The sequence below is a fragment of the Scomber japonicus genome, chromosome 1, assembly GCF_027409825.1.
Source record: "Scomber japonicus isolate fScoJap1 chromosome 1, fScoJap1.pri, whole genome shotgun sequence".
Taxonomy (NCBI): Eukaryota; Metazoa; Chordata; class Actinopteri; order Scombriformes; family Scombridae; genus Scomber; species Scomber japonicus.
Genome location: NC_070578.1, coordinates 28,948,177 through 29,018,786, shown reverse-complemented (window position 1 = coordinate 29,018,786; position 70,610 = coordinate 28,948,177). Strand labels below are relative to the sequence as shown.

The 70,610-nt window shown below is 38.5% G+C and overlaps 6 protein-coding genes across 8 annotated transcripts in view; 3 read left to right on the top strand and 3 right to left on the bottom strand.

The window, feature by feature from the left end:
* Positions 1-12,684, bottom strand: part of usp8 (ubiquitin specific peptidase 8) — a 12,959-nt gene extending 275 nt beyond the window's left edge. The window contains exons 1-18 of one of the 2 annotated variants that reach the window (XM_053324471.1): positions 12,511-12,684; positions 11,709-11,853; positions 11,475-11,560; positions 11,195-11,336; positions 8,135-8,177; positions 7,825-7,996; positions 7,443-7,605; positions 7,193-7,334; positions 6,405-6,679; positions 5,805-6,308; positions 5,305-5,379; positions 4,833-5,131; positions 4,378-4,599; positions 4,080-4,290; positions 2,657-2,893; positions 2,234-2,376; positions 1,820-1,952; positions 1-1,325 (exon numbers count right to left, since the gene is read on the bottom strand). The exon at positions 1-1,325 is cut by the window's left edge and continues 275 nt beyond it. In XM_053324471.1, the coding sequence (XP_053180446.1) occupies positions 1,167-1,325; positions 1,820-1,952; positions 2,234-2,376; positions 2,657-2,893; positions 4,080-4,290; positions 4,378-4,599; positions 4,833-5,131; positions 5,305-5,379; positions 5,805-6,308; positions 6,405-6,679; positions 7,193-7,334; positions 7,443-7,605; positions 7,825-7,996; positions 8,135-8,177; positions 11,195-11,336; positions 11,475-11,560; positions 11,709-11,853; positions 12,511-12,614 (3,255 nt within the window). In that variant the 5' untranslated portion in view covers positions 12,615-12,684 and the 3' untranslated portion in view covers positions 1-1,166. The remainder of the gene's footprint in view (positions 1,326-1,819; positions 1,953-2,233; positions 2,377-2,656; positions 2,894-4,079; positions 4,291-4,377; positions 4,600-4,832; positions 5,132-5,304; positions 5,380-5,804; positions 6,309-6,404; positions 6,680-7,192; positions 7,335-7,442; positions 7,606-7,824; positions 7,997-8,134; positions 8,178-11,194; positions 11,337-11,474; positions 11,561-11,708; positions 11,854-12,510) is intronic. The other variant, XM_053324479.1, reaches the window with a different exon arrangement.
* An 8,092-nt stretch (positions 12,685-20,776) lies between these two features.
* On the top strand, positions 20,777-23,669 carry hdc (histidine decarboxylase). Its single transcript, XM_053339913.1, has 11 exons — positions 20,777-20,804; positions 20,920-21,092; positions 21,233-21,346; positions 21,452-21,574; positions 21,691-21,828; positions 21,912-22,055; positions 22,554-22,620; positions 22,733-22,895; positions 23,027-23,117; positions 23,209-23,307; positions 23,391-23,669. Exons 1-11 carry the CDS (start codon positions 20,777-20,779, stop codon positions 23,529-23,531), a joined length of 1,281 nt encoding a protein of 426 aa, XP_053195888.1. The 3' UTR covers positions 23,532-23,669.
* Positions 23,670-24,689: 1,020 nt separating this feature from the next.
* On the bottom strand, positions 24,690-30,039 carry LOC128358053 (long-chain fatty acid transport protein 2-like). Of its 2 annotated transcripts, XM_053318486.1 has the most exons (10): positions 29,483-30,039; positions 28,476-28,685; positions 28,198-28,356; positions 27,824-27,948; positions 26,750-26,944; positions 26,483-26,573; positions 26,193-26,391; positions 25,754-25,851; positions 25,252-25,382; positions 24,690-25,137 (listed from the first exon to the last, which is right to left on the bottom strand). In XM_053318486.1, the coding sequence occupies exons 1-10, from the start codon at positions 29,961-29,963 to the stop codon at positions 24,964-24,966; spliced, it is 1,863 nt and encodes a 620-aa protein (XP_053174461.1). In that variant the 5' UTR covers positions 29,964-30,039; the 3' UTR covers positions 24,690-24,963. The 2 variants fall into 2 exon arrangements, with proteins under 2 accessions (XP_053174461.1, XP_053174462.1); XM_053318487.1 differs by lacking the exons at positions 24,690-25,137; positions 25,252-25,382 and adding an exon at positions 25,412-25,431 and having other exon boundaries at positions 25,675-25,851.
* A 5,183-nt stretch (positions 30,040-35,222) lies between these two features.
* On the bottom strand, positions 35,223-45,082 carry zgc:158482 (uncharacterized protein LOC100009650 homolog). The gene is made up of 10 exons (XM_053321302.1): positions 44,605-45,082; positions 42,414-42,623; positions 42,170-42,328; positions 40,812-40,936; positions 37,989-38,183; positions 37,532-37,622; positions 37,094-37,292; positions 35,933-36,030; positions 35,663-35,793; positions 35,223-35,399 (listed from the first exon to the last, which is right to left on the bottom strand). Exons 1-10 carry the CDS (start codon positions 45,080-45,082, stop codon positions 35,223-35,225), a joined length of 1,863 nt encoding a protein of 620 aa, XP_053177277.1.
* A 9,204-nt stretch (positions 45,083-54,286) lies between these two features.
* gatm (glycine amidinotransferase (L-arginine:glycine amidinotransferase)) lies at positions 54,287-57,456 on the top strand. The gene is made up of 9 exons (XM_053319216.1): positions 54,287-54,400; positions 55,247-55,465; positions 55,577-55,772; positions 55,923-56,113; positions 56,339-56,476; positions 56,572-56,736; positions 56,869-56,932; positions 57,023-57,139; positions 57,270-57,456. Exons 1-9 carry the CDS (start codon positions 54,332-54,334, stop codon positions 57,380-57,382), a joined length of 1,272 nt encoding a protein of 423 aa, XP_053175191.1. The 5' UTR covers positions 54,287-54,331; the 3' UTR covers positions 57,383-57,456.
* Positions 57,457-69,216: 11,760 nt separating this feature from the next.
* The window catches only part of pde8a (phosphodiesterase 8A), a 43,716-nt gene continuing 42,322 nt past the window's right edge, over positions 69,217-70,610 (top strand). The window contains exon 1 of the mRNA XM_053317731.1: positions 69,217-69,996. Within this exon, the coding sequence (XP_053173706.1) occupies positions 69,844-69,996 (153 nt within the window). The 5' untranslated portion in view covers positions 69,217-69,843. The remainder of the gene's footprint in view (positions 69,997-70,610) is intronic.

Sequence of the window (70,610 nt, the reverse complement as noted above, 5' to 3'; positions counted from 1 at the left end):
CTTGAAAGAGAACAAGGTCAGTTTCTCACGACTTCATATTCTCCCGTGTCAGTACTGAACATAAGTAAAATTAATCTGATTAATCTTAATTTGGGCCTCTTTCCTGCTCTTTCAAATACCAGCCTTGTTGTTAAAAGCCAAGAAAAGATGTTGGTTATTTGTCCTCTAAATAGTTTTTGTGTTTGTATTGGAGATATAACGATGTCAATAATTAAGTGTGTTTAACAGAGAACAAATTCCACAACCGACTTTATAGAAGCAGGAGGCATCCGCAACGGCCGGACCAAGAAAGACGAACAAGATCTCAACGTCAGTATCATTTTAAAGCATTCGGAGTCGAGTATTAATGTATGCAGTTAAATGATTTTAAAAAAAGAACTTAAATCGATTGCATATTGTGTAAGTGCAAGAATGTGGCTAATATGAACAAGCAACAACCTCAATACCCACCTCCCTTTAGGAAATACAGAAAACTCACACTTACAGCCTCTTCTTTCTTATTAAAGATCATGTTTAACATTAGAAGGCTAAATTTAACCCTTAAAAACAACATGGTTCGTCTTCATGAATGTGGTGATACTATAATGGCTGCTACTTTCAAGAAAAAAAAGAAAAAAATTTGGTCACTTAACAGATTTACACCTTTCCCTCCATTATGTACATTTTGAATGTGCAACATTAGCATTGGTAGGTATGTACATGCCATCTAACTGTTAATCCCGGTGTATACATAGTACAAGAAAGCTGAGAATCACTTCTGCTATACGGCCATTCACGCTGAGCGCAACAGAAATGAGAGTGAAGAACATCTGAACCAGCTGTCAGCCCTACAACATAGCCATCAATGTAGCATCAGAGTGAAAGGAGCATCTGTTTAGTCTCTAGATGATCAGTAATATGAACAGACGGCATGTTTTAACAGCTATAAGGTCCTCTAGTAGCTGAAGCATTGCACAGTGTGCCTGCACCTCTCTCCCATCTGGGACAGGCGGGATCTCGCGGCCACTCGCCCGAGTACATCCTCGCGTGCACAAACACCCTCTAGTCAACCCGCAACTATGTGCACCAGGTCCTCAGAGCTGTAATCTTAAAAAGAAAAAAACAACCTCTAGGCTTGAGCATCACTGCTCTGGTGTAGTGTTTTCTCTTCAGGTCCTGCAGCTCCATCACAGGGAGGAGTAAAACAAGATGTAGGCTGCGGAGGACTTGACGGTGGAGGTGGAGATGTCGGACACCTCGTGGTCATCAAACTTGTACCAGCGCTGTTTGATGCTGTTCTTACAGTAGGCTGTGTAATGGCCACCATCTAAGCCCCCATAGTGGTTCTGGCAGTGGAGAAGAAGACAGTTAAAGCCATCTTGACAGCTAGATAATCATTACATTTAAAGTGTTACTTACTAAATTACTTATTGAAAAGGGGTGTTCGTCTGAATATGCATTCAAACTAACTCATTCTCATAAGCTGGTATGTAAAACCGTATTTTACAGGGACAGAGGTTTTCTCTGTTGTTGCATTTTCCTTTTCAACTTGCTGTCAAGTGGCTGAAAATATTATCTAAGAGGAGGAATCGTCTAAACTGCATTTAGAACAGTTTCAATATCAGTCTTATTTGAGTAGCTAGACAAAAAAAGTAATCATCCCTTTTTCATCTTTTTATGGACTCTCCAAACCAAATGACTGATAGCATTAAATAATATGTACAAGATATAACTACAGTGTTAAATATAAAATGCTTAATATTATGCCCCTCAGCAGATGTTAACATCACTTATAATTCTATTGTTTGTTTGCGACAAAGTTCACTTCATTTCTACTTACAGACACTCCATAGAGGTTGTATCTCTTCATGGTCTGCTTGGGTCCAATGACGTACTGGGCCAGATCCAGACTGTCTAGAGGAAAGTCGACATATGTCTGCAGCTTCTGCTTCCATCGGCCCTCATAGGAGAAGCTGCAGGAAACAATTTGAGAAAAGCGTTATCAAAATATTAACACCAAGATAATTTTTTTTAAAAAGAAAGAAAAAACATATCACAGATTTTTTCTAAATTCTTCTAATTAAAAATGTCTTAATCTTTTACAAGCAGTAGAAACAAGAACTATAAAAAGCAAACTAAATATCTCTACTGAATAAGATTGAAATACGCAGCATTGTTCTTTGTTGTTCATTGTTCTGTCTATCTATTAATAATTATTGATCACATGCACACAGGTATAAGCATCACCACGGACCGTTTCAGGTGCACGAGGACAATGGGAGGGACCTTCCAGATCTCCAGTTTCTTGGTGGAATCTCTGTGAGCTTTGCAGTGTCTGCAGAACACCTTGTTGTTATCTGTCAGCTTCTCCTCCTTGGAGAACAGCCTCAGACAATCCTGTGATACACAACAAAACAAAACAGTCATTTCAGTACTAAGAACAAACCTGTTCCATATGAAATAGCAAGTCAGGAGTTGATTAGGTGTATTTACTGCAAAGATGTAGTTAACTGAACATTGAATATAAATAACAAAATCTTAATAAATAATTTGACAGGATAGATAGATGACATGATTTTGTTTTAGAACTTAGCCACACTTCAGTGTTTCTGATGAGTTTAAAGTTTAATATATAAACTCCAGACACACGCTCTGATACATAAAATGTCTGTCTGACCTGCAGGGAGCACTTGCTGGTAGAGGCCAGAGGCAGCGACAGGTACATGAAGGTCTCAAAGGTTCTGGACTTGCGGTGGCAGGTCAGACACTGCACGGTGGACTTGAACTGCCCCTGGAACAGCGCTACAATGATGGACTCGTTCAGCAGCTTGTGTTTGTTCCAGGCCACGTCGGCCGCTGTCTGATCGTCCAGATGGTCGTTATCCTCTTCCTTGTACCGCTTCCTGTTATCCGCCTGACACCAGAAATGGAAAAACAACATGATTGCACACAGGATCAACTGCGGCTTAGGTGAAACCTGCCTTCATTATTATTATTCCACTAAAGCTCAATCACGGATGGCAGGTACAGATTATTCCAGTCGTAGGTAAAATATCTCACAAAATCCTGCAGTTACCGTTGAGTACAATAACTACAGGCTGAATTCCTCAGTGACAAACTTCATATTCAAAACCTACATAATGTCTTTCAGGGTCATTTGCATGCAGTTCAGCCATATCCAGTTCACTCTCGGAATGAAGGGCAGGAAGATATGAGAGGCAGGTTAACACTTGACGCTAATTACATTCTCATTAATTAGTCTGACTGAATAACCAATAAGCCTGGAGAGACAAAGTGGCTTGGGACGGGGCCAACCTGATGACAGACAGGTCTGAACATCACACAAAAGAGATGTGATGAAATGGAGAGTGTGTCATGAGAAATGCAGGTCATCAGTTGTTAAATGGCACCATATTTCTTACACTTGAGAGAGTAAATAGCTTGAAAAGTAAAATGGGGTAAATGCACTACTTTAAGTCAACCCCAGGTCATCATGGTTTTATATCTTCATTAACAGCTAAACAGTGGTCTGAGCTAAGACTGAATGTCTTTTTGATACTTCAGCATGTTAAAAATGGAAAAAAGTGTAAAATATCAAGCTATGAAATGGTCTTTTATACGTCTTTTTTTCTAATTTCTCTTGTCCTTTCCTCCATTCACATAAAAATGAAGCCAGTAAAGTCCGACGATACAGGCAATGGAGGCATGTCTTGGGTCTACATGCAGAGGTTCTGACGGAGCATCAGACCAGACAGATGCAGACATACCACACTCACACTGCTGCAGGAGTACCAAGGACACACATCTATTTACTTACTCTCTAATATGCCATCAAAATGAAACCCAGTGAAAAAAAAAGAAAGGACAATTATAAAAGACTATGTTTTTGTGATCAAAAGGCAAATGTGCAACAACATACAGGGGTAGTAGAAGGCCATAGCAAGCCGTGGTTGAAGGGAATAAATTACTTAACATTTATTTACTCAAAATTTCAGTCAGCGTGAGCTAATTTGGATCAAACTTTTTAAAGTTAAATAAATATATTCCATGCTGGTGGTAGTGTCCTAGTTCTTTGTCTTAGCATCCAATGTGAGTACTACCTTGTTGAGGTCCTCGTGGAGCCCATCCATGAGGAACAGCAGCAGCTCCTGAGAGTCTTGCTGGTCATAACCAGCAAACTGCTCATTGATCTTCCCTATGGTGATTTTGAAGTCCCGCGGACTGATGCACTTGTACAGACCAGCCCACAGGGCCTTCATGATCACACCAAACTCTTCTGCCACCTCTCCCTTATGGCCAAGGATGTTGGATCTGTCAGAAGAGAAGAACGGGAACAGAAATGTTAAATATCTTCCTCAGCTCCCCACATGTCTTGACAGTTGTTATCTCAGCCCTTACCTGTTGATGTCCTCCATGTAATAATTATTGTTGAAGTAATCAGCCATGGCAGGAGTGTTACACAGGCACTGCAAGATGGAGTTCATATAGCATGTGTTGCCGAGGTTACGAAGGCCAGTGAAGGATGCACCCAGACCTCCAAATGTAGGATTCAGGTTGCGGATTTTAGCAGCTGACGGTCGGGCAATCTCCACTTTAGAATAGACTTTAGGAGTGGCAGGTCTGGAGACATAAAAGATACAGAGAGAACACTGATTGGAGATGCCAGCAATTACACCCATAAATATGACTATGAAGTTAACAGCCTTCTGATACAGTGTTACAAGTTACAAAGGTATTATGTGTTATGGGACTACTGAAAAATATACAAGAGGTGTATTTTTCTGGTTTTGTAGGATAATATCAAATATTTTAAAAGGTATCTGAATATCAGAAAATATCTCTGTGTGCTTTACTTGGTCTCTCTGTTGATGGTGGGTATGACAGCAGCAGTGGTCGGGGCCGTAGCCTTCTTCTGGGCCTCCTCTCTCAGGTCCTGGCTAATATCAGGGGAGGAGTAGGAGCGTTTTAATTTGGATTGTTCCCGCTCTCGGTCGCGGTTGGGGTCTGGCTCAGCTGGTCGTGGCTGCTTCTGTTTGACTGTTGGCGGTGTAGAGGGTGGGGTCTGAGGAACAGTGACTTCAGGGGGGTACAGGTGGACGCGGTTTGTTGGGGAATGGTAATATCTGTAGGTCCCTGTCACGGTGTCAAGGAACTAGCCAAAATGAAGGAGAAATAAAGCATTAGGCTACAGACATAAATCAGGTACACAGAAATAATTATTTGACATAAATTAAATTTTCTCTATTGTGAGACATTTTCAATGAGTCCAACTAACTCAACTCTGTTACTATTTTAGAATCACTCATATTCAAACGTGTATGGTACCTTCATCCAACCGACTGGCAGGCCTGGCACACTCCGACCCATCTCCTCACTTCTTGCTCTGGTCAGGGGCTCCCTCTATAGAATAAAGACGCACACTGATTTCACTTAAAGGTTTACAGCAAAAATAATTACAAGGGATGTTTGTGCAAAAATAATTGGAAGAGCATAAAATGAGCTTAAAATCCTTAATTCATCAGATCTGATTACTGGGCTATACGTAGAGACATGTGCACTTGTGGTCTTGCTGTTTTGCATAAAATTTAAAAAAAGGTAAGATAGAAGAAGTTTCTTTTTATCTACAATTCAGGAACCCTAGAGTTTTGCCCCCGCAATAACCATTCATCCTTATTGTGTAATTTATGACCGACTTATCCAATAACATTAGATGTTTGTGTTATAGCTTGCATAAACACAAACTTATACACTTTCCTATGCACAGAGAGGTGAAATGAGTCATCGACCTGTAGCGGTGATCAACACTGAAAGATGAGGGGACTCACCTTTATTTCACTGACAGCATGGTTGGGCGCAGGCGAGTCCAGAGACATACTCTTTGAGGGTGTGTCAGAGTTCTGCTCTTTTCCCCTCCTTTCTTTCTCGTCCCACACCCTGTTCTCTTTGTCATCCTCTTCTTCTGCCTTCTGCCTCTCCAGTCTCTTTTTCTCCTGATGTCTTTTCTCCTCTTCTTCCTTCCTCCTCTTCTCACTTTCTTCCCTTTCCTTCAACTCCCTCTCCTTCCGTTCCTTCTCCCGCCTCTCCTCCTCTAGACGCCGCTCTTGGGTGCGTTTTTCCTGCTCTTGTCGCGCCTTCTCCATTACTGCCACTGCCTCAGAGTGTATCTGACTTTGTTCTTCTTTAGACAGAGAAGTGTTGGGGCCGAAGGCTGGTTTGCCTGAGCGGTTGGGGATAACTGGGCCGTTCTGGGTGGAGTCCTTGTCTGACCCATTCTGGCTGGGTTTCGGCTCATCTGACACTCGCACAGAGGGTTTCTTGGTACGGTCAAACTGTGACAAGACAACAAAGGGGAAAGATGATAGTGTGAGTGATGCTAAAAGCAATTAAATGTGTTTGTCTTCTTCTATGGTTTTAAAGTACAGTACCTGTGGGTAGGCCTTGGCTGTGGCAGCTGGCTCTACCACAGGTCGCTTTTTATTTAGGTCCAGCCCAGAGTTTGTGGAGCCTGAGACAGGGGAATCAACATTGTCCGGTAATCTGTCAGTACCCACAGACATTGTAGGTGTGGGGACTTCCGCTGGAGCAACTCCGTTCACCAGTGGAGGAGCTGAGAGCTCCTGCAGTTCAGGTTTAACCTCAGGCTCTGGTGGAGGTGGGCTTGGAGGCTTTGGCTCCTCAAGGGATGGGTAACTGAAGTTTACTGATGAAAAAAAATAGAGAGAAAAAAATTCCAGTTACATGAGATCAGTAACACAAGATTAATGTGCATTTTTAAAATTATATTCTTATTTATTTTTGACCATATCTCACTGTTATATATATAAGCCTTTACACTGAAAATACTGGAAATAAAAGAAAGAGCTGGAACACAATGATCGTGATGTGCAATATATAGCTGACCTTGGAACATTTATTTTAAGACCCACTTCAGGTGAGCTGCTACTATGAGCTTTACAAACTGGTGTGTGTATTTGTGTTTGAAGTAAAAAAAATAAATAAAAAAAGCATGTGTTTGTGGTGTATATGACATCTGAGTAAACAAAATTTAACCCATTTGATTTAACTCATTTAGATTTTTATCATTTAAAATAAAATATCAGCAGCTGCATCAATCCTAACCCTAACCCACTAGCAAAAGAAAAAAAGAATGCCCTGTGCTCAATGAAGACAGAGTGCCAAAGCTAGAGACAAATGCTGCACTGGTTATACTCACACTGAGGGAGGGTGCTGGCTATGTTTTGTCTAGGTGGCCGAACTTTAGCGTTGGTTGTGTACATGGGGTAAAACAGGAGCCAGTTCTCGTAGCCCCCCTCCAGCACCATTGGCTCACTACGCAGGATGGTGATGCTGTCCCACTGTGGAGTGTGAAAACACAATGACTCACCAGAAAAATCAGCTGTTATTTATGCATGTTTACATGACGAGTCACACATGACCACACACACACACATACACACAGTTACCTTAAACAGGGCATCTTTGAGGCTCTGCAAGGTGGTGCCCAGTGTAAGGTCAGTAACAGAACTAAACCAGTCTAGCAGGACTATATAATCCACCAATCCCCGCTGCCTCCACTGCTCTTTGGATGCTTCTGGCAGCTTTGCCTCAATTTGATTCACAGTGATTCTGTAAAAAAAAAAAAAAAAAGTGAACCCAAATAAGGAGGTCAAATATTCCATTAATTGTTGATCACACAAACATAGGAAACAGAAAAAGCAGTTAACAAAAGGAGCCACAATTACTAATATAAGCACTGCCAAAGACATGTAGATACACTTTAAAAAAACAACAACCTAAAATACAACAATTTTGGAGTCTTCAAAACTGCTTTCTCCTCTTCCTTACCCTGGGCTGATAGCCTCCTCAGGCACGCTGATGCAGGTCTGAGCTGGGACCTGAATGTGAGACTCCTCAAAGTCTGTGCGGCTTCGCGCATCCATTACAATCATTGTAATCGTCTGGTCCTTCATCATATTGAAAAGTTTCTCAGCTGTGATGCCACCAGGCTGTACCGCTGCTATAAGATGAATTCATTCAATCAGCACATGGAATAAAATGTATATAATTCACACTTAACATACTAGCAGGTTTCTTGATTGACAACAATGATCAAAGAACTACACACTTATTATACTTATTTTGCTTTTCTGCTTACCTTTTGAAGTTGCATTCTTAAGCTCATTCTGCTCTCCTTTTACCTGATAGACAGAAATAAAAACCTTATTAAAATGTTGATCTGACCAGTTCTAATGACCTGAGTCTCTTCTTACATTAAGTAACCTCAAATGATAAGAGCTTTACATAATCAGTCTATTATCTATTGGGTGAGGCATTCAGAGATGAGATTTTGATCAGTTAAGATTATTAGTTAACTAGTGTTACTATGGCTTCACTCACTTGCATCTCTTCCTCGCATTTCAGTTCCTCCCAGCGAGGCGAGGTGGATGCGAGAAAGCGATGCAAGGATGAGAGAATTTAATTCATCAAATGGGACATCCTTAATCAAGCATCATTTTGAGGAGACTAGTGTTCATTTTGTCAGCTTTTTTTAAAATTTAGTCTCAGTGTTTGTCAAAAGTCTTTGTTAGTTTTTAATCATATTTAGTCAACCTCATCCTGTTTTAAGTCAACTTTAAGTTGAATAAAAGTCTAGACATTTTTTTCAACTATTTCAGTATAATTTTTGTCAATATAAACTGTTAACATCTTTTGCAGTCATCAGATAATATTCAACATAGACTACTCAAAACCAACTTTTTTTGTCATTTCAGTCAAATTTACTTCACATAAGATGTTATCTTGTCATTATCTGATGAAAAACACTAGTCGAATGATTCAGAATGCAGCTTTGCATACAGAGCCTGGTTTGATGGTATCAATTTCAGGAATACATCCAGACATGGAACATGTACTGATTTGCATATTTATACTGAAGCAACACAATGCAACAACTGGGCCCTGGTACTCTCTTTAAAACCATTATACAACACTGAGAGAATCACAGATAATACAATATTTTGAAACCTATTTTTTGGTTGCTCAAAATACAAATTTACATTTCTGTTCTGGACAACAGAAATAAAACTAGCTAGTCACATAAAATTAAAAAGAATACTACGCTCACCATTTAAAAGCTGCTTCCATTTAAAAACATGAAATTAAAAGATATAAGGTCAGTGATAAGAAAAAAGGCTGCCTTGTGGACTTAATGACACAAGGTGTAACTACGGTTACTGTGACTGTGCTCTGAGCACTTTCAACACGTGGGTGACATAAACTCAACAGTACACCTGAACGCTTCCAGTGTAGACACACCAATGGAGCACTTGCTGCTCTGCTAACGTGATGCTCAGGCTACGCTAACTGTGAGGCTATAATATTTTGACTCCTCTTTTTTTATCAATGAAAATAAAGAAAAAATGTGTTAGTTTTTTATTTTTTAAGCTATATTTTAGTCTACAACAATACTGCATGCTGGTACAGTCACAGTTAGTGTGGTGCTGTGTGTTAGACATTGGTGCTGTGTCGTCATTATCTCGTCTTAGTCATGGAAAAAAAGGTTGATGATGAAGATATTTAGTCGTAGTTTCCAGTAAGGAAGTTAACATTATAGGAGATGGTAAGAACTCAGCACCTCAACTATGTAGAAATGCGCTATCAATATGAAGAATTTATTCACAGTTTAAACTCTTAAGTATAAAGCTGGTTTTGTGAACTCATGGCATTCAAAGTTGGCCCCTCTTCCCAAGTGAGCCGAGAAAGAGAGAGAGAGGTGGTTGAGCAAGCTAAAGAGTCAATGAGGAGAACAAGCAGCGCTGGCAAGAGCAACCTATGAATCAGATAAATATGTTATTTTCTGATTGCTTCACACCCACGCTTCCGCACAACCCTGCGGGAAGTTGCTGCATTGCTGGATTTTGTGTGAATGCAAAGCTTCATCCTGTCCTCTGTGGCCTCTATGTGTGTGTGTGTGTGTAGCTCAGACCCGCCCTCAATCAAGCAGACACACAGACCTGCAGCTCTTTATACATCCACAACACAGAGACGGAGAGCAGAGTGGAGCAGAGGTGAGAGACAGTGATGTAACCGGGTCTCGACCTCACACCCTGAATGATGTTATTAGCTGCCCAAAGGTTGGCGCCCAGAAGTGTCGTGACCAGAGCAACATCATTTTTGTTTGTTTAAGGAAAATCTTGCAGAGTATACTTTTAAACTTAAAATCACAAGAACAGCATGACTGTCAGATCTGTTAGATTAGTTGAACAATCATTGAAAAAATTGGATCTCTCCTCACTCCTTTGAGCAGCAGTCAATGCATTGGAAGATCCTTGATGATGGTGGAGGGGGGACGATTTCTGGGTTACATCCAGATGCAAGGAAGCGTGAATTACTTAATGAAGAACACCTGATAATACTGACATAATATAGAAACACATTTCCTAAAATTGAGGAATTCAGCTAAAACCTAACCATGTGTAATTCCATTTATATGTGTTTGACTGGAAAGAGAAAAGAAGGTTTGAATAATATGATTGTCTTTTATAATAGAAAGACACACAAATTGGGTTTTTAAAAAGCCTTAACATCCACGCAGAAAACCTCACTATCATACTCAGGTAAGGTCTTTAGTAAAGGTGACCAAATGTTTGATTGCATTTACATAATCGTGCCTGCGATAATTGACATTTAAATGAATTGCCTTGTTCACAAAACCTCAGCATGATAATCACTGCACTTGGTTTAGGCTTAGTTCAACCACCCACACAGGTATGCATGTTGTGACAACCCCTCCCACTCTGCTGGTGGCTCCTTTTATGTGATTTGCATGTGTTTTTCCTGTTCGTGTGTAGGAGGAAGTCAGAGTGGCAGAGGTGTGGCAGGAGGATGAAGCGCATCTGAATCAGCTCCTCCTGATTGCTCTGGAAGAGTGGCCGCTCGCAGCTAGCCGGGTTTTGTTTTGCTGTATTTAAGATTCTGTGTTTTTTTCCACCTTACCCCTTGCATACATTACACTTTCTCACATCCACGCACTCACTAAACCACTGATACTACTGATCTACTATGGGTAGCTGATATTCCGCAGTAAATCTGTGTGTAGTTTACTTTTTGTTATGGAAATTAGTTTTACTTGAATCCCTAGTTATTTGTGTGCCACCTGCGGTTAAGTTTTACATCCAAATGAAATGAGAGAATATTCATAGTTTGACATCTGTACCTTTTTGCTGTCCTTCTTGTTGGCTGATGACGCTTTGGGAGAGCCTCGACCACCATCTTTCTCACTCATTTCATCCCTTCTTTTCTTCTCCTCTTGTCTCTCCTTCTCCTCCAGCTTTTTTCGAACCTCAACTTCTTCATACCTGTTAGATTATAAATATAAATATTAAAAGATTAGCTGAATAAAACAGAAACAAACTAATCACATACTTGTGTTCTGATCTCTTCTTTTCATGGATTTCAAGGACTGTGTATAATCCAAGTTAACAAAAGTGTCTAACCTGAGTTTAAGGCTTTCGGAGAGTTTCTCTGCTTCTTCAATGGCCCTCTTAAAGCTGGTTGTCCCCAGCATGGTCATGTAATACTCCTTTGAACATGAGAATATAAAATAATTTAAGCACAAAAACAGATTTCAATTCTTGATACATTTCCACTGGTCAAGAAGTCTTACATAAGAAGCACTGCACTGTAACAAATGCACAAAAAAGACATTTAATGATTGACAGTCACTATACCGGTTGCTGCTTGAAGTCTTGTTTTTTCTTGATGAGGTCATATACTGTTAAATACTTCATGTACAGTACATAAGCTTTCTCCTCATCTCTGTCCAGACGACACTCCTCTGCCGCCTTGAATATTTTACAGGCACTCTGAACATAGCTGCAACACAGAAAATGAGAAAAAACATTTTCACAGTATTATATATGTACTCTTCAGGTCTTTTGACACTGGTGTTACATAATAACTATGTTAAATTGGACTGTTACCAGTAAAAACGACAGGCTCACAATTTTTCAAGTCTGTCTTACAACAATCGTCAGATGCCCAAATTAGGATTTAAATAGGTTTCTCTTGTTCCTCCTGTTCGTACGGATCATTAGAAGATCCCTTCATAATGCACTTAATATGTGATGGAGAGCCTTTAAAAGTTTATCTGAAGCCAATATGAAGCTTTAGTCATCAAAATTAGTCAATTAATGTATATAAATATATTTTAATGATAGTCTTTTTAGTGCCAAAATCGCTCTCTTTGTTCCAATACTCCACAACAGCACAAAGAGGGAATTTGATGCTAAAAAGATTTTAAATGTAGCAGATATTCACTTGATATGACTAACTCAGACTGCTGAAGACTTTTAAATGCATTTATGCACAAAATGATGGTATGGACACTGTAGATTTTGGCCTCCATCACATATATCTAAAGCACATTTGAAGGGGATTGAAGAGGAACACCTCTTCTAAGCACTCATATGGACACCTGAATGTTGTTTTAAGACAGGCTTTAATAATTGTGAACCTATCCATCAAACATACCTTCTGGTGCTGATCTTGTCCGGCTTGATTTCAGCCTTCTTGTTCAGCTCCCCCAGAGATGTGGACAGATACAGCTCCTTCACCTCGGTGGACACTGCAGGCATCTTGGCGGGTGTGTGTTGGGTCAGAGCTCACAGGCAGGCAACCATTCAGTGCTGTTGACCCAGCCTGGACATCTCTGGAAAAAAATGTTTGTGACAGCAAAACAAAGTAAGCACACATGCTGCTGCTGTTGCTGCTGCTCCCAAAAACATCGAGCTATGTGTTGAAGCTAACTCACCTTTCACTATTAGCTTTAAAGTGTCGACGAAAGGAAACAAAAAACAATATTTTAACTAACCAATAACGCATTTAAAGTGGCCAAAATTAGGATAGGTTAACGTGAAATCATGACATGTCGATAAGAAGTCACCTGTCAGCTACCAGAGACATAAACAACAACACTGACCACAAGTAGTTTCCTGGCTAATGTTAGCAGGCGACTATCTGCGTGGACAAGGTGCTGCTCAGCTAACAAATACAAACAAATAAAACACGACATTATACAGGAAGGGAAAAAAATCACAAACCAAAGCACTACTTTCACAATAACACCACGTCGCTAATTAAATATTAATTTAGCTTTGTTAGTGCTCGAGTTAGCCAGCTAGCTGTGAGCTCACGCAGTTTAAAGCAGAGCTAATGTGAGCTATTTTAACAACAGTACAGGTAATCATCGATGTTCTGGTATTTTCTAGAGATAATGAAGACTCGTATTTGCTGGCTGGTTTGTTTGATAAGCTCTCGCTGATGTGAAGAATTACCTTTTTTTGATGCGTTGCTTACACTTTAGCTACTTTTTTGACAGCTGATCCCTGATTCCTTGTTCCTCTTCTTCCTCCTCTTTTTCTTCGTCTTCTTCGCTGTGTTTTTGCGGGAGCTACTACCCTTAATGTCACATTACTGCCACCTCCTGGAGATCACTGTCTACTTCATGCTGTCCTGCACAGGGGCGGATTTAGAGAGATTTGGGGGGCCTCAGGCAAACTCTGTGTGTGTGAGAAGAACCAACCTTTGAATTAATTAATTTTGTTGTATTACTCATCCTGGCCACCACCACTTCTAACTACTTCGATAGGGGCGATACAGGACAGTTCAGTCACACACTACAAGACTGAAAAACAGCTTATTCCCCTAAGCTGTTAAACTAATGAACATACATCTAAAGAGCCTAAAACATTTACATTACTGTTTTTCCCTGCATGCTATCGTCACATGTTGTATGTGTAGAATATCTCAGATTCTTGACATTGTTCATTTGCATTCCTGCAATGTGTAGAGTTCAAATAGTTATGGCTACTATGTCTTTGCACTCCTGCACCACTGAGTTGTCCTCCTGATTCCTATATTGTTATGCTTGCTTGTTTGTTTGTTTGTTTTGTTAGATTACATATCTTGGTATGGCTAGATGTCTATTTAAGATAAGAAGATGTAATTTATCCCTGAAGGGAAGTTTATGTAACAGAACGTTTATCTCAAGACATGCTTGAGACACATTTGTATCTTCCCGTTAATTTGTTCTCTGTACCATGCATAAGAGAGAGAGCATACAGAGAGCTTTTGGAATCAAATTGTGCCCCAGCTAAAACCCAACCTATACTGAACAGTTTAGGCAAATACCAATAAAGATAAACTTCATTAGGGCTCTCTGGTGGACAAACTATGTAATGGTGACACTGTTTCCAATTCACTCCAGACATATTTTTTAGCATGTCTGGACGACAAATTCCTACATATTCCAATATGGTATACCTTTAATAAACTGAATTCAACAAGATATATGGACCTGGCTAATTTATTTGTCAGGCGGTATTGGATGATTCTTGTTTTTTTTTAAGATGATATGAGGTAGTCAAGTCACTTTAAAAACAGCAAATGTTGACCAAAGTTCATTAAGAGACTGAACACAGACATAGTTATGAGAATCAAGGGGAGAAACAATAAAAGCATTGAATAAAATTAATAAAATGGGATTAAATCCTAAAAAAACATAAATAAGTGAGTGTGATTATCTCCACCGTCTTCATGACTAATAAAATGCCTAAGGAAAGAGATTGGTCTTAAAGATGTGTTTTAAAAAATATCAACTGAGGGAGATGATCTAATAATAGGAGCCAACAATTGAAAATGTCCGATCATCTCTGGAGTTTATCTGAGAGCGCTGAATGGTGAGCAGTGATTGGTCAGCAGATCTGATGGGTCTGGCGGTAGAACAGATAAGCCAGTGCCAGTCCATGAGTGCTTTAAAACAAATAAAACAGTCTTAAAATCAATTTTGTATTTGACTGATAGTAACCAGTGAAGAGAGGCAGTACAGAGTTGACAGGGTCTCTCTTTTTGGTACCAGTGAGAAGTCACACTGTTGTGTTTTAGAGAAAGCTCACTGGCAACAGGAAATAATCAATGTGGGAATTGTTAGAACTAAGTGACCTAAGAGAGATCAAGATTAAGATATCCAAAAGGAATTTTTGAGGCTCTAACTTCCCCTTTTCTACAAGCCAACTACTGCATTACTCAGCTCAAATTTCTTTGAGCAGCTGCATTGCTGTTGTTCTGCGGCTGATGATGACCTTTGGTCTACTTGTATTAGAGTGAGTGTGAAAAGGTTGCTCCTCTCCATTTTCGCTAAGCCCTAGTTAGCCCAACATTAATGGTGTTAATCACTAATTTCAGTCTACTGTTCCTGTTGGTTTCAGTCATGTTGCACAGTTGGAATACAGGTTTCAGTTCATTTGAATATTTTGTATTTAGCAATGTTAGGTTTTGTTGGAGGGCACAGTAGGGCAGATTGTATTAGGGCCAACATGTGCCCATCATGAGCTGCACTCAGTAGTGAATCACCAGGCTCTGTCATGTTGAGGTAGGAAGTATGTATAATTTGGTTCACTTGTAAATTTTATGTCAATGTTGTTTATGATCTGAAAGCAGGATATGAGTCTAGCTCACCCTGTGGTAACCTGAGATGCTATGTTCCAATTATGTGTGGTGGAGAATGTAAAAGGCCAATCACTGGTCTATTGAGGGGAATAGAGAAGAGATCAGCTTACTGTGAGGCTGCAGATTTTATTGTTTGTTGCTATGGTTCTTTTTTTGTTTATATATTTGTTAATAAATGTCACTTTCTGTGCACATACTCTGGCCTGCCCACTTGCTTTTTTGCAACATCCCTGTAAACGTTTCCAGTGCCCAGATACCATCCTCTGGCCTTAAAATGGGGTGGCTGCACAAGACTGAGCCAAAAGAAAAGTGAAACATTCATTTTCAAGAGAGAAATCAGCACTAAGTTTGGTGATTTAGAACTTATGCTCAGTCAGATCATGATTTGTCTACTGAATGTGTCATATATAGTACAGTGGCACTAGTAATTACACTGTCCAGATGATCTATGTTAAGAAAAAGTAAAGATGTTGCTTTATTTAAGATATTTTAGGTAGTATTCTAGAAAGGACTATTTTACAAACTGCAGTAAGACTGGGTTGGTTTGTCATGTGGTCTTTCAGACTAAAAAACCTCCAGGCTCCTGTCAGACATGTAATGGGCAGTTATCTTCATACTAGAAAGGACTATTTTACAAACTGCAGTGAGACTGGGTTGGTTTGTCATGTGGTCTTTCAGACTAAAAAACCTCCAGGCTCCTGTCAGACATGTAAGTGGCAGTTATCTTCATACAAATTGTTTTAATTATCAAATATTAGCAAAGTAAATGTGTGTTTTATGTTTTTTCTGTGGTTTTCAGTAGATACTATCCTCTGGCCTTAATATGGGGTGGCTGCACAAGAGTGAGCCAAAAGAAAAGTCAAACATTCATTTTCAAAAAAGAAATCAGCACTAAGTTTGGTGATATAGAACTTATGCTCAGTCAGAGCATAGTCAATTATGGTTAAAATAAGGTTAAATGAATTTTCACTCATTTAACAATCAGATATTTAAAATCTGTTTTTACAGAATGTGTTTACCATCCTATTTAACTCATTAGTGTACTCTTAATTCAGTATTTACACCTTCCAATTCTATGGAAAACACATTGAAGAAAACTACAAAACCGCGCCACGCAGCTTGATACAAGTCAACACCACAGTTGTAGTTCTTCTGGGTTGTAAAGTAGGGTTGTAAAACAGGGTTTTAAAATGATTTGTCTACTGAATATATCATATATAGTACAGTGTCACTAGTAATTACACTGTCCAGATGATCTATGTTAAGAAAAAGTAAAGATGTTGCTTTATTTAAGATATTTTAGGTAGTATTGTAGAAAGGACTATTTTACAAACTGCGGTGAGACTGGGTTGGTTTGTCATGCAGTCTTTTAGATTGAAAAACCTCCAGGCTCCTATCAGACATGTAAGGGACAGTTATCTTCATGCAAATTGTTTTAATTAGCAAATATTAGCAATCACTGCAAGGGTCTTACAAAATGACCTCCAGAAGGCTACTGGTGTGCATGTTTCTGACCAAACTGTTTTCACAGACAAAAACTTGAAAGTCACATGACATATGCAGTCCTATAGGAAAAAAGGGGTCAGCTCTATGTTCCCACAGCCCGATGTTCCTACATTTCTAACTTTCTTTTCAAAATTAGGCCCTATGTTCCCACATATCTTAATAGAATCATTGATTCTATGTCTGTCATCTTGTCTGTCCCCTCTTGTCCTCTCTAAACCCCAGAAGTAGTTAATAGGACTGTCAAAACTGAAAATAACAACCACCAACTCTGGCTTGAGGGAACTCAGTTTCTAGTGAAGTTGAGTGGTGGGTTACCTGTCGGATGGCCACTTTGACAGTTTGGAGTACTTGCCTCTAATGTCCAATGGTGTGCTGTGTACGTGTACAAGAGGTAGTGCAAAATGATGATGGTATCACATTATGATCTAAGACAATTTTTGTTATTTTTCTCTTTTAAGATTATGTTTTTTGGGCATTTTTGTGCCAAACACAAACCCCAGGAAATAACTTGGGTGTAATATGGGTGGAGTCCCTTTGAAATACTCTTTCCACGACCGGCTAACACAGGCATTGGACCAGCACCAAGACATCCACCATCCACAGAACTGTGTGAAAGTGACATGCTCTAAACCTCTCTTCTGCTCTGGGATCTTCATTCATTGGCTGATGTGAATCTATGTAGTTCCCTCAGCAACCTTTACCGCTGTGTGAGTGGTGGGGATAACTTGAAATGGCCCTGTCCACCTCTTCTGCTGCTTGCTTTTCCTTCTTAAGTCTTTTACCATGATCCAGTCACCGGGTTTCAGGTTGTGGAGGGGTCCTGTTGCTCGAGCTGGGAGAGCCACTTTGACCTGCTTGTAGATATCACATAGAACATCCCAATATACATCAATACAGCTTGCAGGATAATCACTCTACTCACCAGAACACACACACAAAAGGTGAGGCATCGCATCGTTGACCAATATAGCGTAAGGTGTGAACCTAGTGGCACCCATTTCACAGGATGGGGTGCTCTCCTAAAACATGTATCCTACTGACTGTAACAGTATTGATCATAATCAATCCCTCTTTTATGGTGAGAAATCCAGACAGTTAAACAACAAATCAATGACTGAAATTCTTCCATTAAAGCAACACCCTTACATACTTCATATTTGCACCACAGACCTTAAAGTCACAAGCCTGTAAAATAGTATAAAAGCAACAACTACACATCATGTTCCTTTTTTTTCACCTTCATTCACAGGGCTGCCTGATCAGTCAAACGAAGTGGTCAGATCTCTCTTTCTATAAAAAATTATCTCAGACTGGTTTGAATAATCAAGCCTGCAGTTTTCTTTGTCATAGTCGAATCTCACGTTGAAATTTCACATTCAAGTTCAGCTTATTTGAATAAAAGCAACAAAGTTTGATCCAGCATGGAGCACTTTGACTTTGATGTCACAAGGCAGCATTTGAGCTTCAATTGCACAATTATGGTTAAACCTGCTTTCATCATGCTTGGACTCTCAGATGTAAAGGCACACGTGGAGCACAATAGTCAGACTGTGCTCCACTCCGTGTCACATAACACTTATTCCTGTGCATTGTGCGCCACACACACACTTGCTATTACTGTAGTCATTGCCGTCTACCAGTCTCTCAGCCTTTAGTGGGATCAAAAGATCTTTGTGGGCTTAAGCTTGACTGTGATTCAGAAGACTAAACTAAACCAAGATGCAGTCCATGTTTTAATATATGATTTGTTTAATAACAAATTTGGACTTTGGAAAGGAACGCTGTGTAATATAATGATTCATATCTACTGACTGTAACAAGTTACATTCTTTCTGACATTGAAATACTTTTGGTGTTTGAATGTGGATCAAGAAATGTGTCCAAATGGATGAAGCATTAAAAATGAAACCGACAATTATTTTCATTGTCAATTATTATATTGATTCTACAATTAATCGATTAATACTAATTTTATTATTATTATTATTTTACAATTGCTGGACAGAATAAAGTGTGCAGTGAGTGTGCAGACTCCTCTACTTCCACCAAATGAAAATAACATCTAAGTTAATTAAATCTGCAGTTTCAATGTTAATGTGTTGGACTACAGGTTTGAAATGGCTCCGATAAACTTCCTCTGGAGCTTTAGTCTCATTGAATCAGTGGAATTAATTGATTGCCTCTCATTATAATCGGCTTACTAAAACACTGATGTGTGCTCGGCATGTTTGAATTAAAGTGAGTCAGACTCCAGCCTTTAGCTTCCCCTCAGAGCCGAATGAGAGCTGGCACACGTCTAGCACAATGCACAGCAAACACTACAGTGTGTGAACAGTCCAGGTGCTGCTTGCGCTTTTGTCCACATTTTAAAGGCAGCGATAAGCTATGACAGAGATGGGTTTGCCATCATCATCCTATTACCTTTTACTGTGTGTTCATTCATTGTTCATTTTTATAATGTCCCCTTTACTTTACTTTTCTATTTGTTTATGAAAAGTCATCATCCAGTACAAATATTGCTTTGCTCTAACAGTCATCCTCTGCAATGCATTCAGACCAAGTGAGAGGTGGAAATGGCGGAGAATGGCAATTGTATAAAGTTTTGAGGACAGCGATTCTGTTTTGTCTGCCAGCTGATAGAGCTCTATTGGATGTAAGAATAATATGTGGTCATCAAATCATCAAGAGTCAAATATTTTTCCCAAACCTTGAAATTAATTAATATTTTTGGAAATATGGTCATTCACTCTTGCCTAGAGTGTGAGAAGCTTGATACTACTTTTGTCAACATTGCATTTTTGTACAAATTAAACAAATGAGCTATAATGTACTTTAGCATTAGAGGTGCTGGTGAATTGCATTTCCTTTGACAGCCAGGAAAGCTATTTTCTCTAGTTTCTCTAAGTATATTTAGTCACCGGGATAAATAGTTCCCATCAGTTTTCTCATCAATGTTAAGTTAAAGTCCTCATCTTGGAATCTTTTTCTCTTGTAAATATGTTGTATTTACTTTGACTTATAATACCATGACTTTTTTACCTTAATATTTATCTTTATTAATGAGTAATTGTAAGGCAAAAACAAAAAATTATGGGAATAAATTTCACAGTGCTATGGCCTTAATGTTGAAATAATATGACTTCCATGCCTTTAATATCAAAATCGGTTTCCTAGTGCTCAGTCCTATGAAATACATCATCTAATAGCTTGAATTTATTTAAATATGTGGAATTAATCCATATAGGCTGCACTTAAAACCTAGCAAAATCATTTAATTTTTCAAAATGATATTAAATTATAGTGTATTCAATTAGGTACATCAATTAAAAAACATTTTCAAATAATTGAAAAGAAAAATGGCAATAAGATGTGCTGTGATATACCGCAAATATGTGATATTAACAATATTCAACAATATTCCAAACATTGAAATGTTTGGCCTGTATATGGGAAACATGATTTATTTTAACTACATAAGGGATGATATGAATATAGAAAATGATTGATATGGGTGCAGAGGGACTGATGATTTTGCATCACATTTGCTATTGCTACATTCCTGCTAAAACAGTATAATTTTACTGATAGGTCATCATTACCACTAGAGGAGGGTAATATAGCATGATATTTGTTTTGTAGGTGAAATGCGTCACCATTTTAAGGCGTGTACTTCACAGAAGTGTCTATATACGTCTGTGGTCTCTGCTACTGAATACAGACAGCATCATTGCAGCCACCTGTTGCACACAGCAAATCAACTCAAAGACCTCCTATCTGAAAAAAAATGCAGGCTGAGGAATACAATCGTAGAGGTAATCATGCTTTCCATTCTGTGTTAATAGTATTTTACAATAAGTAAAATAATTATGAATGATATATTTTATTAGAAATATCACTCCAGTTGTTACAGTGTCTTTTACTGATCAGGTAAGGAGTTGGTGGACTACATCACGCAGTACCTGAGCACTATCAGGGAGAGAAGGGTGATTCCTGATGTGAAACCAGGCTACATGAAGGACCTTCTCCCTGACACTGCGCCTGCAGAACCAGAGGACTGGGAGAATATCTTCAATGACATCGAGAGAATCATCATGCCAGGTGTAAGTTCCTACTGTCATCCTTCATCATATGAACAATTTCAAACTCTAATTGAAATTCTGCTTCCTTTCTCAGCTCACTCAAATCATTATGAAATTTTGGAAGTTGTAGCCAGAAAAGTGTTTTCTCCTTTTTTCCCAAGTTGGTTCACTGGCAGAGTCCTCATATGCACGCCTATTACCCCAGTCTGACTTCATGGCCCTCTATGCTCGGGGACATGTTGGCTGATGCCATCAACTGTGTTGGATTCACCTGGGTAACCAACACTTTTTTCTCCTCAATTAAAAAAGCCAAAAATTTGACAATAACAACGTGACACTATCCTGAGAAATTACATTCTGTCTTTGATGTTTTTGTAAAGGCATCCAGTCCTGCTTGTACAGAGTTGGAAATTCATGTGATGGACTGGCTGTGTAAAGCCCTGGGGCTCCCCTCCTTCTTCCTGCATCACCATTCTGACAGCAGAGGTGGAGGCATACTTCAGGTTTGCTTCACCTGATCTGTTTTCTGTTATGGTTTGTTTGCTTTTTTAGGCACAAAACCCTTTACACAGTATAATTAGCCCACTATCTTTAACCTCTATATCCACTCTCCTGATAGAGCACAGTGAGTGAGAGTACACTGGTGGCTCTGCTGGCAGCCAGGAAAGACAAAATTCTGCAGCTGCGGGCTGAGCTCGACCACGACATTGACGACTCTGTCCTAAATTCAAGACTGGTGGCTTACGCTTCTGATCAGGTCAATGTTACTACTTCTTGTACTTTAACTTCCAATCAGTTGGATGAAATAAAACTGATGTTGGTGTGCCACTGCATTCATAGGCCCATTCCTCAGTTGAGAAGGCAGGGCTGATCTCCCTGGTGAAGATCAGATTTCTGCCCACTGATGAGAACTTGTCTCTGAGAGGAAACACTTTGAAACAAGCCATACAAGAAGACAGGAGGATGGGACTGGTCCCTTTTATGGTAGGTACTGAAGAATAGGTGTGTGTCATGGAAATAGGAGGGTGTTTACCATACCAATTAATTTAGCATATTTTCTACCATTAATAACACATCATGTATATTTTAAGATGTATTATTGTGTGGTAAAGCAGATGCAAGTAGGAAAATATTACCAAATTCACATTTTTTATTTTTATGGTATTCGTGTTTGCTCATTGTTTGCCCTCTGGATGTTTGCTTCCCCAGTAACCTAACTTGTTCATCAGCAGAGTCTCAAACCTGCATCATCCACTGTTCATGCTACAGACTTTATCAGACAAATAGCTAAATATTCACTTTCATAATGCATTGAAATGAAAGAGCTGCCTAGAATGTAGAATAACACATTCAAATAGACAGACAATTATAGTGTGCTACTTCTAATAACTCAGTGGCAATGTTAAGTGTGTGTTATTTTAAATAATTAAAATATATACATAAGTGTTGAATTGTATCTGATTTTGTTCCTCTCCTGTTCAGCTGTGTGCCACTTTGGGAACTACTGGAGTGTGTGCCTTTGACAAGCTATCTGAACTGGGACCAGTGTGTACGTCTCAATATTTACTCCTACAGTGTCTTCAGTAACTTTGAGTCTAAAAGTCTAATATATTTTCCTATTTGGCTGTAGTGGGAGATACTTGATTTAAATGTTTCTACAGGTGCAGAAGAGGGACTCTGGCTCCATGTGGACGCTGCATATGCTGGCTCAGCCTACTTCTGTCCTGAGCTGCGCTGGTCCCTGGAGGGCATTGAATTTGCACAGTCTTTTGTCTTCAACCCCTCCAAGTGGATGATGGTTCATTTTGATTGCACTGCTTTTTGGTGAGTGAGAACAGTATCATCTCACCTCTACAGAAATTAGAATTATGTATGAGAGTGGGTCTCAAGTGAAAAAATCACACAGTGAAAAGATGCTTGCTGGTTGGTAATATGGTTTAATTGTGTTGCCTCAGGGTAAGGGATAAATATAAGCTCCAACAGACGTTTAACGTTGATCCTGTTTACCTGAGACATGAAAACTCACAAGCAGCCACCGATTTCATGGTACGATCCCTTCATATCTCCTTCAAATTAAAGATTCAACTATCAGGGTGAACAATCATATCTGATAATACCACTTTTTTCTGTTTTTCAGCACTGGCAAATTCCTCTCAGCCGACGTTTCCGTTCTCTCAAACTTTGGTTTGTCATGCGTTCCTTCGGACTGAAAAACCTCCAGGCTCATATCAGACATGTAAACTGCAGTTATTTATCTTCATGCAAATAATTTTAATATCAAATATTAGCAAATGAACAGTGTATTTTGTGTGTCTTCAGGGTATTGAGATGGCAAAGCTCTTGGAGTCTCAGATAAGGAGTGATCCAAATTTTGAGGTTCCTGCTGAGAGGAACCTTGGCCTGGTTGTTTTCTGTCTGAAAGTATGTATCTTTTTGGTAAAGTGCAAAAATCTGTGTTAAGTCATCTTTGTTAGGCAATATGTTCTTCACTGGCTAATGATTGTTAAGATATATAAACTTGCCAGTCACACCTTGTTCAAAGGTGAACCAATGAACGGTGTAAACTGGTTTTATCAAGCACAGGTGAAGGTGAAAGCAATATCGGTGATGATCAGAATGAGCTGAAACCTTGAATAGATCAATAAGAAGTTGCTTTATTATATTATCTGTTATACTTTTGGCCCTGCAATGTTTTATTTATGAATATGTTATGTAAAGTGAGCGTTTTATCATTCTAGGCAGGAAATGCTTCAACCCAGGAGCTGTTGAGAAGACTTACCCGATCTGGCACCATGTACCTCATCCCTGCAGAAATTAACACCAAACGCATCATCCGATTTACGGTGACCTCACAGTACACCACCGCCAATGACATCCTTAGAGACTGGGGAATTATCTCCAAAATGGCTTCAAATCTTGTGGCTGAGATACAGCTGCTCGATAATGCAGTCCAGTCAAAACTAGAGGATGATGAGGTAATAGGATCTGAAGAAAACTACAACCCTAACTCTGACACCAGGTCTGAGGAGACGGAGGATGCTACCTCCAAGATGGACAAGGCTCAAGTGGAGCTGTGGATTGACAAGGGTTGGAATCGGAGGGTAATGCGCTCTCTGAGCTGCAGCAGCGAGCCTTACACTTGCATTGGTCCCCTGTCTGGCTGCGACTTTGAAACAAGGCCTTGTTCTAAAGATTCTGCAGTTGCCCTCTCTACGCCTCCAACAACAGGGTCTGGCCCATTGCTTAAGATTACTGAGGTGCCTTCAAATCTTCCGGGTAAACAGGTGCTGAAAAAGCTGACAAAGTTCTACAGCGTGCCCAGTTTCTGCAACCCGTGGGTGCAGTGTGGTCGGCACCAGCTGTGCTGCCCTCTGAAGGCTTCACAGACAGCTCAGAAACACTTGTCCTCCACCTGCATAAGAATGAACTGTATGTCTTCCTCTCCCATAGCCAATACAGCACCCTCTCCTACTCCACTGGAAACTGCCACTGCACCTCAGCTCTCATAATGATCATGAAAGCCACGCACAATAGTTTACATACACAATAGTTCAGCTATTGATAATCAACTGTTTACTCCTATCATAGATGTGGTCGTGCTGTTCTAGCACAGTCAGGAAATTGAAAATCACTAACTGTGTAAAATAAACAAATATGACATGATTTGGGGATTGCTTTGCTCATTTACAATCATATTTTTAAGATCTTTTTATTAAAAAGTATTTAAAACAAAATTATTCTGTGATATATTTCTGTACACAATAAAACAGCTCATGATATGTGCCATACATAAATGGTCAGTGTGCGGGTCATTTATCATCATTCGGAATCCTGTAAATCAAATGTGCAATCTGAGTTTCATAGCTTTTACAATAATAAAGACTGAAGTCATTCACAGCCTGATTTTGCCATCCGTGATGGAGTTGAATATCTCCTGAGTCATGGGTACGTAGCCATTATTGTCCTCCAGGTAGAACAAAGAGTCCTTGATGACGGCAGGGTTGAAGCCCTCCTCACACAGCTTTACCTTCATTTGCTTAAATGTCCCAGTCAATACCAGCGCATCCTGCCACAGAAAAATACATATTTTACGTTATATAACGTAACGTTTATAAACTGACATTTTCAGGCAAATGTATGATTTTGGCTGTATGTGATAATTTGTTAGGTATCAGTTCACCTGTATGCGAATGAAGCGTGGCCTTGCATAGCTGGGGAGGGATTTTTTGACATACTGATATGTGGCTTTGCCGTCAAAGTCCATGTTTTCTTTCAGCGTCAGTGCTGCCATTCCAATTCTCCCCTCATGTCCTAATCAGTCAAGGTCATAGAAAAAAGTGCAAATGTTACATGCTTCATACTATTGCAACATCAATGAATACCTGTTTGTACACTGTTGTCAAATTGAAACTGACTATTTTTTAACTTTGATTATTGCAGGACTGCATGATTTGTTGTTACAATGATTAATGATGAATAGGCTGGTAACGGGTTGTAAAAGTTATTGAACCTTAAAAAATAGAATAAATAAAAGCAGACTCAAGCAGACATGGTCTTCAGGTGAATAAAATATATAAAACTTGTAAAACATAATACCTAAGACCTATCTAAGCTATACAATTTTGATCAAATTAATATATCCTGTATTGCTCTGAAATGGGTGATAATAATGTAATCATTACCTGGCACCTTCACACCATAGACATTAGCCTCCTCAATACAATCTACCATGAGCAAATTATCAGCCACCTCTGTGGTTGCCACGTTTTCTCCTTTCCACCTGCATTTGATTGCAATAAAAAACACAATTTATTTTTAAGTCATTTTTTTATAATTAAGACAACAACACAGTCAGAGTAAACCTATTTGAATTCCATTTGCAGAAAATGCTGAAATAAGGATTAATGAATATTCTTAATCTTAACTAATTTAAAAGGAATCAAACACTGGAAATAAGTATAGTACATTAAGAGTGCTTGTGGTATCTCGAAAAAATGATGTTACCAATACAAAGTTTTGTCCTACATCTTAAATTTATTCAACACTTAGAGTTTAAGCATCGTTATCAGTAACTGTTCCAGATGTGGGCTCCTTCTTTCCATTATTTGCACCTCTCCTCACCTGAAAGTGTCTCCAATGCGGTCTTGAAAGAAGACAAATCCCTCGTCATCTATCCTCAGAAGGTCGCCACTGTTAAAGTAGAGGTCTCCCTTCACAAACACATCTCTCAGCTTCTTCTTCTCCGTCTGCTGATTGTTTCTGGCGTAGCCGCTGAATGGTGTTTTCTCTCCAATCTTCGCCACCAACAAACCAGTCTCTCCTGTGGTTGAAAGCAACGGTGAGCTGACATATATTAGACAGAGCTGAAGGTCATGCAAGAGCCTTGTTTTTTGGGGGGATATTTGGCTCACCTGTGGGGACTTCAATACAAAATCCTCTAGAGTCTTTGACCGGCTCCTCTTTCTCTGTGTCGTACCTTATGAGTTTGTAAGGGCATGCCATCTGAAAAACAGTTCAAGAATAAAATTGAATACAATGATAAAAAAACAAAAAACAATTACCCCTAAAACATAACATTTAGTTGGATAAAACTGGTGACTTGGTGAAAAATGTTACTGTACAACCAAATACTAATACTCTGTATCGGACAAATGAACAGCATTTTTATTGCCTCTTACTTTGTGGAGAAAATGCTCTCTGCCAATAGCTCCAACTTTCCCAGCATAGTTCACAAAGCCAATATTTCCCTCTGTTGCTCCATAGCATTCACAGATGTGAATGTCCCCAAACCGCTGCAGGAAATCAGCCCAGGTATCTGATCTTATTCCATTCCCCACAGCCAATCGGACTTTATGATCCTTGTCATTGTCTCTCTAGATGGGAGCAAAGAAAGATGAAAGCTGGATGTGACAAGGATAATAAACGTCTCATTATGTGCACAGTGTATTTGACTGCAGTGAGTATTTGAGCTATAAATATACTTAAAAGATATATTCACAATATTTCAAGTCTGTCTTCAAACATTTGTCTTAAAACAATAGTCAAGAGCCTATATAAAATCTGAAACTTGCCGCTCGCTGTAACCACTCCTGTTTATATTGAACATTAGTCCTTCTAAAAATGCTCTTACAATGTGAGTTATAGGGATGAAATCCACATATTATTGTATTGTTTTGTATGAATGTCTCTCACTGCAAGCCAAATTTACCTGCGGGTACAAATACAGAAATCTAATCTAATCTAATCTAATCTAATCCAAACAGTCCTTGTTTTGAGCCAAGTGTAGAAGTTTATCTGTATATAATATGAAGCTCCAGCAGTCTGAGTTAGTCAAACGAGGGGATATCTTCCACAGTTACACTCTTTTTAGTTGTAAATTCCCTGTCAGAGACTTGACTGACAGTGTTTTCTATTCAGCTGCCATGGAAGGATTATAACAAAAATAAGGAATTTAACACTAAAAAGACAGTTACTCTGAAAGATATTGACTTGACCAAACAAGCTTTTAAATACATTTTTGCACAAAACAAGGACAGTGGATTTTGTACCCCATCACTTACATTGAAAGTGCAGTATAAAGGGGGAATGATTAAAGCAAGAAAATCGTGTGTTAATGTTCATTTGGGCACCTGACTATTATTTTGAGACAGACTTGACAGACTTATGAATCCATCCTTTAACAGCATATATCTGGTTATACTATCTTAAACAGTATTAACTTTAACCATATGTGCCTTCATTCTGAGGTTTACCTTTGGTGTGTTGCAGAGGTAGCGCATAATCTCTCCTATGTACTGAATGACCGTCACATTGTACTTTCTACAGTCATTCCAGAATTGAGAGGCAGAGAATTTCCGTTTTAAAACGACAGTGATGCCTAGAAATAAGGAGGCACAGAAATCAGCAACTCATAATCTCTTACTGAGAGTTCAAGAACGGTAATAAACTCATGAACTTTGAAATACAAACAGAAAAAATCACAGCCAAACTGCCTGCTATTAGAGGTCATATATCTGTTGGTTTAACCTCCAATGAACTCAGTGCAGCTGGAAGTTGTGTTTTGTAGTTTTATGATGCTTTTGTACCATATACTATGAAGTATATGTGTGAAATATCCATGTATTACCTTTTTCTATGGCTCCACAAAGACCCATCAGAAAGCCAGCACTGTGGTAAAGAGGCAGGTACACGAAGACGACATCGTCTGAACGTACGCCAGCAATAGACTGAAGAAAAGACGCCATCCATATTCTCTCGTGGTTAATTACAGCTGCTTTAGGAAGTCCTACGTGATAACCATTAAATCATGTTTTATTGTCATACAGCACTTCTGTTGCACAAGGCCTGTGCACTAAAAAGAAGAGTGCAGCCTAAGGTGAAGGTCATACAAAACAGTCAGATTACCTGTGGTTCCTGAGGTGTAGATGTACAGAGCGGGGCTCTTAATGGTAATGTTGGCCCTCAGGTTAGGCGACACAGGTTGGTCCGAAGCCTGCTGAATCTTGTCAGAGAGGTTTTCGACACCCTCCAAATCACAGTCCTCACTGAGGATGAACACACGGGCGCCCTGCTGCTTCAAGGTGGGCAACACCTCCTCTACCGCACCTCGCAAGTCTGAAAGACAGCCAAAAGAGAGCTGATGAGGGCTTCAAGGACGTTAATATAGCACAATAAAAACAGGGAAACAATTGTAGCTAAATCAATGTTAGAATACTTTAGTTGCCAAGTTTTGCCACATAAAGGAATTTGACTCTAGCTCCCAGTAGCTCTCAATATACCTGTACCAACATTTACACAAGGATATACATTTAACATCACAAGTAACTTATTAAATTAAAGAAGAAGACTATTTAAATTGTCTCTATGTAGCGCACATATGAAATGAACTGGCATCTGAGTGTCTCTGTGTAGAATGATGTATGTGCAGCGTTTGGCACTAAAAGACTGTTTTCACCCTTATCTGCTGAAGGTAGGAAAGGTTCTTAAATTTGAGCTTAAAACTAGATGGACGAGATCATTTTATGACATTACAACTAGTTTTGGAGGCCCATTCAGGTGCCTCTATGCAACAGGTGTAATCCACTAAGAACAGACTTTGCAATAAAAGAAAGTGACAGAAAAAAATGGCAGATGAATTGATAAGAAAAATAATAGTTACTTGCAATTATATTTTATGACATATTGAAATATAAACATAATAGATAATAAGACCAAAACAAAAACAAAAACCTCAAAATAACTCTACTCAGTTCTTACAGTTAGAAATATAAACTATAGCCTACCTGGAGTGAATCTCTTATTTTAGAAGAATGTCTAGAAAATGACACCAATATATAATCGATCAAAGCAATTATGAAAATCCCTCATAATCACATGGAGGACAACGACGTTTCCATGCTCCTCCACCTTACCTGCACCTGCGATCAGGACCTTGGCTTCACAGCAGGAGAAGCAGTGCAGCAGAGATTTGGACCTGATGTTGTAGTTGAGCAGGGCAGCTGTGCATCCAAGTTTGGCCAGTCCGAGCCAGATCCACACAAACATAGGCTCGTTTTCCAGAAAGACTGCCACTGTGTCTCCTTCCTTCAAGTGGGCATGCGTCCTTAAGGCTGTGGCTACTTTGTTGCTCTCTTTATCTGCTTGGCTGAACGTGAATGAGCTCTCCTCGAAAACCAGAAACTTCTTGTTCGGCAGCTTCGCCACTTTGTCCAGAAAACAATCCAAAATACTGTAAAATGGTTTGTGTTTCTTGTATTTGCTTAATTTCATGGCGATGCGAAGAGCTGTAATGGCGTAGTTTATATCGTTCATAATGTAAGGGTTTCTTAAGTAAAGGAATAACGGCAAAACTGCCAAACCTGCAAGAGTGGTATATAAAATATATGCAATCATAATTATCAAGAGAAAGGATCCAGTGTGCAACAAACGACTAACTTCTGACAGCCCTAACAAACCACGACAGCGTAATCAGTGGTGAGGCAGAGGTTGGACCAACATAAAAGTGGGTGGGCCATCTTTTACTAGGGGGGAAAAAAAGATTTATGAAAAGTTAAAACAAACAAACTGAAAAACTAGTTGACTTTGCAACTTTTAACATCACAAAGGCAATAACTGCAAAAAATCTCCCTATCCAGCATGCTCAACCAACAGAGCAGGAGTGTATAAAAGCTGCACAATGTAAACGGTCCAGTCTAAAATACAGTAGGCTTCACCAGCACAACAGTCTGGCATTACGCCCGTGCTGTGTACAGACCTATGGTACAGACCTGTTCATTTCCCGCCTCTTGAACTTTGAACGACTTTCTGCACAGGTGGGGTAACAATAGGACGTGTTCCTGGATGGAAAGAAGTTCTCCAGCTGCTGCCAAGTGAAGAGTATCACCTTTATGACAAAGACAGGTGATACTTGTTTAAGCCTTTACAGCATTTCCTGCTGCAGACATGTTTTTATAAAGGCTCATACGTACGAAAATGTATCCGTCTTTTCTTTTCCAAACGATGTTACATGTCACTGCTCACATACTTCCGCGTCCTTTACGTTGGCATGGATGCTAACAATACGTCCAGAGTCAACAGTTTATGACAACAACAAACTCAAAAGCAAACATGGCCACTGTGTAGAAGATATTGATCATGTACCTCTTGCATAAAAGACAAAAACGATATGTTTAAAGTTTCTAACCAACTCGCACAACCTTTCCTCAAAAAATTCTGCCATTGTTATTTCTTCTTCATGTCTCACTAGAGCTACGTATGGAGTAGTGAGTGGAGGCACAACAGTGATTGGACATGAACTCGCAGGGAGGGCTTTTCACCTGCCTGGACAGGCACACACACACACACACACACACACAGTGGCCTGTAAAGCATCAATGCAAAATGAATTGCAAAACCGATAAACCGCGGTCCATAGGCCGTATTGTTTCATCACTAGTCACGACCTTGTTTAAATATAATTACCATCATCACACAGCCAAGTCTGGTCCATATCTGTAAATATTTACACTAATAGCAGGAATAACAGACACAATGTCCCATTTACAGCTCTTTATTGTACTAAAGTGGCTAGGCTTCTCAAACATATGCCCACATACAAGTTATAAAACTGCATACAGGCTTTTCAAACACATGGCTCTTGACACAAGGCACAACTTGCATGTTACTGTAATGCTCTTGCCTATATTTCCTCCCACAAATTCAAAATAATGCGTATATTTTCACTTGCCCAGCTGCTGTGCACGCGCGCAGTGATATAACCGTAGCACATACAGTAGCCAGGTGCCTGCATGCCTGCCAAAAAAGTAGTAACTTTTCTTGTGGCAAAAAGGTATAGGAATAGTTGGTTAAACAATAATGGATTACATTTTTGAAAATGTAACTGAACAACAGAGTACTTAAATCGTTACATCAAAAAAGTAATCCAAGTATTCTAACGTGTTACCCCCAACACTGGAGATCATACTTGCCAATATTTAGGTTTTGGGGGGGGGGGGGGGGGGGGGTGAAGTGAAAGATAACATTTTGACTTGACTTTGTTACTATAAATTCAATAAAACTGTTGCGAATAACAAGCCAATAAGTACTAAGTAAGTATAAGTATTAAAGTAGCTGTTCAGCAATCATAAACGTAGAAAAGCAATGTTTTCAACTGCTTTGCCTGCAATGTCCCACTGCAGGTATATTTTACACAACCACAGCATGCTGGGTAAGCTAACAACACAATAGCTGTCTGTATGTAGCCTGACTGTTTCTTAGAATTTGGTAAATTCTTGTAAGTTTAGCCACTGGCTGAGACAAACCGGCCCCTCCTCACTGCAGGCGGTCAAACACATTAGAACATGAAGGACCTTTCATAGACAATCTGGCAACTTGGGTAACGTCAGCCAAACATATAAAACTTATGGATCCACATTTATGATGATTATTCATAATAAAGGTTGAGTACCATGCAAATTATGTGGAGTGTTGGCAGGTCTGAGTCAGATGTTGCAAGTGATGTGAACCTGAGACAGTTGCAACATGTTATAATGTAAAATACATTAAATTTCACAACATTTGATTTTTGTCTCAATGAGCATAGTATTCTGAAAATAATTATTGTTTCACAATAATACTATAGTATTATTTATTTATTCAATAACAATATAGTATTATTTGTTTATTTAGTTATTTAGGGTTACCTTGAGTCACTGTGCAGATGCTGCAGATACAATTCAATCTCTTAATTTTTCAGTGTTAAAGTCTTAAAAACTGATTTTAACCAATGCTATAAGTCCTGCCCTTTTTTAAATACTCTAGATTATCTATTCACTGTATGACAAATAGTAATGGCTTACTATTTGCGTATGGACCTTTACAATAGGTTTGTGTTAACACGATATAATGAAATGATTTTATTATTACATCATTAATTACAATGATTGTGTACATCACAATGAATTTTGCACAATTGTTTTGGTGTATTTGGGTGAAGTGCCATACACCCACAATGACCCACAATATTTGTATTGATGTTTTATCTTTTTTAGGGACAGTTGCAACATCTCAAACTCAGCCATGACTGAACATCATGTGCTAACTAGGTAGACAGATTGACCTTTACACGTCACTTAGAAGTCAACAAAACAATGATTCAAATTGAATAATAAATGTTGATTGATCCATAAAAACGATCAGCAAAAATATAGCTCATGAAAAATTAAGTTGTACACTTTCAATAAATGCAGAGTCTTGTGTCTCCCTGGTGAGGGAGGGTATGTCTAAACATGTGCAGTATCATCACTCTAACATGTTTCTAAATGGAGTAATACGATTTTTTTGCCACCAAAAGGAGTCAACATACATTTCTGATTTTGTTAAGTTATGAACCATCCAGACCTCTCAAATTGTCTGGGATAGGATTTCTGTCCCTAGAGTCAAGAGGCAGCTTTTGGTTTTTATGCTCCACTTTTCTGGAACATGAAACTTTGTCTGGCACACTCAAGTCAGGCACACTTAATTATCAACATTGTTCTGTCCAAAATTACATGGAAGCTGGCATCAACTCACTTACTGTAAACAAAGGTCAAAAGATTACATGTGCATAATAAATTTAGCTGACTTTGCAAAACATAGACCTAGTGTACACCCATTGCAACAGATTTGTCATCAGTGTGTTTCCTTTCTGCCAACTGTCAATGACAAACTGTGACAGACAGAAGATTATGATTTGAGAAACTTTAATGAAACCTACAACCTAAAACCACTCTTTTGATTAGTAGTAGTTCAAATGGGCAACAGTTCACCTCATCTTTCACCAAATCAAATATTAACTTCTTGTGAATCTCTCCTGGAAGTAAGTAAGATATACAAAAAGAAATATTTTTAAGAGGAATAGTTATGTTAAAAGTTGGTTTCATTGATTTTTTTTACACCAGGCAAATATTTGGGTTATAAATAATATTTATCAATTAATTATGAGTTAATGGAGGAGTAGTGAGAAATAGGTCAGAATTTATAAGTCTACACTGCCTCCGGCTACTTTTCAAACATTGTTATGCTTTCAAAACAGCAAACTGAATCAAACCTATTCCTTTTCCTCCATCAGGGTGGTTGAGGCACACACAACAATTACATCACTATAGTGCATTGGAAAGGTTTAAATAGAGAGGACAGTTACTCACAGTGTTGTTGTTTGTGTTGTTCAAATTGAGTTAAAATGTGCATTATGTGACTGGAAAAGATGGATCTGGACAGTATTATATATACCTGCAGCGGTTTATGAGGACTTTGTTCTCTAAGAGAAATACGCAACTTCAATTTTTAAAACCATTAAAGTTCTGTGGAGCTGTCCAATGTCTATACGTAATAATCACAAAAGCAAAGAGTATGTGGACACCTATTTCTAGTGTTTGTACTTTATTCCAAACTGCATGACAAACACTGACTCTGGGAAGTGTGTGTATTTGTCACCACCTTGTGGTGTCTGTCTCATCTGAAATGTATTTATTTTGTATTTTTATAGGCACAGCAGAAAAACACATGAAAAGTAGTTTTTGTTTTACAGTAAGAATCACTTTAATTTTTAGCAACATCCTTCATATTTACAGATATTGGCAGATAGATTTAAGAAAGTTTGGCCCCTGCTCTACATATTTTCTTACCATTATATACTGCACCAAACTTGACTGAAGGCATAATATTCTCTTTAGTACATTAACACCAAAAGAACAGAAAAAGAATTCAGTAATGCTTTGTTTTACAGGTCCTTTCATTTTTGAGGACTTTTTTTTTTTTTGACAAATTATAAGAAAATGTGAACAAAAGTGTTATGTTGATTCAGTTGGTAGAAGTACAAACTCATGCGGGCTGCTGATTTGCCAAAAATTCTTGGACAGAAAATTATTTTGTTTTCAGTCTGTAGTTTTGTGTCAGACTACACATTAGCATACATAGAATAGCATATTATACCAAATGACATAACTCTTTAAAAGAAATTTCCTAAGATATATCAGTAACATCACAGCTATCTTTTGGCACATAAAACTATACAGTACAAGAACTGTGTTACTAAATCAACTTAACTCTTCCCTGTTTTTATCATAATTTGTAATTAGTATAAAGTTAAAGGATCTATAAAATAGCATTAAGTTTTTCTCCATGAACACCATCACAATAGTCTCATTACACTAACACTATTATCATGTCTGAAGGTTGCCAAGATTGGCTTCCTGTTTTCAATACTTTCAATACTACTCAAAATGACCTCTTACAATACCATACTACCTGCTGATTAATGCTGCATGTCTTTCACATGTCTCACCAGGACCAACACTCCTCAACACCTTTATCAGACTGAATGAAGTAAAAGTGGCCGTCCTCATGATGGAAAGTGGTCATGCTTGCTTGTAAATACATTATTTACATGATTAAACTCCCCCTTCCTCTTCTAGGCTGAATCCAGCCCCCAGCATGGGTACTTACAAATAAACCCTGCACTTCTCATTTCCCTCTACTGCTTTTAATAAAGGATATTCATGTCTAAATATTGTTTTACTACACAAAACTGATAAAAAGTATTATTAAAAAAGTTCTATTCAGTCCCTGAGCTGAAGTTATGAAAAGTATCTATAGTATATGTCCAGGCACACTTAGCAGAAACTAAAAACCTGTTCATAGTTTGATGTTTCCTGATATGATAGAGGTGTAGATCTGAGCTGTCAGCGGCACATAACTCTTCTCATTATCATTAAGGATGTAGAGGGGGTCCTGGATACATCCTGGATCAAAATTCTCCTCCACTAACTTCACCTTCATCTGCTTGAAAGTCCCCGTCACCTCCACAGCATTCTGGACAGAGGAAAAGTACAAAACACGTACTCTTATACACTTATAAGATATTACCACCATCTTTAAATGTTGGTTAATAATAATAAATCAATGTCTTATTCTAAAATAAGATATTGACATTAAAGAAAATGAAAATCACTGTCACATTTTGACAAGATGACACAAAAGTTGACCACTAACTTTGTGTCTTGTTAGTTTTACAAATGTTTTTGGGTCCCCCCCCCCAAAAAAAATACACATGTAGTTTTGTGAAATGAAATTACCTGTATCCTTATAAAGCGTGGTCGGGCATACGATGGTAGGTAACTAACCACATGGTTATATATTTTTGTTCCATCAAACTGGACGCCTTCCTTCTCAGTGACAGCTGCCATCCCAATCCGCCCCTCATGCCCTAAAAAAGGTCAAACAAAATCACAAAAAAGCATATGTATGTAAAAAATGTAGCTATTTATGACCTTATTATAGTCTTTCTTTGTAGTTCTACCATTAAGAATTCTGATTTTTTTAAACATAGAGGAGATGATCCTCACCTGGCACTTGGACTCCATAAACGTTGGCCTCTTTGAGACAATCACTGATAGTCAGGATGTCGGACACTTCGGTCGTGGCCACATTCTCACCTTTCCACCTATAGGCTCAAACAAGATTCACTTCATTAGTTTTGCTTTGTTTTTCTCTAAGGCAGCAGTACATCTTACTGGTCTGTGCATGTGGGAAACAAATCTTGTTTTTGTTTTGCACGCTGTAATCATGTCTGGGCTTGACTAGAAGTTTGCCCTGAACCTCAAAGTTACTCTAAATCAGCCTGGTGCATATTTAGTGGTACAGAACCGCTGAGAATTGCTCACAATACTCAATAGGAAATGTATTATATATGTATTATTCAGAATTGTTGGTATTGTGAGTTTGAAAAATGTTCTCTCCAGTTTTGACAGTCATGGATTGTGCCTGCTCAAGCAGTACGTGGCTCTTTATGAAAATATTAAGACACAAGTAAAATCAAAGTTTACTTTGGAGAAAAAACATTCAATCTTTTGTTTTAGCTTTTAATCAATCAAATATAAAGAATTTTGTCTTTCAAATTTTCATAGAAAAGCGGAAAACAAGATTTAATTAATCATTTAGAGGACCAGTGTGTCAGATTTAAGGGGATCTATTGGCAGAAATGGAATATAATATTAATAAGTATGTTTTCATTACTGAAACAGAAACTAAGAATTGTGTTTCCATTAGTTTGGGATGAGTCCTCTACATAGGGAGCAGGTCCTCTTCCAAAGGTTTTTCTACAGTAGCCCAGAACTGACAAACCAAACACTGTCTCTAGAGAGGACCTTTCACATGTTTTGCGAGTTTCCCAGCCACCGTGGGTTCTCCTACATGCTAGACAGGGAGGAGTGAGGTCAAGGAGTTGTTGCAATCTGTAACCTCACCACTAGATGTCACTAAATCCAACACACTGGCCCATTGACTACTTTCCTTGACAGGCTTTTCACCCTCTACATTGGCAGGCTTTTCACCCTCTACTGTTCAAAGACCTCAAAACATTTCATTAACTAATCTTTTAGCTTTGATTTGTGATTTGATGATAAGCCTGATAATGGATAATTAATTCATTAAATATCTATGTGAATAATTATGTTTACAACAATCTACATAAAAATCATGAAACAAATAATGCACAGGCGTTTTACCTGAAAGTGTCACCAACACGATCCTGAAAGTAAATGAAGTTCTCTTTATCGATCCTCATTAGGTCTCCAGTGTTGAAGTAAAGATCTCCCTTCTTGAGAACATTACGAAGCCTTTTCCTCTCCGTTTGCTCTTCATTCTGGGAGTAGCCAATAAAAGGGGCAATATCTGTGATCTTCGACACCAGCAGTCCTGTTTCACCTTCAAGACAAAGCCAAGACATGGTTACTGCCATTTTCTATTGAAAAAATACTTCAACATTTATTTATCATCATCAGGGTCCTGATTTGGTTGGAGACCCTGCTTATGAGATGCAGATGTGATATGCGTCATGGTGCAAAGAGTAAGAATGAAAATGTATGGCCAGATCATTGAGATAAGGTTTTTTAGAGGTTATTTAGTGGTATAATTTATATTAACAGCAGCAGAAGTTTCTTCACCTTTGGCTGACTCTATGCAGAGGCCATTAGCATCTCGAATCGGCTCATCTCTCTCTGTGTCATACTTGATAAGAGTGTAGGGAAACAGCTTCTACAGCGGGGGAAGTAAAGGACATCAAAAGTGCATAAAACTTTCTTTATACAGACAGCAGAATGAAACATATACTTCCCATATTTATTTACAGACATATATGGCATATTTGTGATTCCAACATTTCTGTATGCATTGGTGATATTCAGTACATAAATACAATGCAGAATGTTTCAGAATAAACTCAAGGTTCACTTTCTAGCTTTCAACTGCATCTCAATGTCTCTTACTGGCCTGTAAGATGCAGTCCGAAAATGTTTCTAAAAGGACCATGAGTTGTGATTATTTTGTCACACACGCTAATAAACTCCATACATAATATCCACACTATTAACAGAAACAAAAACTGATTTCTTCTCTCCTTACCTGATGCAAAAAGTTGACCCGTCCAATAGCTCCTATTTTCCCCGCGTAGTTGACAAATCCCACATTTCCCTCAGTGGAGGCGTAAAACTCTCTGACCTGAATCTTCCCAAAGCGATTGAGAAACTCCCTCCATATCTCTGCTCTGACACCGTTGCCAATGGCCAGTCTTACTTTGTGGTCTTTATCATTTTCTCTCTGAAAACACAAACAAAACAGTTCAAGCATTTTGAAAGTTTCACATTTAAAAAAACAATGAATACCTACTAGGGATAAGGATGGAAAGCTTAAGTGTGTATAAATAATAACAATAATAAACTTTATGTATATTGAACTTATCAAGATTACGAAGGATTTTACAAGAACAAAATGAAAAAGAAATTGAAAAATACATACACTGACAAATGTACCCAAATTAAATAAGAGAATAAGGTAAAAACAACAACAACAAAAAAAAACATTTTGAGATGATGATTCTGCAAGCCAGTGTTTGTCCTTCAGTCTTACACCTGAACATGGGAACAGCCAACCAGTTTCTGTTTGAAGGGCTCTGACTGAAAGTAGGTTGGTATATAATCAAAACTGATAGTCAATGTGAGATATTAAGAGGGCAGTGATATGATTTCTTTCCTTTTTTCTTTTTTTAGTAGTCTGCTGCATTCTGAACAATTTGTACAAGACACAATAATCTGTTCAATACACACACATACACACACACACACATATATATATATGTAATATATGTTATATGCTTTATAATAAACTGTTAAGTTCCCCAATTAAGCTCTTAATTAAGATAAGGCGTCTTTCTGATCAAATACCTGGGTAATACCTGTGTGTATGTAACTATCTGAAGTCAGAAACCAGCAGAAATGCTCTCATATGACTATTACACATTCCTTTAAAAAATCATACAAATTCTGTATAAGAAATTCAATTAACTATGATAAATGTGACGGTACAGTGAAATACTAGTACATTCAAGGAAGATCATGGGTGCCAAGTTACTTGATATGGTCTTCCTGAGTAAAGGCCAGCATCTATTCCTAGAGTTGACCAGATACAGAAAAACCACCTCCTATGAGTGGCACGGGGTCATGCAGTAAATTGAGACTCCTCTTCATGTGATGCAAGAAGATACTCGGAATGGTTACATATGTAAGCAGAATATTTACAGTATTTCTAAATACAGTAAATATATCTTTATGATATCCCAAAATGATCCTGAACAATGTCTAGTTATTATCTCAACCAATGGTAGTTATATCGATCTAAAATGTTGCATGCCATTAAACCCCTACAGGTTATGACGCAGAAGGCTGGAAACTGATAGTTGGGATTTAACGATTTCTATTTTTGTAAGCCAGCTGTGTGTGCTGCTCTGTGAGAATGTACACATTTGGAAAGTTATCTCTGATTAGATACAGTATGAAAGGCAGCTTGCTGCAGCCTGTTGGCACTATTCTGCTTCTGCAGCTGTCTTGGGTGAAGACGTTTATACAGTAGTTCAGATGGCAATGAGGGCACATCATGCCCACAGTGCCTTACCAAAGATCCAATGTGAACTTGTTTTAATAGCAATCACTCTGGTATTAAAAAAACTGGTATTTAATGAATAGATAAAGGTCAATAATAGTGGCTTGACTAATATAACAATCTGTCAACCAACAGTATGTGACTAATGTTGCATCTGTGCAATAGTTTACTTGTGTCCAATGTTTTTCACTAAACCATTTAATTACATTCTGCCAAAGCTCATCCACGTTTCCCTGCCACTGAGTGTGAGGTCACCTCAGTCTCCTGTCAACCCTACAGGAATGTCACTGGTTTGGGTTTCAACTGAGAGTAATAACTGTCACATGATCAAAGCACTGCTACAGAGCTTTCCCACAAAGAAAACAAAGCAACTCCTGTAAAACCGCTTTTCATTGGCAAGAAAGTCATTCAAATTAAAGGTTACAAAATATTAGTATTAGCATAGCAAACATCAGCTCTTTAAAATGCTGCAAAAACAAAAATATTATTCCCACTTGAATATTATGCTATTGTTTTTAGTTTAAAGTCTTATGATGAAGAAATAAAAGAGTAAAAAGAGTTTATAAAGTTTTTAAAAACTTGATTTTTAAAGACATTTAGTAAAAATCGCTTGACAACAATATGGTTTTCAGTCAGGATTTTAAAGCTGCAAGGGTCTGGGTATTCCTGGGACCACCAGGCAGCTGGTTCCAGTGCAATGCTGCATAGTAACTAAAAACAGCTTCTCCTTGTTTAGTTTTGGCCCTGGGTACCACTCACAGTCCATCCCTAGTGATCTAAAAGTTCTCATAGGATTATTTCTATTTCAGCATATCAGTGATATAGTTAAGGCCAATTCCATGCAGAGATTTAAAAATCAGTAATGGGACTTTAAATGGCAACATTTTATCGTGGCACCTGGACTGGAAGTTATCCACCAGTCAAACCTACCTACCTACCTGTCTACCTACCTGCTAAGTACCTACCTGCTAACTACCTACCTTCCTACCTACCTACCTGCTAACTACCTACCTTCCTACCTTCCTACCTACCTACCTGCTTACCTACCTACTTACCTGCCTACCTACCTGCTAACTACCTTCCTTCCTACCTACCTACCTGCTTACCTACCTTCCTACCTACCTACCTGCCTACCTGCTTACCTATCTACCTACTTACCTGCTTACCTACCTGCTTACCTACCTACCTACCTGCTTACCTACCTGCTTACCTACCTACCTACCTACCTGCTTACCTACATTCCTACCTACCAACCTGCTTGCCTACCTACCTGCCTACCTGCTTACCTACCTTTGGTGTACTGCAGAGGTAACGTATCACTTCTCCTATGTACTGAACGACGGTCACACTGTACTTCCTGCAGTCATCCCAGAACTGTGAGGCAGAAAACTTTCTCTTCAGAATGATGGTCGATCCTTCAAGGTCAGACAGAGAAAATGAAAGAAAATTTGATTATTATTTACACAACATGAACATGCTCAAGTTACATTTTCATGGCTTTCAATTCAGTACATTTGCTTTTCAAAACTTTGAAAATAAAATATTCAGCTATTAAAGTTAGCTGTTAATGTCCATGTAGATATTATCATATCCAAACATTATATCTATTTATAAGATTAACTGCAGGTTTAGTGTTTTGAAACTGTCATGAAATACCAACCTGTATTAAACAGGTACATACTGTAGCATACAGTATATTTATTTCTACCCTCCAATTAGCTGAATTAGACATTAATAATTATAATTTACATAAGGCTTAAACACCACCAGAAACTCATGTATTTAGTTCACAACATGACTGCTATGTGTGGGTTTCTCCTAATATGTGTGCAACTCAGGCCTCACCAGATATTTAACAGGAACGTGAACTTTAGCCTATTTTGAAAAAGGCTATTAGAAAATAGAGGTAATCTGGTCTTGGTTGATCCAGCTCTGTTCAGATTACTGATTCACAATGACAAAAGACTCTTTCATTTGGTTGTGCGGGGGGGGGGGGGGGCAAGAAACCCAGAGAGAGAAAGAGGAGCAGCTGTGTCACTTTCTGTGTATCGTGCAGTGGAAACAGGTTGAATTCAGTTTGAGTCAGATGAACCACTTTCATGAACCTGCACAATCTTTATGGGGCACACACACAGCTGGTGCATGAGAAAATACTTTGTGATTCAGGTGATACCTCCAGCTGGGTTGTGTGTTCCAACAAATGCAGTGAATTGTGAGGGATTGCAGGTGGGAACTCAGTGAGGGATCATGTCCAAGTTGCAACTCAAGTGAGTGTACAATAATTTAGTTTTTTGTATGATGTATTATGAATCATTCTGAACCCAAAATGTTTGATCATTTTAGGGCAGAAGCCTCTGGTTGTGCATTCAAACAGCCAGAGCATTGAATGTCCCACTTGACATCAGATTTTAAACTCTGTACACTGTGAAACACATATATCTAGCAAGGTAAAAGACTGCTGTATACAGGGAATTGGAAAGTTATTTCAAAAAGTCAGGAAATGTCAGGAAAAAAAACTTAACAAGTCTTTGTTTGCTCAGTAAATATTTCATTCATCACTAAGGAATCTCACACAGCCTTCTCAAAGTCTCAAAGCCTTCTCAAAGACTGAAGTCGGAGGTGGTTTTAGCTACTTTACATTGTCTCACCTGTTTCAATGGAGCCAATAAAACCTATAATGAATCCAGCTGTGTGGTACAGAGGTAAGTTGAGGTAGATGACATCAGTAGACGACACACCATTTGAGGATAAAACAGCCAGAGCTGTTAGGAGGCGGTTCTGATTGACCACAGCTGCTTTTGGGAGACCTGAAACACAAACAATGAAAGCTGAAGATGGTTGTTGGTGCAGATTATCCATGAAATTAAAAAAAAAACAATATCAATCTGATACCTGTAGTTCCAGAGGTGTAAATATAAACTGCAGGACTTTTGAATGTGATGTTTGATCTGAGGGATCGAGGGATCGGTGTGTCTGCTGCATGGTCCACTTTATCGGAGAAGCTCTCGATTCCAGATGTGTCACAGTGTTTAGTCATCAGGAGGACGGTGACGCCCTTCTCGCTCAGTGAGGGCAGCACTTTTTCCACTGCTTCCTTCAGCTCTGGAGCAGGACACACGATTATAACCACTGAGATTACTGAGATTCAATTTATATATTGTCTTGCCAAGATATTGTGCTGTATCTCATGCTGCAAGTATGGGCATGTGCAATTGAGGTCACATGGATAACTGCTTATCTTCCCTCACATTTATTCATATTCATATTTTTATATTTCTTATAATGTGTTTTATTATAATGTGTTCATCATGTGCCCCTTCTGATTTTGTAGCTTCATATTTTCTAATGCAGTACCCGAGTACCTAATTTTGTTCCCTTTCATGTACCAACATGTTCTGGAATGATCATAAAACTTCCTTGAAACCTTGATGTTGGGAATGAATCATACAGCTTTACAGGAAAAATGCAATTAATACACAACCTCATCAGCAAAACTTTCACTGACTTTTTAGACTGGAAAACAGATGCTGCAATGAGTGAACTATGAGTAGTAGTCATTTCTAGTCACTTTATTTTTAAGACCCCTCTGGTTGGCTCATGAACATATTCTGATGTCTGTTTATATCCAACTGACAAAAGTAGATTGATGTTCTTTACTTGTTGTTAAATATCTGGTTTTGCTACAGTCTCTTTTGGTATGATGACCATGTATTGTAAAGAAAATAATTCAATAATAAAAAATAATGGTGTTTAGCTCAATGGGTCTTTAGGCTACGGTCCTCACTGCAGGCGACCCCAGTTCGAATCCCGCGCTGAGTGGTCCTATCCTGCGTGTCATTGCCCCCCTCTCTGTCTCCAATTTCCTGTCTCTCTCTACTAACCTGTACAATAAAGGCAAAAAGCCTCAAAAATATACTTAAAAAAATAATAATAATAAGTTTGCAACAGTTATTTAATTGATTAGTCTATTTAAATGATCTTGTTCCAGCTTCTCTAAAGTGAATATCTCTGATTGATTTATAATAGTAAACTGAATATATTTTGGTTTGGCTCTGTTGATCAGGATAATACATCACAGCTAACATTACATCTTGGCTTTTTTCTGACATTCTATAGACCAAATGATAGAGAAAATAATCAACAGATGAATCAATAATGAGAATAATCATTACAGCTCCAGATTCCTGCAATATTGCACCTGTACAGTATTTGAATGCATAATAAAATAAACTAAAGTATACTTATGAACCAAATTATACTTATAACAATAAACTGTATTTGCATACCACTTTTCACTAAGTGCTTCACGGGGGAAAAAAGCAATAAATACAAAAGGCCAATGCAAACCCAAATAAACAAGCATTAGATCATAAACACAGGAAATTAAAAACCATGCTAAATATAGAGAACGTCAAACTGCAGGGATTGAATAGTAAATCCACAAAATGCATATAAAGTACTAAATCCTGTTTCATGTCAGATAAGCTTATTAATTACCTACATTTTATAATAAATAAGATTATTATTCATGTTACAATCAAATACATATTTAATTCTGATGGACGCTGTTAGAACGCTTAAATCCTCTTAATGTCAAATAAGCTTGTAAATTACCTCAAATTCTATTAAATAATTACAGATTATCATTAATTACATTACAGATTACAATCAAATACATATTAGATTCAGATGGTAAACATTTCCATATTCAGGTTAAGCCCCCTGCACTCCACATGACTGCTGGATCAGTCTGGCAGGAGTCCACTGAGGATAAATCTTCAAATCCCTTTACATGTTTGATGAAAACACTGAGAGGAAATACTTTCTTAAAACTTTCTATGGAAAATCTGGAGATAATACCGTGGCCATTTATTTGCTTAATCTGTGCCTCATGGTGAACCAAAAGCTTTTTCAAAGTCCATTGCATTGAGAACCTGGAGGCCTGGCAGAAAAACTGGAACCAGAGACCATAAATCATTTGGCTTCAAGTCCTAAACTTGAAGTTACTGCTCACTTTGAAAAGAGACACACACACACACACACACACACACACTTGAAGACAAACATACAGACGTTGTTATACCTGGTGCTGCTATCAACACTTTGGCCTTGCAGCAGTTGAAGCAGTGCAGTAGACACTTGGTGCGGATGTTGTAATTGAGAAGAGCAACAGGAGAGCCCAATTTAGCTAAAGCCAGCCAGGTAAACATGAAGGCTGGTTCATTCCCCATGAACAGAGCCACGGTGTCTCCAGCTTTATAACGAGGGTGAGACCGAAGTGCATTGGCGATTTTGTTGCTCCTCTTGTCTGTGTCGGAGTATGTGAAGCTCTCATCCTCAAACACAACGAAGGGCTTGTCTGGATGCGCAGCGGTCTGCTCCAAGAAACGGTCCAAAACAAAGAAGAAAGGTTTTCTCCTTCGCCTCGAAACAAATTTCACTAAAATCCGAAGCAGCTCTACGACGTACAAGATATCCGCCCAGACATAAGGTGTGAAAGTTTTCAGAGCGAATGGTATGATGAGGATAGTTGCTAAAACTACTGAAATACACGTTTCCATCCTGTTTTCTACTTTCAAAGCTACAAATCCTGTAAGAAAAAAAAAAAAAAAAAAGCGAGCAGCCCCCACTGCAAACTGGGGAATGTGGGGAATAAGGATTTTGTTCAGTGGGGCGGGGCTTTGTCTCAAATTAAGATCACAGAAAAGGTCAAATATCTGAATAATTAAGAATATTTAACGATTAAGGAGAAGTAATGCCATGTGTTTTGGAGTAAATAATTAAAGTATTCTGCTCTTCTAGAAAAGAAAGAAAGAGGCGCCTTAAAAAACTTGATTTACAGAGCTCATTAAAGAGTCATTAAGAGAATAACAAAAATAAAGAATGTAGGAGTATTTATGTGTCTGACAGAGGATCAGTGTCAGGGTCAGTTAGAGAGGCTGCAGTGACATGTAAACACTCTGACCGGGTCAGTTAAATGCAGCAGGTAGAGCAGCAGATGACAGACAGTGAGGAGTTTGAGTATTTAATATGATGAAAGTGATTGTGATTTTCTGGGATAAGTATTAATAACATAGGCAGAGGTAGGAGTAAGTACATTCACTAAACTACTAGGCTACTTAAAGACAGTTATGAGGTACTTCATGCTTATATATTATAACATTTCAGAAAGAAAGGTAAAGATTTAACACAATGGATAAATACAACATATTGTTAAACATAAAACCAGTAGTTTCCAACATTTTTGGATCGCGACGTCTTACAAAGAGCACTGTGTAGTCAGGTTTAAATTTGAGATGTTTTGTGAGTTATTAACAGCTCCACCAAATAGTGATTTTTCCTAAAACTCTCTAAACTTCTCACATGGTCTGATTTCAATGAATGTTTAAATTATCCAATATTTAATCAAAAATCAATGATTAGAAAACAGATTTGTGTCTCAGAACTTTGTTTTTTCTCCTTTCCTCTCCCATTGATCATCTCATGACCCCTCAGATTTATCTGGTGACCTTTTGGAGGGGCCCGACCCCTATAGATTGGAGAATGCTGGACTAAATTAGCTAACTGCTTGTAAAGTAATTGACACTTACTCCACCTGCAGCGGTTACAACAGTAACTTGCTGCTTAGACGCTGCTTCTGTATTAATAATCTAATGATGATATTATGCATATTACATCTGTAATATTAAATCTTCATCTTCACTCTTTCATTCTAGGCCGTTGTGTCTCCATAGCAGAGTAGGACCCGGATAGGACCCACCGGACTTCACCGAGGCAACGCGCCAAAAGCATAACAACAAAAACGTCAACGAGGAGGAGCTGAGATGGTTGCCAAGTTTCTGGTTTGTGTGTTCGTGTAGGTGGCGGTGGACGCTATGTATTTTTTACTGGCAGTGTAGACCCTTTCTACTACTGTTCTTTTACTGGGTTTTAAAAATGCTACTTATTTTAGCGCTTTCTGTTGACACCACATCCCGCAGCATATACCCAATCAGCACAGAGTAAACCTCAAGCCCCAGCCAGGATTTTATTCTGGGCTGTACGGAGTACCTACCCCGAGGCAGAGACTCCTTCGGGGGAGGTTCCTGCTATGGCGATGCACCGAAAGCATAACAAAAAAAAAACGACAATGAGGAGGTAAACATGGAGGGAGCTGAGGTGGTGCTGGGTTCTGGTTTGTGTGTTCGTGTACATGGCGGTGGACGCTATGAACTTTTTTCCGGCGATGTAGACGCTTTCTACTACTGTTCGTCTTCTGCTTGGTTTTTAAAAATGCTGCTTATTTTGGCACTTTCTTTTGATGCCAAATCTCGCCCTGAGTATAAGCGAGATTTGAAGTCGGTCCTGAACGGTGTACCGACCCCAAGGCAGGGACTCGTTTAGCCATAAAAGTTACGGGAGATTAGCCCCGTTTCCACTGCAGGAACTTCAGGGTAATTTTACGGGGCTGGGGCCGTTGGTTTGTGTCTCCATTGCAGGAACTTCAGGGTAATTTTACGGGGCTGGGGCGGTTGGTGTGTGTCTTCATTGCAGGAACCTCCCCCGAAGGACAATCTTCCAGAGCTTTTACGGGGTCTAACTGAGTCACTCCCTCGGGATAGGTATCCGTTTGGCCCCCGAAAAGTTCCTGGCTGGGGCTTGACGTTTATTTGATGCTGATTGAGTATACTCAAAGCGGGCTGTGGCGTCAACAGAAAGCGCCAAAATAAGCAGCATTTTTAAAAACCCAGCAGAAGAAGAACAGTAGTACAAAGGGTCTGCTGGAAAAAGTTTATAATGTCTACCGTCATGTACACGAACACACAAACCAGAAATGCGGCAACAACCTCAGCTCCTTCATGTTTACCTCCTTGTGTTTTTTTTTGTTATATTTTCGGCAAGTCGCCTCTGTGACGTCACGGTCAGAGTCCGGTGGGTCTTATCTGGGTCCTACTTACTTATTTGTTACTATCTTTTTAATGCTCTGACAACGAGAAACAGTATCTTGTTTTATTGTATGCAAAAACTGAGGGAAATGAAATTAAAGTGAATCTTAAATATATTTTGATGTTTTTTACTTGAGGTCTTTTTGAGTTTTAGTGGTGGAGGAGGTATTAAAGGTTGAATATGTAGAATATTTATTAAAAGCTATATTTTTTTTAAAATAATACAGCCACGGGTTAGGGCTTTTCCATAAAAAAAAAATTTAGTCTGAATTAATATTTTTAAAAAATTTTGACGGGTTCGACAATGACGTTCTGTGTACACTGTACCAGCCAATTAGCGGCCGGAATTGCGGGTTGCCAGGGTTGTCTGTTGTTCCGGCGCAGCTACTGTAGGCTGGCACTGGGTGAAATGGAGTTGTAAACAAACACGGCCGTGTTGGACTCACTAAAACCAGCGTTTTTTGCACTTAAGTACAACTTTTCATCACAAAACTTCGAAGGTAAGACAGAATATCTGTTAGTCACTGTAAATAAGTGGTTGTTTACCTTTGTATGCTGCTGGTTCACTGAGTTTTTAGCGCAATAATAGTGGTACTGTTGAACTCGCTAGGGTCTTAGCTTTCATATGAGATGCTATTTGTTTGTGTACCATGAAGTATCAAAACGGTAGCAATGGAAATGTGGAGAGTGGGTTGACTTTCTGACGCTATTCGGATTTTGATATTTGATCATTAACCTCTTAACGCACGCTGTTCCGTTCACGGGACGGGACAGATGTTAGGAGGTAGCCACACGGTCTTCTGAATGTTTTAAACACCAACCCTTAAACATATATACTCATGCCGTACATTGTTGGAAAGCTTAGATTGTTCTGATTCATTCAAGACCACTCACGACTTATATGGTTGCTCACAGCCGTAATAGTATTACCGATTAGCTCGGCTAGCCACTCAGCTAAGTGAGAAAAGCTATAATGCCTACATACCTTCAAAGTCTTCCCTTTATCCACAACGATCATCTTATGACTCAGGACTTTCTGTACAGCTCGCCAAGTATCCATTCTTGTGAAATATGAAATCCGTTTTCATAAAACCGGAATACTTTCCTCAATATGTCCATGTATTTATTCCAACACGTAATGTAATAACACGAATAACAAACCATATACGGTCCGTTTACGTCATTTCCTGACCTACACGTGACTAGATGTTTACGACCGTGAGCCTCTTCTGCTTCTGACGACACCACACACAAGCCAATCGGTGTTTAGGATTAGGCAGTACATGCAGAGACATTGCTGCTACTCCCACTGGCGTTACAATGTAATGTACCTCGGTGGTTTCAAGCAAAGTCCTTCTAAGGCAAGTCATCTCACTCGCCTCCGGGCAGCTATTTGGCCATAGGAAGACCAACCGGCTATCTAAATGAATAGGGAGAGAGCTGTATCTCCATTTTCCGAGGTCTAAGGGACATAAAAAACATATGTTTTGAAATCACGATGAAAATCAAACTATAATCGCTGAAAGGGTTTGATGGTTTGGTATCAAATTAACGTTTTAAAAGCCTTTTTCCTTACAGGCATCTTGGACTGCGCATGCGCAATACTTCACGACAGTCTTCATTTACGGCAGGCACTGACAGCAAGACGTCATCTTACGCTCACAGCAGAGACAGGAGTTTGCTCACAGTCAACTTTCCCAGATCATGCCACAATTTTGGATAAAGCATTACAAAATATATGTACACAAAGTAGTATAAACTGCTGATCATATGTTTTAAAATGTCGCTGTTGAAATTGACTTCCAAGTGTCGCAAAAACGTGACCGCGTAGGACCAGCAAAATGATTGGAGCAACGGCACCAGAAGAGGCGGGACATGTGCAAACACCAGCCATCTTGGCGTTACGTAGTTTCCCTATGCATTTCAATGGGAGTGATATGTCTCCTCTTATTATAATGTCTCTGTTTCAAGTCAGTTACAGCGAGGGTATGTTCGCTTCCTGTTTTCAAAATAAAAGCACCAACTCTATCGTTATGGTTTTCTTAATAATAAAAGGCAACGGGTGTTTTATTTTGTGAAAATGACCGGAAGTGCGTTACTCGCTACGGCTAACTTGAGTGTCTCCGAATTCGCAGGAACAAAACTTTAAGCAGATGTTATTTGGACAAATTAGCGTCACATTGTGGATCTAAAGGGCTACTTTCTCGCCTAAAAAGGTTAGACATGTGGATAAAGTGGTATATTTACAGAGTTAGAGCTAAAATAAAATCCGGCACCGGACCTGGCAACCCGACTGCTGGAATTACTTTTTGGTTGTTGCGACTACGATCTCGAGACATTAGATGGCGTTGTTCTGCTCATTCTACATATTCTACCTTTAAGATCTTGTACAACAATGTATGTATGTAATATTACAAGCTGAGTGTATTAAAGGTGCACTGTGTAGAATTGTGTGTAGTTTTAAATATGTTTCAATTTATGTATATTTCATGAAACTAGGAATCATTTTGTTTTAGTTATCTTACAATGAGCCCTATAACGGAACTGCTCCCTATATAGATATAAATCTATATAGGGAGCAGTTCCTTTTCCACGGAGCCCGCCATGTTGTGCCACCATGTTTCTACAGTAGCCCAGAACAGACAAACCAAACAGTGGCTCTAGAGATGCCCCCTTCCCCCTCCTACATGCTTAGAGGGAGAGGGGTATTGCACTGGTTGCAATCTGTAACCTCACCTCTAGATGCCACTAGATCCTACACACTGGTCCTTTAAATATATATATTTTAAAGTGCTCATTCTGCAGAGTGTCTTGTACTTTAAGTGACTATCATATATGACATGATTACTTTCATAATGCTAAAGCATCAATGTGTAGGCAGCACTGTAGCTAATGTGAAGTTATAGGTTTAAGTAGTTTATTGACAGTTTAGTTTAGTCTAATGGTTCCCAATCAGGGGGGCACGTGCCCTCCAGAGGGTCACAAGACAAATCTGGGGGTTGTCAAATGATTGATAAGGTGTTTTTTTTTTTTTTTTTAACTTTTTGGTGATTTTTGCTGTTTTTGTTTTTCAAACAGTAATTTAAGAGACCACAGGTTAAACCTTAAATACTCTGTATTAACAAAAAAAGAAGTCATATAATTGTCCGGGAGTTCTATAGTGGTGTCATATTTCTGGCCTCTTCTTCATAAATGAAAAAAAAGGAAAAAGAGATTTATAATCAACAGCTGGGTTGGCTGGGAAAACAGTGTCAAATGGGACCACAGAGAAACTTTCCATGTTCAGCAGCTGAGTGAGTAAAATACATCATTTGGCACAGTGAAGCTCCAACATTCAGCTGAAGGAAAAAGAAGACTCCAGGCTCCAAATAAGTATAGTGAAGTAAAAAGTACAATGTTTTTTCGAAAATGTAGCGTAGTTGAAATATAAAGTAACATAAAACGGAAATTATTCAAGTAAATCACAAATATCTCAAAATGACTTAAGTAGGCCTACTTGAGTAAATGCAGTTACACACACACACACACACACACATGCACATATAAATATACACACAGGCTCACACAGTCAGACACTCACACAGTGTGACTACAATTGAAAAATGTAATCTCCAACACTATGTCTTTTATTAACTTTGGTAACACTACAATTGTAAAATTCTCCAGAAAGTAATGAGACTTTTTCCTCTGCATTTTCATTTTAAAGTAATTTTAAATTCCTGCAGGTGTCACTCTTGTCTTTGTTTGCTCTTCACTTTATTGCAGTCAATTGTTGTGCCTGTAACTTAACTAACAGTAGTTGAATAATTCATTCAAAGTGTATTAGTAAAACTCAAAGCTAAGTTAATTGATTTTTGAGAAAATAAGTTTAAAGCATTCAGTCAATATTTGGTCACACAGAAATATGCTGACATCAGGTTTGCTTTATACTTCTCTCAGTTTGATTGATTGATGACTCATTTCGAAATTTAGTGACATAGTCTGCACAGTTGTGGGCTTTTGTAGCAAAACTCCTGCAGTTCTCTCAGCCATTTTAGTACCAGGCTGAACCACGTAGACTGGTTCAATATGTTTGGTCAGGAAGATTATTTTTTGCACACTCAAACATTGCTTCTGATCCCTCACACAGCTCACTCATGATTTCTATGGGTGTCAATTAAGACGTCAGCTATTCATACCATCTGGTCACATCTAACTAATAGCATAGTGACACACCTTAATTGTCAGCCTGTCATACTGCAGCTGTCTTTTAAATATTTGTTCTTCCTCTCTGCTTTAGTGCTTACTGAATGCTGTTTTGCATGCCCCACCACCTCCCCATCATTGTCCAGTCTTTGCACATTGATTAGCACAGTAACCTAATCAGCCTGATCAGTCCCAGCAGAAGTCTGGACTCAATGGGGGGATTTATCCTACTGTTTCTCAGGACCAAAGTCTCTCAATTGAAAGTCTTCCTGTTGAGTCTAAGACTCAAAGACTCTTGAGAACACTTAATAATCAGTATCATCTGGAAAATAAACAATTTTTATTGGTTCATTTACTTTTTTGAAATTTATGTCAAAATATGCCCATATTAACATGAGTTAAACATGTACTGAATAATATTTTGTGAGTATTAATATATGTGAGTATAAATTAAAACAATTGTACATTCAAACATTTTGTGGAATATGAACATTTTGCTTGTGCCAAAAACATGGAGAACTAACATTCCACACACATTCCCGGTAGATTACTTTGAAATATTAACAGCATTTTTCTACGACAAAAATAAAGATGATTGTTGCTGTTATAACTAGTCTTGTATTTTGTTGATGTGCAGTGTTTCAGCATCTGATAAACCTTTAAACTCAATGTGAAAAAATCCTCTCATAGCTACTTACAACACACCTTGCCCCATGGAGCCCCTTTTGTCGTGTTGATGCAGGAGTATTTGGTCTAAACCAATGGGAAACAGCTGGCTGGCTGCAGCAAAAGTGACAAAATCTGACTACAGCTCCTCTAAAGCTCACTCGTTAACACACTATACCTTGTTTGTTTAATCAGAGAGTGTAAAATATATTATATTGCTAGTTGGGTGCAGTTACTTCCTGAAGTATTGTTGTCACTGTGAGGTTGCCAAAAATCCATCGGAGCCCATAAATCTCCCACATGCATTTGTCTTTTGTGCTGCAGAATAAAATGTCATGATCACTTTTCTTCTTAGGCTGGTTAACCTGGCTACTGAATAGCAGGAGTGTCCCATCTGCAGCTACAATGAATGGGACCCTCTTAACAACAGCATACAAATTACTTTCACAAAGCTTAATCATTACCACACTATTAACATACACGAGGGGCCAAAATATAAGGAACATTTTTGCATTTAATGCACTCCAGTACACCACCATCACCACCTGCTACAACCTCAATAACTTTCTTTCTTCCAATAGAAATGAGAATATTGATACTAATTCGTCTGTCTGTACAGTAAACCTGACGCTACACAGCCAGCAGCCAAATAGCTTAGCTTGTTCTTTCTCTTCAACCTGTTCAGGTGTTGACCACAGGATGCCGAGGCCCTTCCAAATCACCTCGAGCGCAATAGCTGCAAAACTGCACCATGCTGTGGAGGAGGAGCATGGTGCTGAGCCTGTATAGCAGGAGTGTCTGAAGCTATGGGAACCTAGGAGAAAGCTAGGCTGGCTGTGTCCAAAAGTAACAATATCCATCTACAGTACTGTACCTCTAAAAGCTCAACCATTAACACACTATATCTCAGGAACTCTTTCTTTGTGCTGCAGAACATAAAAAATATCATGATGATTTTCTTCCCCCTCAGCTTGACCAAACAGTGACTGGATGGGTGTAGAGGGACTTCCAGGGCACCTTGAGTGCAACAGCTGCACAATTGCACCATGTAGCTGAAGAGGAGCATGTTACTGAGCCTGTGCAGTGGGAATGTCCTGTCTGTCACTTCCAAGTGAGTTGGTGATATGGCAGTTGCTGTGTTTTTCTGACCCCTGGTGACCATAAATTGATTATTGCAACTTCTATGATAAAAAGATTAGTACATTTCAGTAAATTCCAGTTTGAGCTTGGACATCAAAACTTACAATAACATATCTTTTAAAACAACATCCTTGTCTCTGTGGGACCAGTGCATGATGCTGCTGAAGGCATCCTCAGTGTCTATCATTTGAACCTTAGGGTTGAGCCAGAGGGTGAGGTGATATCAGCGGTCACTGAGGTCTTTGGGTTGTGAAACTCCTGTGAGCACAGTCCAGTGAAGCATGTGGCGACAACCTATCTCTTTGATTATGTCACCTCCTTCTTCACACTTACCTGCACGTTCCAAAGTAATTTGTTAGTATTCCCTGACAAACTTATGGTGATATTATACTGTTAATGATATTATATTTACGCAGGATTCCAAACAGGAAGACAAATTGAATCATGCCAACCACACACTAGTTGGTTATAGCAAAGTCTAGAGCTGCCTGCTTCTTTTTTAAAAATTGATTCATTAATAGTTCTTCTTTAAATAAATTTTAACCGTATTGTTTGAATATATTAACAAATCATGATTGGGGGGAAATCCTCACTTTTTAGACTTTCGACATTTTGAATATTTAATTTTTAAAAAGTGATTCTTGAGACTTTTTCAGCTGCTCCCTCCTTGGAAACCTTCCACTCTAGTAGCCCAGTTGATAAGAATCTGCTGGTGTAAGGGATTATATTTCAGAAATACGTTTTACTTCAGGTCACGTTGCCCCTAACCACGCAAGCGGACCACTGACACACGCCTATAAAGCAGAAGGCGTCTTCATTCATGAGCACACTCAGAGGTGGATACTACGCTGCCGTTTCATTTCACTGACATACTGAGTACTATTACATTGGACAATGCTGCGAGTAAGGTGTCTGAGAGGAGGTAGCAGGGGGGCCGAAGCTGCCCATCTGATCGGAGCCATGGTTGGTATTATGATGGTTATAGTGTCTTTTTTTAAAATCTGCAAATGGGTTTTTGGGTTTTTGGGTTTTTTTGGGTTTTTTTTTTACAGATTAAAAAAAGCATTTAAGTAGTGTGAAATTTAGAAAACAGCACATGTCAGTCAACGCGAATAAAGAAAATTTGCTCGACTGTCTCTTTCACTTGAAATCAGTTTAATTGGTTTATTGATGTATTCTGTTGCACTGATAACGCATTTTACGCAAATAGCCTACATAACTCGAAGAAATTCCGATCAAGTCGACTATTTGGGGCATAAAAAATAATATTTTAAACCACTGATTAAGGCAAAGAAGAAAACCATTTCTTTTTAATTGTTGCTCCCTGAGTGACAGTGAACAGCCGTTTGGCACAGATGCTTCTCACACTCAGCGACACTGGAGCTGCTTTTGAGGCAACAGGGGCCTCATTGGGGCGCCCCTCTGTGGAGATAAGGCATCTTTATAACACGTGTACTTTGGCACAAATCCAACCTTACTGAATATATTTCTCATTGACAACCCTATGGTTATCTAAGGTCACTGTGTTTTTGTTTGTTATCAATTTACTGTGTGTGACCTGCCTGCCAAGTCATTTATTTGACTCTATCACTTCACTTCACCACTTTCACTCAATTTCTTGCACTAAATTTGATTAAAACAAATATTTAGCAGTTACACACAGCTAGTTTTTGACAACCAGTATACGTATTTTATCTATCTGCATACTATTTTTTTTCTTTTATGTTGTTCAATAATTATATCTGGATTATTCTATTGGCATTTTTTGTTGCTACAGAAAATAAAAAAAAATATTTTCTTTCTCTTCAGATTGGCCGGGCTGTGACTGGATGGGTGCAGAGGACCTTTGAGAGCACCTCCAGCGCAGCAGCTGCACAGCCTCAACGTGCAGTGGTAGATGAGCATGTTACTGAGCCTGAACTGCAGGAGTGTCCTGTCTGCAGCCACAATGAATGGGACACACTTGAGGAGGTGATCGTGGGTCGTGCTGAAAACGCCCATGTGCCTCCCTTCACTGTGGAAGTGAAAGTAAGCTTAAATGACTCAGTATATGCAGCAGGAGTTCCAATGTCAAAACTGTGAAATGATGCCAAAATGAGATTAACTTCATGTTATTGCATTGTGACCCTCTCTCAACAGGCTAACACATATGAGAAGTATTGGCAATTCTACCAGCAGCATGGGGGCCAACCTTTTCCTGCTGAACACTTGAAGAAAGCTGTTTCTGAAATTGAAGAAATGTGCAATATTCTGCGTCATGAGGGTGTCACTGTGAGGAGACCAGAACCCATTGACTGGTCCATGGAGTACAAAACTCCAGACTTCATCTCATCAGGTAAACATATGTAAAAGTGTAACCTGTTTCTGCTCTACGGCTAAAATCCAGTAATCTTTGATGATAGAAGTTGCACATTTATCTGTTTCATAATGCATACCATGCCATTTTTAAATGTTCTATGTGAGCTAATAGTGTATTTTATTGTAGGCATGTATGCTGCCATGCCAAGAGACATCCTTATGGTTGTGGGAAATGAGATTATTGAGGCTCCTATGGCCTGGAGGGCTCGCTTCTTTGAGTACCGAGCATACAGACCTTTGATCAAGGAGTACTTCAGAAAAGGTGCTAAGTGGACCACAGCTCCTAAACCCACTATGTCGGATGAGCTGTATGATCAGGTAAAGGCCTTATCTCCTCTATCTCTCCTGCTGGTAAATGCTCAAGTAAAATACATATTAAATATTTCAACTGCAGGCTGTGTTAAAAGCTTTTAAACATTCAGTTTCTACAAATCACAGCTGACTTCTTTGCACTGTGCTGTTTGTTGTACTGTGTGTGCAAATTGACTGCATATTACTGCTTAATTGCTGGAGTGTAAACCAGTATTGTGTGACACGATTCAGGACTACCCCATCCGCACAGTGGAGGACAGACATAAGCTGGCTGCCCAGGGGAAGTTTGTGACCACGGAGCACGAGCCCTGCTTCGATGCTGCTGATTTCATTCGTGCAGGGACGGACATTTTTGTCCAAAGGAGTCAGGTAGGCGGCTGTGTGTGTGTGTGTGTGTTTGTGAGCATTAATATTCCATTCATATCCTCAAATGGGTTTTATTTATTTGTTTACTTATTTTGCAGGTTACAAATTACATGGGAATTGAGTGGATGCGTCGTCACCTGGCACCCGACTATAAAATCCACATCATCTCATTCAAGGACCCGAACCCCATGCACATTGATGCCACTTTTAACATCATCGGGCCGGGACTGGTGTTGTCAAACCCTGACCGCCCATGTCACCAGGTAAGTCAGTAAAGGCTGAATGTTCCTTTTGGTTGACCATGTTTCATAGTGTCCTTTACTGTCATCTTGTGGACAGATACTCACACCACAAGGTACCCCATTTTCACAGCTGCTTTTTGTCCTGTATCTCAGGTTGACATGTTCAAGAAGGCCGGCTGGACTATTGTGAAACCTCCAACGCCTCTGATTCCTGATGGTAAGTATCAAAACTAAATTTGTCTTCTCTTATAAAAGCAGAACATTTTGAATTCTCATAGCAAAAACAACACACTCGCTTTCTGTGTAGACCACCCACTGTGGATGTCCTCCAAATGGTTGTCTATGAATGTACTGATGTTGGGTGAGAAGCGTGTTATGGTTGATGGCAATGAAACCAGTATTCAAAAGATGTTTGAAAGCCTCGGTGAGTATTCCAGCTTATTTTTGCACTGTTTTACATTATTTAATATTAATTTCAACAGTCCCATTCATCTGTGAGGCAGGTGCATGAAACTAAAGCTGTGTAATGATGTGTGAATGTGTTTTTGATGCAGGTATCAAGACCATAAAAGTGAACATTCGCCATGCCAACTCTCTGGGTGGTGGCTTCCACTGCTGGACAACTGATGTCCGCCGCCGTGGGACCCTGCAGTCCTACTTCCATTAGCCTTGCCAGAAAATAGGCAGTTTTTATTGAGCTTTGAAGATTAAAGCCTCAGCTGGGTATTTTGATGCCACTTTAATTTTGCATGGATTGTTTTTGATTTGACATCGTTGTGCATCGCAATGCCTTTTTGCAAACAGTTTTGTTCAGATATATATGCTCAATAGCAAATGATAATAATAAATGAAAACCACTTTCCTTCAATCAGTAATCTCAATAATAACTGCATTTCTGGCCTGGCTATTGTGAAGCTGAATTGTTTATGGTTAATACATCTAAAAGCCATAACTTTGAGGACAAGGTACAGTTTGGTATGTGAATGTCATTGAAACTAGGGCACAGGAGGGAAGAAACTCCCTCCTCTTGAAAACTCAAAAACTATAATTCTATCGTTTTCCAAAGTATTTTCTTTTTGTTTAAAGAAATGTATAAAAGTTGTTACGTTGGTCATTAAACTATATTCATTTCTTATCGCTAATATATTATTTTGTAAAGATTTTAATTGATTGAACAGACAAAGTTATATTTATATTTTTCATACTCTCCCTACAATTAGTGTTTTTATATAGCTAAGTATACTTAAGTATGCGGTCCATATCAAATATTGTGTACCTGTTGCCTCTGCTGTTTTCGCCTGTTGCAAATCTGGGCCAGTTATATGCTGCTAGCCATTATCACTGAACTGCTTGGCCGCTTTTTTTGCAAAACAAAAATGCCTACAGAATGAAAGATGTTTTGTTGTGAAGATTTATGTTTCATGATTGCTTTGTTGCATGTGCAGTAGGATATAAGCTTGTTGATGTTTACCTCCTCAAGTCTGCCTTGATGTTTATTTTAAATAAATTAAAAGGAAGTTATGGCTCAGTGGAGGAATGCGAGTGAAATTTTGTAGTATGCAACATTATTAAATAAAATCAAAACAAGTAGCGTGTCATTGTGTTATCTTTTTTTTGGGGGGGGGTTGTGTTACATTCAACCTATATATTGGTGTGAAAAATATTGCAGGGCGTAGTTTTTCAAATTGCATTATTTATTTATGCGTTTGGTTAAGTTGAGGTCACATAACTTTTGCATTCTTCAGTGAATATCTGGAAAAATAAGATGTGTTCTGTAAAGTGAATAGCTATTTCATGGAAAGTGGTATTTTCCTTTTAGTTCACTAAAGCACAAACACCTTTAAAAATAATAAAAATAAATAATAATAATAATAATAATACTGTATAGAATCTTGCTCTATTTACTTCTGTTTTCTCATTCTGGTGTGGGTGAAAGGTTTTGATCACAAGTTATTAAGTGAACAGCAAAAGACTAATTGACAGACTAAGATTAACAGTACTGAAATGTTTCATCATTGACAGTTTTATCTCCAATAAATAACCACTCTAGACAGCTTATAGGAGAGTGTTGTCTACTGATCCATCTACTTAATGGGAACTAGTTGACTGACTATTTTAATATTTATGACAAACCTCCATGACTATTTAGGAATATTAAAAACTATAAAATGAATATCTATTACGTGGCAAAAGTATAATTACAAATGTAAACACACAAAAGTTTATGCAGTTATTTTTTTATTAAGAAACAAGAAGGCTTTGAAATAAACTGCAACAACCTGTTGATGTATACATTCTGCTGCCATCTAGTGGTGACAAATACACACAACACTGAAGTTTATTGAACAACATTAGCAATAGTTTATTTAAGATGTAAATACAGAATAATATTGTGTGTGGTGTAGATCAATTTTCGATCTTAACAGTAAATTCAGTTGTATGGCTTGCTCTCCGTAACCTGGTGGTGATTAAAAACTAAACTTCTTCCAATTAAATGTAGCTGAAGAATGTCTTCTTTATACTTATATTTTTTAAAGCTACCATATTTACATTAAGTTATTTGCTTTAATTTCACAGCACAGAACTTACAAAGTCAGTATAGTCTCTATTGTCATATAAACCAGCCACCACACTTTACACTCAAGATGAGAGCTTCCCTTTAAAGTGAAGCCATATAGTATCTTATGGAGTGTGACGAAAATTGTACACTCAAGACTATCAAGGACATTTATCTATAACAAGTAAACAGCTTTGATTTGGGGAAAACCGCCTGAGGATTGATCCAATTGTGCTGTAAACAACAGAGTCTGAATTCACAATTTCCCCAATCTAATTAACCTTTTTCAGACCCCTCTGTGACAGCATATGACTTCAATGGGACCAAAACTGTTCTCTACCAGTGGACACAGCCTGACTCTCTGACATTCGGCATAAGCATGCTGCCTATTTAACTGCTTCACCTTTGTCACAATGTGACTTGGATCAGGCACTGCAAAGTGAACACTATCAGGCTACAACTGTGGCCTGTGACAAGGGCTGCATGTCCCATAGGCCTACTGATTAATCAAACTTCAGAATCACACTCTCCATTGAAGGTGACCATGCGTCAGGATAGTTACTCTTAAAGCCAAGTCACCTTAGCCTCTCTTCACAGCTGTTGAGCTGTACCTCTTTTTTTTTTGCTCTCTGCTCCTACTAGTATTCTGCAGATGGTTTGCTTGTTTGTACAGCTGCCTAATTGCGCAATACTGCAGCCGCCTCAACAACTGTCTTCAAACAGAAGAACTGATTAGGATCCGGTAGGCCTAATGATCAGGCTTTAAAGTCTGGAGTAAAACAGCAGTCATCTTCTGCAGCTATGGCTAGGGGTGACTTTATTAGCTGAATTCCAGTCCAGCTGTTCTGCTAACTGGACCCTTAGAGGGTAAATGTATATAATTTATAAATAAAAAATGTCTCATAGAATGTCCATATCCACGTAGGAAGAAAGAACAATATATTTCATAAACATAAATAAACAATACAACATTTACAAAATGCAACATAATATGCACCAAACAATGGTATACATGGTTTCAATGCAGTGCATGACAGATAAAGAAAGTATTTATTTGAAATCATATTGTAAAGAAGTCACAGGTGGACCATAAAATCATGCTTGTGTGATGCTTTAACCAAATATAAAAAGAGGATACTTTCCTATAAAAGTGGTTACAAGTTACTTGGTTGGAGTTAGAGAGAACACACAAAAGGTCTATTGAGTTTTGAGATCAGGAAAACCATCTTTGCCATAAGTGCCTGATGTACTTAACATGGTTTTGACTCACAGACTAACCTCCTTAAAGGATAAGTTCATGTTTGAAAAAGAAATCTATCTTTAAACAACAGACACACACACATCCATGTGTAAGTTAAGCCGAAATTAGGCTTCAACAGGCTAACAAATTAAATGGTATTGTAAGTTTGTCTTTTTAGTATAAAGTGTGAATCTATCCTTTAAATGTTTGATGTAATCTCCCAAGAGGTGGTTCCTGTTCACCTTTTCACTTGATTGTAACTCCCATGTTTACTCTTCCAGTGTCCGTTGATGTCATAATGTAATAAAAAAGTGTTCCTGTTTAAAGTACCTTTCAAAATGTGGCAACTGTGTATTGCTTTGTGTGGATGCCTATGTAATGAAAACTGAAAACTATACATATTAATTAGAATAAATAATACGTATTATAATACATATAATGGATATAAATACATATAAATTATCTGGACCCCTATCTGCCCCAGAACTACAGGCCTATATTCTAAGTTACTTTTTATATCTAAGGTAACTTAGAGTCTCAAATGATCTGTTAATACAGGGTGATGCAGGAGAATGTTATGTTTTAGTACAGTTAGAGCTCAGTGCTGCTTTGATAAGGTAGACCACTGTATATTGATTGAGAGGCTCAGGTAGTGGGTGGATATCTCTACATCAGCTTTGGATTGGTTCTCTTTGTACCTTTCAGACAGGACCCTATCAGTCACAGTTCATAATTATACCTCATCAACTGAGTCTCTGTTTTGTGCTGTCCCCCAAGGTTCTGCCCTGGTCCCATTGCTGTTTGCATAGTATTTGCTTCCACTTGGGCAGATAAGTCATTTTAACGGTATATCGTTTTAGAGACAATATTCAATTATACATTTTGTTAAAGTCTTCCACTGAACTGCCTCAACTATATAAAAGATATGCAGATAATTTTCTGTTGCTAAATATTGATAAAACAGATGTTCTCATTTCTGCCCCTGACGACAGTGTCCGAAAGGTGATGGAAATTCTTGGCTCTTTATCTTCTTCTGTTAAACCTACCCTTTGTAATCTGGGTATTTCTATGGGCGAGGCTATTTTGAATCTTGATCAGGATGTAAATTGGTCAGATCCCTGCTGAGGAACATTGCTAAAGTCAGGCCCAATGTGTCCCTAGTGGTGATAGAGATTGATGATGATTCTACATGTGTTCATTTCCTACTACTACAATCCACCTTTCACCTATCTTAGCAAGACATCCATGAAACGCTTACAAGCTGCTTGCCAAGCTCCTGACCAAGTTCCACCAAAAGGTCTCATGTAACACCAGTACTGATGCCTTCAAACTGGCTTTTAGAATACAGTTCAAGATCCTCATAATCATGTTCAAAGTCTTGCATGGTTAAGCACCTGCCTGCAATAAACAGCAACTGCAGCCACACTGTATAGCACCAGCAGGAATCTGAGAATACTGGATGAGAATTTGTTCGTTGTCCCTCGCTCCAGGCTCAAGACAAAAGGATACTGTGTTTTTGAGGTTGTTGATCCTAAACCTTCAAACTCTCTCCCATTGGACTTGATGATCTGAGAATACTGTGGCCTCCTTTAAAAAACAGCTCACAACCCATTTGTCTTTTCTTTATTTTTGTTTTTGACTTGTGTTTTAAGCTGAATGTCTGCATTGGATGTTGCATTGTTTTTGTGTGTATTGTGGAGCACTTTGTGACCTGCTCTTGAAAGGTGATATATCATTAAACATTATTATTATATGTATTATAATAATGGTAAGATGAAGGAAAGCAGGAAAAAAGTGTGTGAGACAATATTGTGAGACGAACATTCAATAAAGGTCCTTGGCTTCCTAGTCTAAATATAGGCTCAAGGTAACCTATAAAAAGGAGTCAAAACATTGTGTCAAAGTATACAGTAACTCACTCACTGTAATTGTATAAGCATTATTGAATGAGGCAGACTGAAAGGGACACTTTGTTCATTGCAGATCACACTTTAAAGTGATTTCTTTTTTTTGTGAAAATAACATTTTTATAGCATTAGAACTCCTCTCCTTTCCATTCAAACACAGTGTGATTTATGGATTCAGACTTTAACAGTTACTGTAAATATTCAATCAAAAGGATAAAATAACTTGCTTTGTTAATGAAAAGTAGTTTATAATGAGTGTGTGTATGTTATGTGTTAGGTTTTCTTTTAGTTAGGATAACAGGAAGTAGGATTAATGTTTGGTATGATAGTTAGAGTTAATTAAAACAATTGATTGTGGATTATAAAACACAACAGTCATTCAACAATGTTTCCTTGACCCAGAGTCCATCCACATCACTGAGGTTTCATGGGCAAACTTTTCATTTGCTACGAACAAGGTGTCCTTTAACTTGTCTGCTGTAACCAGAATGACAGTTTTGGACTGGATTGTGGCCAAAAACCACATGTTGAACACAGATACTGCAAGCACATTATGTGCAGACAATACATGATGCAGCAATATGGCTGCAGTGCAAAAAGAAACAGTTTATATTTGCTGTGTTGTGTCTGGATGTCCTGTGAGACATAGCCACTGACTTGTTTAAAGTCCAGACATTTACAACATTAAATACAGTAGCTGGCAATTGCTACATTGTCCAGTTTGCAACATCATCTGCTATACTGTTGCATCTGCTGTACTGTTGCAGTTTCATAGTTGCACGTTTTGTAGAGCGTAGAGTTTGAGCAGAGCTGCAATTTGAAACTGTGTGTCAGCCCACATGTTGTTAAGCACAAGTATAGACTTCTTGCTTGTGTGCAACACTTGAAGTAAATTGAACATCATTTAATTATTTACTGCCTTTAAACTGACAACTTTGACTTTCTCTTAAGATACAGTTTTTATTTATTTACGTTTGGTAATGTTGATAATAAAGAGAAACAGGAAATGTGGTGTACATCGCATACCACTAAACCACCAGTGTGTCTCTAACTTTTTTTGTTTGGAAACAAGCAGACCAACAGATATATCTTATTTTATCATTTATGATAAACTCCCAAAGTTGTGAATTGCCAGAACTTTTTAAGACAACGCAATACGTTTAAAACTCATACGTAAAATTTAAAAAATTAATAATTTTGGTGCCCTCTAGTGGTGTTAGATATACAATGTACACCATTTTAACAGTTTTCAGGGTTTTGCAAAAAGCCTGTCCCCTTTAGATAAGGAATGTAATCCTTAATTTGTTCACACTGATGAAGGTCAGATGGCCTAAAACCTTTAGTGACAGATAAACAATTAAAATCAAGTGAATGATATATTTCTGAGTGCAACTCTCCTTTCACAGAATGGTTAATCACAAAAAGTGACAAAAAGGAAAGTTTTGCTTGAATTTAGTCGTGAATAACCAATGCACTAAAAGTGCAAACCTTTTTTATTTGTAGTGTTGACATACAAGTGTTGTGCTGCCAAGTGCAACTCTGATCAGGGAGTTGACAGAAGTGGGTACAGAGCAGTGTAGATATGAGACATCACAATTTACTGATGACATATCAGGAAGTATGTGTGATTAATTCAGTGATAAAACTGTTCACTTGATAACAAACAAGATTTCCCCTATCAACTTAACTCAGCATGGTTTCCTGTAACATCTGAACCTAGATTCTTTGTAGTTTACAGGCACAGAGTTTTGAAGCATGTGTAAAATGAGTTACCATCTGCTGGTCATATTTTCCTGACCATAATAATGTCACATCAGGAATGCTTGTACTGTAGTTTTCAGTAAGTACTTTACTAATAGACAGTGGTCACAGGGATGCACACAAACTGTAAAATTAACGTTTGCTATGTTTGTTGTGCAGCTTCTTTCAAGGTTTTCCCTCCAGGATCTCTTGATTTCCTGTTTCAGCCACAGGCAGAGAGGATGAGTTATCAAAAGAGGAAGGTGAAATAGGACAGGAAGATGAACTAGGGCTCAATTCCTTTCATTGATGGGATACTTAAGCTTTACAAACTATGACCAAATGCTTCCTCAACTGCCCAAATACCCTCAGTACTTCAATGATCTGTTATCAATTGTAGTTTTTTAACACTTTGAGAGTTGAGGAGTCTCGAAAAATATCTCAAATATCCCTGCAAATAACACAAAAACGATTTACATTGCTAGAGAAAACTACAGGACCTAGAAGGGCAACTAACTGATAAAGGTTTTGGGAATAATCATGATTAATTGGTAGTTTATCTATATGTAAGTGATAACATACATAAATGACAGAAATGCAAACATGGCAACAATAAACATGTCATTTCCTCATCAATAATGTAGTGTGTGTTGCTTATACTGACTATGATCTGTCAGTGGATTCATTCATGTGCTGTCCTCTCTCACATGGATTTATTTAACATTTCATTATTTTTTATTAAGTGTGTTTTTTTGCTTTTGTTTTATGTCAGCAATAAAACATTTGAGGCTGTGATTTACAGAGATTTTAAAGTTTGAGATCTTTTTTCAATTCATGCGTAAACCAACTAACCACAATCTCATATGATTTGTTGCTTAAGGCTTCATTAAACAATGATCTGATACTAACATTTGACTTGCTTAGCCTATAACTCATAGTTTTGGTAAACAGCATGTCCAGCATGAAACAACAAATTGAAGAGTTATTTTTGAGAAGTTGAAGGACCAAACCAGAACAGAAACTCAACCTCAATGGGAAGCTCATGTTTCTGTGTCTGATGGATGGTGGTTAAAGTAGGCAATTGTTTTCTCACAAATTATCCATCACAGTATATGAGGGTTGTGTTCCTGTGAGTTTTGTGGGGTCAAAAATCACTTAAAATGACACGTTTTAAAGGACTGCCAACATTTTAAACAAACGCTTGTTTGCCATTATACCCACTGTGAACAGAAGATCAGTATTAGTTTTATCAGTGTATTCAGACTCTAGATAAGTATAGGCCCTACTTAGCCCAACTCAACTCAAAGACTTGGGGTAGAGAGAAACAGCTAACATGTAAAAAAAACACAATGTGCCATCTAACAACTCTTGTATATTTTTAATAGAAAGAAAACAACAACTACTACAACACTGTGCATAGAGGTAGCAGGCTAGCAATGGACACCAGCTAGCTTGGTCAGAGTTCACTATGATGACAGCACTTCTGAGTTACAGTGAACCCTGCACCTATTTGTCAAATGACAAAATAGCTGGGTTTTATTTTTCTGTATCTGTTAAAACACAAAATATACAATGTGCAAATAACATGTAAAGACTAACATACATTTTTAAGATAATTTGTAAGATGTAGCTGGGTGATGTAAGACAGAAAGTGTTCATAAAAATCCCTCTGGGCATTTTATGTTGCCTCATCTTTGATTTTTAGCATTTTGAGTTAATGGCCAAGGTGGATTTGTATACTGTGAGGTCAAACAACCATAAAGGTGTATCTATTGTGAATAATGTTGTAGAATTTGTATTTTGCTGGCTACATATGCAACATATGTTACACTACATACAGTATCTACATGGATGCTGTGTGTTCCTACACTGACAAAACCCTACGATTGGCTGATATTTGTGTGAAACCGAAGATATAGCCTAATATGCTTGTGTTTTGTTAGTTTGAGAAACTGCAACTAAAAATCGAAAGGAGGAGAATTTGTGTTGGGAACTGAAAACAAGTTTTAAAACAGGAAATCTCAGCACCTGGCTAAGTAATGTAACCTCAGAGGCGGCAAATGTCACTGAAGACTCTTATTAGTCAAAACAAAATTGATAAGCAGCATGAAGAATAAATACAGCGCTCAATGAGAAAGAAAATACGAAAAAATGTGGACTTTTGCATGGAGGAAATGGTAAATAAATGTTCAACGTGTGCTTGCATCAAGGTAAATACAACCACTTCAATAGTTTTTAAGTATCCCTGACATTAAAATATGGTTAAAGGGAGGTCACTGTGAACTGTGACATCGTCTGCAGTCATCAGGAGAGGTAAGTGCTTGGGGTGGAAGACTCTGTTATACAATAATATTATCTCCCCTAGAGGAAAGTACACCTGACAATGTAATCCAGTCCACTACAACAAAACCATAAACTACTGCTTCATAATTAACTGTAGACTACACGCAATACCTTTCTCATACAATCTCAAAAAACAAAACAACAACAAACCACATTATAATCTTCATGTATTTCATGCAGAGATATCGTATTGTACTGTATTGACCTGTGACATAGACTAAAAAAACAACAACAGATAGCCTATATATACGATCAGAATTGTATTACAATTTTTTAATCATTAATTGTTTTTTTTTGTACATATGGTTGGTTGTAAATCAGTGAGAAAGTTGTTCCATCTGTTTATTTAGACTATGAAGAGTTTCTCATTGGTTTACTTTATCTTTATATGATAGTATTATAAAACATTTAATTATAATAAAATTGTATATACCATAATAGAAAATGTTATTTGTATTGATCCCTGTATTATTAAACAAGAAAAAGTCCAAGAAATGATTGTCTGAGGAGAGCTACATTGTACAAGTAGCTAGAAAAACAAATATAAAAGGAAATTTAAACTTTGAAACCAAATCATTAGTTAAAAGCAGGAAATCAACCATTTTCATTTTAGTCTTTCGCCAAGCAAAAATGCAAAACATACATGTTCCAATTTCTCAAATTGTGACAGTGTGCTGCTTTCTTTGTCTTATAAAACAGTAAACTACTGGAAATATCTTTTGGGAGACCAGCCTGCAGCAACTCAGATGTCACCTTGTGCTCAGGGGAAGTTTTCTTACTATTTTCTTGCATTTTATCTACAAAATGATTAATTGAAATAATTATCAAAATAATAATGAAAATATAAAATAGTTAGCTTAGTTAGCTTCCCTAATAAAGATGGACTCCACTATTATATTATATTTATATTATTGATGTTTTAAAATAAAATGTTCAATTACTTGTTGAACAAAAACCGTAGACTGTCTCTTTAGATTATATTCACACATAGGACACACATATCTTTTTCACCACTTTTCAGTCGCTACATACAGTATGTGCAGAAGGATATGTATAAGTTCAAGGCTGATGTTATGGCTTACAACAACCATAACATTGGTTTCAAAAGTTATTAATAATTAGCTAGTTAGTGACAACTCGGATAGAGAATATTTTAATGTCTCATTACATAGACCTTTAGTTCATTTATATATTTTTCTGCATTGTTTAGGCTATATTAATATGTATGCTATAATTTGCTACTTAAAGGAACAGCGTGTAGGATTGAGTCGCATCTAAAAGGTGAGGTTGGAGATTATAAACAACCGAATAGCCCTCCCCTCCATTTCCAAGCATATAGGAGAACTTACGGTGACTGCGAAACTCGCAAAAACTGCGAAAGACTCTCTGGTTTGTTGGTTTGTCCATTTCAGGCTACTGTAAAAACATGGTAGTGCAACATGGCAGCCTTCATGGAGGAGGACCTGCCCCTAGATATAAAGGGGCGACTTTAAGGTAACAAAAACACAATGGTTCATATTTTCATGGGATTATACAATAACTAAAACATACTTATGAATATTATATTTCATTTCTGCAAAGTGTGTTCTACTAAATGGCACTAAATCCTACATACTGCACCTTTTAATGAATTCATTTTGGCCCAGATGGGTTTTCATAGATAAAAACATTCACTTTTTTGGTGCTCAAAAACATTTGGCTGCCTCTTTAAGCAGTTGAAAGTTGAAAGTTGAAAGTGCACTCGATGAAACCGCAAAAACCTCACCTGAAACATCTTTCAGCCGGTTTGCATGTGCCATCTGCAGAAAATGTTCAGTGATACCTACAGCCAGTTGTGTGTCTCTCTGTCTGAGCTCTTTTCCTGCTTTCAAAGTTCCCACGGAAAGCGGAGGACCACCCAGCTGAGCCGAGCACGACGCCGATTAGCTGCGCGGAGCTCATTTGCATTAACGTCAGTAAAGGCTGTAGGTCAATCCTTGCGGGTGCTTTTATTGGATGTGCCGCTGTCAAGCAGTGCTGAAGAATTGGAAGGGCAAACGCCAGAAAAGGCAGAGAAAAGACAAACACAAAATCAGCATTATGTAGCTCGATTCTGCCTTATCTCCGCTCTCTCAACCTTAAATAATCCTGCCGTCCCCGATTTCAGATCCGAAACTTGTGTACACGGAGCGGTCTTGTGTTTTTTTTTTTTTTCTTTTCGTTTTTTTTTTCTCTCTGTCTCTCAAGCGATTGCATTCTCCAGAGGTGGTACCTCCACATATTACAATGTGACAGGCTCTACATCCTTTTTTTTCCTCCAGAATGAGAGAATGTGGAGCCCGGTAACACTGTAGCCAATTGCACCCGGGTTTGGACCTCTTATATCAGGCGGATCATCCTCAACCGGGCAAGCGGATGCCTGAATGGAGATTGCAAGCCATCCACCAAGATTTCTACGTTTCCTAAATTGGTGAATTTGAGCAGATAAATGGAGTGTTGTGTCGGACTACATGGCATTATGTTCCACGGGGGGTGTTTGACATCGGAGCGACTGGCCAGAATAATACTCTGCAGTGTGAATATTTCAGCCTGTTGATGATGAACCGCTCAGGACTGGAGCAAAGTGTCGTGAGAACCGGTTTATGGCCCGTGTCTTGAGCTGAAGTGGGTAACCAGATTGTTAGAGAGAGAGAGGGAGAGAAAGAGAGAGAGAGAGGGAAAAAAAGCATCATTTTTGATGGCTCCGGGGTGGGGGAGGACGACTACAAATGAAAGCTTGGACACAAAAAATGGATAAAACTATTGCATGAAGCTGGGGGACTGCATGGTGTGTGTGTGTGTATGTGTGTCTGTGTGTGTGTCTGTCTGTGTGTGTGTTTTTAGGCCTACTTGATAACAGTGAAGTTGAGGGAAAAATGAGAAAATGGTGATGTGGTACGAAGAAGGCGAGAAGAGGAGCCGGAGTGAGGGATAATTCGTCCATGGGGATCTGAGCAGCCCAGCTGAAGAATAACGGAATCCAAGTTTTCGAGGATAATAGCTGCTTTGATTAAAGATCTCCAATTAACTTCATGTGAAAAACAGAGGGAGGAAATCAGCTTCCTGGTCGGGGGGTGGGGGGGTGGGGATAGAAAGATATATTATTCATGCCTTGTGTTAGAGCAATTGGAGAACCGGCTTTGCTGTGGCCTAGATGATATATGTATATGTATTTATATATTTAAGGGGGGAAAAAATGAAAGCTTAGAAGAGAGAGTGGACATTTAAAAAAAAAACACACACAAAAAAGAGCGAATGACACTCGGGTAGCCCTCAAAGTAAAGCACTTGCGCAAAAAGAAAAAGGCTGAAGTGGGTTGAAGCATGGGCTGTGCTTCAAGTATTCATATCTCTGATAGGGTGGTCTACCACAGTGGAAAAGAGTCCGAGGATTCCCACTCACCCCAGCAGACTAATACCACTCAGCATCAAGGAAATCCTGCCTCGGGACTACCCCTAAAACCCCCGAGCTGCAAGGTGAGGGAACCTACATTCATTACACTTGATGTGCGTGTGTGTGTGTGTGTGTGTGTGTGTGTGTGCGTGTGTGTTAAGAGAAAGGGTGTATGATTGAATGTTCAAGCTTTTTTTTCAGGAAAAAGTCTCTAATCCATAACAGAACAGACCTTTATAAGAATGAATTTTAGGACATTACTGTAAGTTATATAATTGTTTTTAATCCAAATGTTTTTATAAAGCAGAAATTCTGGGAGGCTAAAGTAAAGTAGGCACAACCCCTATATTCCAGTTTCTTTTTTTTTTCATTTAAACTCCTTTAAAATCTAAATGATCCTGCTTAACATTAGTGCTCCGCTGCTTCTTTTTCTTTCTTTTTTTAAATAAAGAGGAACTAGGCCATGATACACACTCAGTGGAAGGTCGTAAGGTCACAGGCCTCTAATCTAACCTGAGGTATTGTTCTCTTTTGTAGGTCGTAGGAGTGTTTTAGACCTGCAAAGATAAAGCAGCATAAAGCATTTTTTTCAGACTCTTCATATGTACACAATAAGAATAATCTCTTTAGAGCCCAAATCAAAGCATTGATATCTGGTGTCCAACGCAGTTCTTTTCCGTTGACACAGCTCTGGCCT

What these genes read in the sequence shown, in the direction of transcription:
- hdc (XM_053339913.1), top strand. Translation starts at nt 20,777, where the DNA reads ATGCAGGCTGAGGAATACAATCGTAGAG. An exon ending in ACTGTGTTGGATTCACCTGG is followed by an intron (nt 21,347 to 21,451) that starts GTAACCAACACT and finishes GTTTTTGTAAAG; the next exon opens with GCATCCAGTCCTGCTTGTAC. An exon ending in TGGCTTACGCTTCTGATCAG is followed by an intron (nt 21,829 to 21,911) that starts GTCAATGTTACT and finishes CTGCATTCATAG; the next exon opens with GCCCATTCCTCAGTTGAGAA.
- zgc:158482 (XM_053321302.1), bottom strand. Translation starts at nt 45,082, where the DNA reads ATGGAAACGTGTATTTCAGTAGTTTTAGCAACTATCCTCATCATACCA. An exon ending in TTACACCTCTGGAACTACAG is followed by an intron (nt 42,329 to 42,413) that starts GTATCAGATTGA and finishes TTTGTGTTTCAG; the next exon opens with GTCTCCCAAAAGCAGCTGTG. An exon ending in TTATGGAGTCCAAGTGCCAG is followed by an intron (nt 35,794 to 35,932) that starts GTGAGGATCATC and finishes GACCTTTTTTAG; the next exon opens with GGCATGAGGGGCGGATTGGG.
- gatm (XM_053319216.1), top strand. Translation starts at nt 54,332, where the DNA reads ATGCTGCGAGTAAGGTGTCTGAGAGGAGGTAGCAGGGGGGCCGAAGCT. An exon ending in CCCATCTGATCGGAGCCATG is followed by an intron (nt 54,401 to 55,246) that starts GTTGGTATTATG and finishes CTTTCTCTTCAG; the next exon opens with ATTGGCCGGGCTGTGACTGG. An exon ending in CTGACCGCCCATGTCACCAG is followed by an intron (nt 56,737 to 56,868) that starts GTAAGTCAGTAA and finishes CCTGTATCTCAG; the next exon opens with GTTGACATGTTCAAGAAGGC.
- LOC128358053 (XM_053318486.1), bottom strand. Translation starts at nt 29,963, where the DNA reads ATGATTGCATATATTTTATATACCACTCTTGCAGGTTTGGCAGTTTTG. An exon ending in GAGAGCATTTTCTCCACAAA is followed by an intron (nt 26,574 to 26,749) that starts GTAAGAGGCAAT and finishes ACTGTTTTTCAG; the next exon opens with ATGGCATGCCCTTACAAACT. An exon ending in TTGTATTGAAGTCCCCACAG is followed by an intron (nt 26,392 to 26,482) that starts GTGAGCCAAATA and finishes TTTCAACCACAG; the next exon opens with GAGAGACTGGTTTGTTGGTG.